At 30.4% G+C, this 55,833-nt stretch overlaps 3 long non-coding RNA genes across 5 annotated transcripts; 2 read left to right on the forward strand and 1 right to left on the reverse strand.

The window, feature by feature from the left end:
* The first annotated feature begins 10,020 nt into the window (after positions 1–10,020).
* LOC112720512 (uncharacterized) lies at positions 10,021–11,473 on the forward strand. Its single transcript, XR_003162206.2, has 2 exons — positions 10,021–10,318; positions 11,237–11,473. It is a non-coding gene; the product is annotated as an uncharacterized lncRNA (long non-coding RNA).
* A 6,692-nt stretch (positions 11,474–18,165) lies between these two features.
* On the forward strand, positions 18,166–19,600 carry LOC112720517 (uncharacterized). The gene is made up of 2 exons (XR_003162220.2): positions 18,166–18,505; positions 19,409–19,600. It is a non-coding gene; the product is annotated as an uncharacterized lncRNA (long non-coding RNA).
* Positions 19,601–33,596: 13,996 nt separating this feature from the next.
* LOC140180836 (uncharacterized) lies at positions 33,597–40,885 on the reverse strand. Of its 3 annotated transcripts, XR_011874836.1 has the most exons (5): positions 40,113–40,809; positions 39,854–39,999; positions 36,176–36,259; positions 35,838–36,044; positions 33,597–33,822 (listed from the first exon to the last, which is right to left on the reverse strand). It is a non-coding gene; the product is annotated as an uncharacterized lncRNA (long non-coding RNA). The 3 variants fall into 3 exon arrangements; XR_011874834.1 differs by lacking the exon at positions 35,838–36,044 and having other exon boundaries at positions 36,176–36,728; positions 40,113–40,885; XR_011874838.1 differs by lacking the exon at positions 35,838–36,044 and having other exon boundaries at positions 40,113–40,822.
* Positions 40,886–55,833: the final 14,948 nt, after the last annotated feature.

Consider the following 55,833-nt stretch of genomic DNA (forward strand, 5'->3'; position numbering starts at 1 on the left):
TTATAAAACATTATAATTTGTTGTTGCCAGTAATATGTTAATTTATATGGAGAAATAATTAGTTGGTTAATAGAACGATGAGGGGTCGCAGCAACCGTGTTGGAGTCAGAGTGAAATTGAAACAATTAAGCAACAAAAAATTTAACTATATAAAAAAATATTGGAGGAGAAATATTAAATTTTATTGGAATTTAAAAAGACATTATATATTAAAATTTAAAAAGAAAGATTTTAAAAATACTCTTAAATTTTATTTTGTTTTAATTTTGTCCTAAAAATTTTCGATTTGCATCAAATATATTCTCGACGTCTAAAATTTCAAAAAATTTAAGACCAATTTAACAATAATGCATACAAATTATTATGCTTGATTTACTTATGTTGTTGAGGGTTGTTCGTATGAAAATGTTATTGAATTGGTCTTAAATTTTTTGAAAAATTAGCCTTTAGGAATATATTTGATGCAAATCGAAAATTTTTGGGACAAAACTGAAACAAAATAAAACTTAAGAATATTTCTAAAATTTTTGCCAAATTTTAGAGACAAATACTTTACCCTAAATTGAATAAACAGAGATGTAGTATGGGAATTTGTAAATACCCCCAAAATATTAGTTATTAAGGATAAAAGATATATTTAACATTTTCAAAAATAAGTAAAAGATTTAGCAACCGATTCATTAGCGACTGATTTAGTGATTGAAAAGTTAGTCGCTATTTAGCGACCGATTTAGCGACGAAAATTTGGTTACCATTTAGCGACCGATTTAGTGACTGATACTCTTTGGTGAGGGGTTTGGTGGCCTTGTTAAAAAATCAGTCACTGATAAATTCCGTTTTTAGAGTTTATCTTGTGTTGAATTTAGAGTATTTTGTCAACCTTTTCTCACATTTATTCAATGAAATAGCATGGTTTTGTGATTATCTCCTAATTTGTGCTTAAGTGTGAAAACATGCTTTTTAAGTCTTTACCTTGATGATTTTTTATCTTTCTTTGATTCCACTAGATACCTTGATGTGTTTGTTAGTGATTTCAGATTGAAAAAGGCTAGGAATGGATCAAAGGAGTGAAGAGAAAGCATACAAAGTGGAGAAATCATGAAAAGCCAAAGATTTAAGATGCACCAATGGACGCGCACACGCACTAGGCGCATACGCGTGGATTGTGCAATACTCAAGGGATGCGTACGCGTGCTGTATGCGTACGCGTGCTGTACGCGTACGCGTCGATGCCCGCACGTGACTTCTTTAGTGAAATCGTGCCTGGCGATTTCTGGAGAGCTTCTGGCCCAAATTGAAGTTGAACTTTGGCGGAAAAAGGCTAAAAGGACCAAGGATTGAAGGGGAAGGCATCACTTGGCATCATTCTAGTTTATTACACACTTTAGTTTTAGTTTTAGTTTTAGTTTTCTAGAGAGAGAAGCTCTCCCTTCTCTCTAGAATTAGGATTAGGTTTATGTTAGAATTTTTTAGATCTAGGATTTAATCTTTGCTTTCATCTACTCCTACCTTTGAATTCTATGTTTCTACATCTTGTTCTTTTATTCTTTTATTGTAATTTCTTCTATTTTGTTTCTATACTTTATTGTGGATTTACTCTTGTTCTTTTTATTTTCTTTTAATGCAATTTGAGGTAATTCATGTCAATTGTCCTTTCTTTGACTGTTGTTGTTAATTCTTTGCAATTAGTTGTTATTAGAATTCATTCTTGTTGTTGATTTACTATGCTTTTCTTTTATGCCTTCCAAGTATTTGATAAAATGCTTGGAAGGATGTTAGAGTTGAATTTTATGCTCTTGGCTTGGGATGGTAACTTAGGAATTCTTGAGTCATTAATGTCCAAGTAATTGATGATTGGAGTCATTAACTCTAGTTCTCATTAATTGATTTAGTGGAGAGCTAGGACTTATGGACTTGGATTAACATAACTCATTTGACTTTCCTTTACTAGTTAGAGGATGATTTAATGAGGTTGATCCGTGCAATTATCATGTTGTGGTTAGTGATAAGGATAGAGATCCTTGACCACCTAAGCTTGCCAAGACCATTTTACCATTTAATTTCCATTGCCATTTACTTTTCTTGTCTCTTATCCAAAACCCCAAAATATACATTCTATAACCAATAACAAGAACACTACCCTGCAATTCTTTTGAGAGACGACCCGAGGTTTAAATATTTCGATTATTAGGATTATTAGGGGTTTGTTACTTGTGACAAACAAATTTTTGTATGAAAGGATTATTGTTGGTTTAGAAACTATACTTGCAATGAGAATTCATTTGTGAAATTCTATACCACACAATTATTCGTTCATCAAAATGGTGCCGTTGCCGGGGAATTGCAATGGTGTTATGTTATTGGTTATTGTATATATGTGAATATTGTGAATATCTTATTTTTTGCTTTATTTGCTAGTTGTAGAATTTTGTTTCTCTTGTTTTCTATTAGCTTTTGTTTCTATTTTCTCTTGCTATCATGAGTTCTCACTTTGGCTATGAGTTTGGTTCTCACCATGTTGTAGGAAATGGGAGCTACATTGAGGATGTGTATCAAGGATGGGACACTTAAAGGTGGGAGGAGTCATATGTATATGACCAATCTTCTTGGCAACAACCCCCACCAATGCACTATGAAAAAGAGCCATTCTATGATGCATACCAATCAAATGGATATGGTGAATTTCCTTGTTACTTTCAAGAACCACCACCACATGTCTATGAGCCATATCCTCAACATAACTCTCAACCATACTTACAAGCCCCTTTTCACCAACCACCTCCATATGACCCTAATCCTTATCCACCATTCCAACAACCATATGAGCTGTATGAACCATACATAGAGCCACCACCATTCTAACATCACCACTTCCAAGATCCACCCCCTCCATACTATTACCAAGATGAACCACCTCCAATGTAAGAAAATTTTTAACCACAAGATGAATTCTACCTTTCACCACAACCTTCCATGGAGGAATATTCATGTCCATCGATCCAAGAGCCATATGATCCTAATCATGTTATCCAAGCGGAACAAGAGTCAAGGGATCATCTCAAGGAAGCATTGGATCAATTTCAAGCAACCATAGAGCGTGTTGTGCAACAAGTAGAAAGAGTAGAGAGTGTTGAACCGCCACAACCCTACCAAGAAGAACCACCTTCCTAATATGAACCCTTTCTCCAAGACAATGAATCCTCTTATCCACCCCAATCCTCAATAGATGAAACCCTTAGTCATATTCTTCAAGGACAAGAAGAGATGCAAAAGGAGGTACTAGATTTCACGGCCACCTTGGCCGAGGTAGTAAACCGATTAGCCTCCCAATGCTTGGACACTCAAGGAACTCCCATGACAACATGTGAAGAATCAAATGAAGAGCATAGCATGAAGGAGAGATTGGAAACTCCGGTGGGAAATGAGGGAATTTGCTTTGTGTTGGAACAATTGGAGGAAGCTATAATTGTCGAAGAAAAGGAAGAAGTGGTTGAAGATTTAAGAGATGCGGAGTCTCTATGGGAACATAGAGTTGAAAAAAATCCCTTCAACAAGATTGAAGTTGATGTTGAGGAGGAAAGTGCACATCCTCCAAAGCATATTCCATATTAAGAATTGAATGGGATAGAGCAAGAATTGAGTTCCTTGGAATTGAAGATCAAGCATCAAATTTTCTTGGTGAAGAAGATAAAATTGATGAACAAAGGGTTGAATTTGAGAAATCTTGTGAGGAGGTCCTTAGAAAAAGGAGGACGGGATACACTTTGTCAAGACCCTTGGAAGCCTCTTTGCCTAGGTTGTCATCTACTCCTTCATTTGAGTGGGTAAAATTCATTTCTCTTCGCTTTATTGTCCCACTTGAGTATGGCTTGCTTGAAACGGATGGTCAACTTAGGATGCTTTACGGGATGAAGCATAAGAGAAAGATGTTTTGTAGTTGGCGTTGTAAATCAAGGCTCATTATGGTTGACACATCAAAATGGGAATATAAGGGTTGGAATAGTGCTCAATTAGAGGGGTCTAGGAGGATTGTTGGACACCTTTTTGAGAATTCTAATATCGTACCACCCGGACGGACTAATAATGATCAACTTCAAGACGGGTGTGAAAATAAAGTATGGGATCCCGGATTACAAGATGAGGATCAACCTTGGGAGCCCCAAGCTTGTGAAGAACTCCATCAAGACTTGGTGCAACTCATGAGAAATCTTGGGGCACAATGGAGAACTAAGCATTGGTGGGAGTTCCAAGAAGAATTTAAGTACAAGCCACCTTGAGAGGAGCTTCCCATAAGTCCAACGTAAGGACAATAAACAAAAGTGCTAGGTGGGAGACACCCCACCATGGTAACATCTTTTCATTTTTCTCTTTTGTAAATATTGGTAAGATAGGTTTGATTTCATGTTTTTCTTTGTTTGTTGAGTTTATTTGATAGTCTAGTATGTTGAATAAGGTTTTATGGTGTTTTGGTAGCTGTTTGGAGGTTTGAAATGCTTGGTTTGGTGCAAGAATTTGGAAAAATTTTGAAAAATAGAGCACCAACCCATGCGTACGCGCCATGCACACATACGCATGGCCCAAGCATTTTCGACCATCCACGCGCACGCGTGGATACAGAAGTTCAACCTCCCAGCCAAAAACCCGAGAGTTGCGCCTGCACTGCGCGAACATTGTGCCTCTAGCACAGACCAACCCACGCGCACGCGTACACCACGCGTACGCGTCGCTTCTCTCTGGTGCAACCCACGCTTATGTGTACTCCACGCGTACGCGTCGCTTCCATTTCGCCATCACCCACGCGAACGTATCGCTGTACGCGTACGCGTAGATCACCTTATCTCAACACTCTTATTTTCTCATCTTCTTTCCATTTCTTTCCTTCTCCTTTCTTTTTTCCTTCTCCTACCCCTCATCCAACACTACCAAACACCATCTATAACCATTCCTTTTAGTTAGTTAGTTAGTGTTTAGTTAGTTTAATTCTCATTTCGCTTTCTCTTTTCTTTGACAAGTGTTGGATTATAAATCTTGTTTACTGTTTATTGCTACTGACCATTGATAGAATGTTATTTTAACATCATCTTTGTTTATATCCTTGTTGGATTCTTTGTGAGGTATAAATTCCTACTTGGTTTTGAATTTTTCACGCTTCACCTTTGTGAACACCGAGTGAATGAGAATTGCCTTCAAGCTTGTTAAATCTTTTTGAATTGCATGATTTGGCCACCATGTGATTTGAATTCTCTTCTTTGATTAGGCAATTTCTTGATGGATGATGTTGTGCATTTATCTTAATGCATTGTGTTGATCATATGCATCTATATGTTTTTAGCTTGAATGCTTTCATGCTTCTTTATTGCTTGTTTGGTTCTCTTTACCTACAAGTTTAGAGTATTTCAAGCACACTAGAATGAGTGAAGTGTATGCTTCTTTTGTGTAAATTGTGACATAGCTTTTTATGCTAGTGTGCGTGTGTTCTTTACCGCGCACAATTTAGGACCCACACACCTATTTTTCATTAATGTCACATTAATTCACTCACTTCATTCTAGTAATTTACCTCATTCCAACAATATATGCTTCCTTGCTTTTGCATTTACTTGTTTTCTTATTTGATTTTCTATTTTTCGTTGAGGATGCACCATAAGCAACAAAGGAAGCGGGAGAAAGAACAAGCAGCAACCGGTTGACCTACCAGCTGAAGGTAGCAACTCGGAGAGTCGCTGTACCCCCTTACTCATCTTTGAATGCACCGAGGACGGTGCAAACTTTTAAGTGTGGGGAGGTCGTCTGACCGGTCGGCGTTCTTAGGTGAGAAGTTTCTAATCCCAACACTTTTGCATTTCATTTTAGGTCTTCTAGGAACTTTTGTTGCATATATATATATATATATATATATATATATATATATATATATATATATATATATATAATAAGCTTAGTCAAAATAATGATATTTTTCAAGGATTTATTCTATAGGGCATTGAAATCCCAATTGATTGAGTAGAAACTTTTCATAGAACTTGCTTGAATTATATATATATTGTGGAACATGATATTTGAGCTAAGAACACAAGCTTGTGAGATTTGAGCCTAATTGTGTGGTTACATCTTATAACCACTTATCTTCCTTCTTGTGTGCAATTGTTCTCTTCCTATGAGTGTGATCCTTGATTTGTTTAATTCTATGTGTCCAATTATTCCTTGTATTCATGCATTTATATGATTGAGGCCATTATTTTATTAGCTCACTTACCCAAATATCCTACCTTTTATCTTCCATTGTTAGCCAATTTTGAGCCTATGCTTAACCCAATTGTTCTCTATTTTAGCACATTACAAGCCTAAAGCGAAAAATAATAAAAGTTCCTTGTTTGGATCTTTGATTAGCTTAGGCTAGTGAGAGTATTTATTATTCAAGTTTGGGAAGATTTGGGAACATTGGTTGGGATAAAAGGGGTATTTTGTATTTTTATATTTGGAAATTGGGTGCATGCTCATGTATTGATTAGATGTATAGACTTTATGCATTGATGTTCTTGTACAAAGTTGAAACAAAGAAAAAAAAAGAAAGAGAAATGAGAAAAACAAAAGAAAAAGAAAAAAAGAAAAGAAAAGAAGAAAAGAAAAAAATGGAAAAAGAAAGAAAAGGAAGAAAAACAATAAAAATGGGACAAAAATGCCCCAAAGTAAAGTCCAATAAGAGTCAATGTATAAGTGTTGTAAATGAAAAGAAAATGCATGAGTATGTGAAAAAGTGAAAAATGGGTAGTTAGGTTAGTTTTGAATTTGTATAGGTTATTGTATAGGTTAGGTGAGAAAGTCTAGGTTAATCAAAGATTCAAATTTTAGTCCACTTAACCATATATGATCCTACCTTGACCCTAGCCCCATTACAACCTTTGAGAAAGATCTCATGATATTTGTATGCATGCATTGAGTAATTGTTGATTTTTAGATGAAGAACAAATTTTGGAAAGCATGATTAGGGGAGAATTGAGTGAATCAACCCCCTAACACTTGAGTGATTAGAGCGGATACACATCCGGTGAGAGTTCGATTGCTCAATTACATGTATTCACCATAATTATCTATATTCTTGCAAGTTTGTAAATCTTTTTGATAATTCAATGCAATTGTGGGTTGGATTTGATTCCTATTGTGTTAGCCCTTATGCTACATATGTTTTCTTGAAAGATTGATTTGTTTTGACCAAGCATTTGCATTCATGTAGATAGTTGCATTTAGATAGGTTGCATATAGTTTAGTTGCATTGAATAAATGTCATACCCCTTGTTTCCTTCTTGGTTTAGCATGAGGACATGCTAAGGTTTAAGTGTGGGGAGGTTGATAAACCCCATTTTTAAGGTTTATCTTGTTTTGAATTTAGAGCATTTTGTCAACCTTTTCTCATATTTATTCAATAAAATAGCATGGTTATGGGATTATCTCCTAATTTGTTCTTAAGTGTGAAAACATACTTTTTAGGTCTTTAACTTGATGATTTTTAATCTTCCTTTGATTCTACTAGGTGCCTTGATATGTTTGTTAATGATTTCAGATTGAAAAAGGCTAGAAATGGATCAAAGGAGTGAAGAGAAAGCAAACAAAGTGGAGAAATTATGAAAAGTCAAAGATTTAGGATGCACCAATGGACGTGCACGCTCACTAGGCGCATACGCGTGGATTGTGCAATACTCCAGGGACATACGCGTCAATGCCTGCACGTGACTTCTTTAGTGAAATCGTTCTTGGCGATTTTTGGAAAGCTTCTGGCCCAAATTGAAGCTGAACTTTGGCGGAAAAAGGCTAAAAGGACCAAGGATTGAAGGGGAAGGCATCATTTGTAGGGGTGTCTGCGGATCAGATCGGATCGGATATGGCCGAAAATTCGATCCGATCCGCACAATCACTTTTTAGTGTCGGATCCGATCCGATCCGTTCCGATCCATGGATAATAATTAAACCTTCTCTTTTTAATCATATTTCAATGTAAAAAATTCAATAAAAATATTTCTTTCATACTTTTAAATTTATTTATTCCTAAAATATTTTTAATCAAACTCTTTCTAAATAACAAAAATTAAATAATAAAATATATGAATAATAATTACTAACTAAAACATACAAACAAGTAAATATAATACCAAACATATATATTTATTTATTTTTTGCGAATCTGCAGATCCGCGGACGTAGAGCAGATATCCGCGATCCATTCTGTAAAGAATGTGGATCCGATCCGATCCGATCAATTTGCGGATCGGATCATATCCGCAATTTTCAGATCGGATGCAGATATTTACCGCGGATCTGCGGATACGATCCGATCCATGGATACCCCAAATCACTTGGAATCATTTTAGTTAATTACACACTTTAGATCTAGTTTTAGTTTTGGTTTTCTAGAGAGAGAAGTTCTCCCTTCTTTCTAGAATTAGGATTAGGTTTAGGTTAGAATTTCTTAGATCTAGGATTTAATCTTTGCTTTTATCTACTCCTACCTTTGAATTCTATGTTTCTACATCTTGTTCTTTTATTCTTTTATTGTAATATCTTCTATTTTATTTCTATACTTTGTTGTGGATTTAATCTTGTTCTTTTTATTTTCTTTTAACGCAATTTGAGGTAATTCATGTCAATTTTTCTTTCTTTGATTATTGTTGTTAATTCTTTGTAATTAGTTGTTGTTAGAATTCATTCTTGTTGTTGATTTTGTATGCTTTTCTTTTATGCCTTCCAAGTATTTAATAAAATGCTTGGAAGGATGTTAGAGTAGAATTTTATATTCTTGGCTTGGGATAGTAACTTAGGAATTCTTGAGTCATTAATGTCCAAGTAATTGATGATTGGAGCCATTAACTCTAGTTCTCATTAATTGATTTAGTGGAGAGCTAGGACTTATGGACTTGGATTGACATAACTCATTTGACTTTCCTTTACTAGTTAGAGGATGATTTAATGGAGTTGATCAGTGCAATTATCAAGTTGTGATTAGTGATAAGGATAGAGATCCTTGACCACCTAACCTTGCCAAGACTGTTTTACCATTTAATTTCTATTGCCATTTACTTTTCTTGTCTCTTATCCAAAACCCCAAAATATACATTTCATAACCAATAACAAGAACACTACCATGCAATTCCTTTGAGAGACGACCCGAAATTTAAATACTTCGGTTATTAGTATTATTAGGGGTTTGTTACTTGTGACAAACAAATTTTTGTATGAAAGGATTATTGTTGGTTTAGAAACTATACTTGCAACGAGAATTCATTTGTGAAATTCTATACCATACAATTATTCATTCATTAGTCACTAAAATTGGTCACTAACGATTAGCGACCGAAGTTGGTTGTTATTTTCTAATTAGCGACCACCAGAATCGATCGCTAAATCGATTGGTATTCCAATAATTTTTTTAGTGATATATATATTTGCTTAGTTGGTTGGTTAATAGGATGGTAGGGAAAAATATTAAATTTTATTAGAAGAACACTATTTATATTAAAAATTTTAAAATATTAGAAATACAAATAGAATGAATAAATATGTAATGTATATTCTTGAAAGTGCTCTAGAATATTGGTAAGGACAAAAGATATCTAAATAATTAAAAATATGTGTTTCTTTAATCTCACTGTTATACATGATACTCAACATTGATATTACATTTTTAACTTTTTATATTTTTTTTGTTGCAATCTTTTCGACTATATTTTGAGTCAAGTAATTTGATGACCCTTTATTAAATTCAAGAAGGAGTTAAACAAAATTAAAATAATAAAGTATTCTATGACAATAACAATATTCTACTAATTACTAGAGTAAAGATTTTTTTATTTCGCTTACATTGGCAATTTACTACTCTTAGAATAAGGAAGGAACACAAATTAGTTATAGAATATTTCAATAATTAATTCGAGAATGTATATAATAATTTTAATAATATTAAGAAAGATTTTAGGTTTATATAAAGGCTACTTTGATTTATCATTAATTTGTAATTGTGAAGAAAGATGAGTAAATATGGTGTGTTTTATGTACTAATAATAATGATAATTGGAACAATTATCTATTCTGTCATTGCTGAATTTGATAGCTTTATTCATGATCATGAAAAACCGTGGTATCCATCTGTTGATAATTATCATTTATATCGAGATCGAGATGTCTGTTACAAAGTATGCGACCAAATTTATAACAAATTTTCGTCATCAATATCATACTCTAGATGGAAAAGATGTAGAAATGTGTGTAGAGAGTTAGAGAAAAAATTTATAGAGTATTCCGGGACAAAGGAACATATTAAAAAAAGGTGCACCTCGCTTAATACATTATTAAAAATATTTAATATATTTTATTTTTTTATGTTTGTGAGTTTGTTTTTTAATTATTATCAAATATAGTAATTTATAAATAGTAAGTATTTAATATATTTTTTAAGTTTTTGCTGTGAGGAATATTAGCGTGCAATTTGGTTAAGGTGGTAACTATTTTGATTTTTTTTTAGATAATAGTCTAAGATTTTAGTTTAGGTATAATAGTTACATCTTGGGAACCTCTACTCTCTTTACAGGATTTCAATTAGATCAAGTGGAATTGGTAGAATTTCTAATAATAAAGTCTAAATTATATCATATATTAGTTCATTTAGGGTTTTTTATGTGATAAATGAAAAAAAAAATGATGAAGAACACTTAAAAATATTCATATCTCAATTTAAGTGTTTGAAAAAAGTAATATCACGATACAGTATCAAAATTTTTATAATTGATTTTATGTATCTGATCTTATTATTAGTTTAAATTTTTAAAAGAAATAATATCATAACAAAACTAAATGAATTATTATTGGTATGATACTATTTTTTTCCAAAACCTTAAACTGATAGGTCTTAGGATCAGGTAAGATGAACGATTATATCTTTAACATTTTTTTTCGAATAAGAGACTCTCTTGGGTTTCTTTAATTTTTGTATAGGTCTTTTTTTTATCTGTCTTATACTATTTTTTTCTTTTGTGATTCACCAAAAATCGAATTGTAAATTTTTTTATCATAAAATTTTAATATTATATCATGCAATCACTTCTTTTAAAAATTTAAACGAATAAAAAAGACAACATAAATAATTATATTTTTATCAATTATAATATTACTTGTAATGTTGGCCCTAATAGTATAAAAAATGGATAGTTAAAAGAGTGATTTTGATTTCCACATTTTATTGTATTAGAGGAAGGAAGCCATAAGGGGACGAGGATAAGCTGCTGTTAGAGTTGGCAAACGGACATGTCCATCCATCCTGTTGCACCAAAGTCCGCCACTCAATGGGTTTATGGAGTATCTCATTTTGTTCACTTTGCATGTTGGTTAAATTCTTATTAATGGTTTAGTATTTTAAGTCTTATGAAACTTAGTATACTCATCTTTGTATGGATTTTAAGAATTTAATGTAATTTTGTTTCTCTCCTATTTAGATTCAAGCGTCTTCGTAAATATTATTGGGCAAAAAATTGCATCATGTACTTCAGTTAATACATTTGACTTTCAAAATTTTGATAGTATAATTTAATTTTGATGCATTATCAGTGTAAAGTAGTTTTATGCATACATTCAATTACATAATGCCACATTAATAAATGGATGTGATTATACGACTTACACTGTCCGTACATCAAAATTAAACTATTGATAATAAATAGTTAAATAAAAGAAACTTATTACGGGAAACATCTTTATTTTTAGGTTTAATTATTCCGTTGGTTCCTCTAGTTTTACCAAATTTTCAATTAGGTCTTTATACTTTTTTTTCTTTCTATTGGATCCCTACACTGCTTTTAATTTTATAGTTAGGTCATTTCTAGTGTGAAAAAAACGTTAGATTTTACTGAATATTTCTTCGCAAATTGACCGCATGTATTTTAGGAGAAATATTCCATTAATTTTAACGTTTTTGATATGAAAATGATATAATTATTAAATTAAAAGCAATGTATAAGGGTCTAATTGAAAAGAAAAAAAATATATGAACTTAATTAAAAATTTAGTGAAACTATAAAAACCAATAGAATAGTTAAACCTTAATTTTTATTATTGATCACAAGCTTATTGGTTTTAATCAATCAATACTTGTAATCATGAGTGCTCTGATTATATAACATAATTCTCTTTTATATATATATATATATATATATATATATATATATATATATATATATATATATATATATATCTTCATCGTAAGTGTTGTCCAAACTAAAAAAAAAAGTGACATAAAATCACGATGCACATTAAGTTTTGCATAAAGTCATAAACAAAAACTAAGTACAAAATTTAAGATAAAAAAAAACACAAATCCTAGCAAGAAAAAAACACATTACTGTAGCATTTCAACCATCCTATCTTTTAATTTCAATGTCATTCTTGTTCGATCTTCTTTTCTAATGCATCAGCCTATTCTTTCAACAATAATAAGTTTTTCTTTATTCTCACTATTTTATAAGATACTCAACATTAATATTATATTTTCAACCTTTTTTCTTTTTTTACTTTTTACAATCTTTTTTACTATATTTTGGCTCAAGTAATTTGATTACCCTTTATTGAATTGAAAGAAGAGTTAAACAAAATCGAAATAATAATAAAGAATTCTAAGATAATATTTCACTAGAGTCTCTCAGGTTCTACAAGAACGAACTGCTCTGATACCATAATGTAACACCCTACTATACAGAGTCTTATGCTTAAGTCATAATTCAGAGATGGCAAGGTATTACGACCTCTAAAATAAGAATTTAGTACGAATAGTATTGTGAAAAATTATTACAACTAGGAGCCTTTTTAAGAAAAAGGGGTAAAACAAAAATCGTAACTCAAAAAGCGCAACACTCCGATCGATAACGTAACGAACAAGGATAAACCAACGCGAGATTATATATATACAAAAGAGTGTCAAAAACGAGAATATCAAACTCAAAAGCCGGTTGCGAAGATAACCGATCTGAGTATATATATATATATATATAGACACACACACACACACAAAAGTAAATAAAATAGGAAACTCCAAGGAAAACCCAAAAGGACACAAAAACTGAGATCCTATTCTCCAAAATCTCCTATAAGAGGAGTCATCCCAGTTGTATTATTCAATGGAGATAAAGTATCTAAGAGAAATCATAAAATCAAAACAGAGTCCCGAGAACAAAGGATCTTCGCTAATCCAGAAATCTCCAGCATGCCTCAGCGAGAAACCTCACGTCTTGCATCTGAAAACCACAAAATCCGCATGGGTGAGAACCAGAGGTTCCCAATATGGTAACAACTTCCACATATATAATATATAATAATAGAGAAAAGTCGAAGGCAATCTTAGGACTTCCTCCAGATAAAATCAAAGCTTATAAACAAGCTAAACCATAAGTGGTAACTGACTAAAGATCCTTCAGTCTAACTATTTCTTCCCTTTCCAAACCCTTCAGACCTCCCAACCACCAGCAGGAGTATAATATAGCAAACACAGTTATTTCAGACAAGAGATATACAAATAGGAACAGATAAGGTATTTAAACAAATAGCAAGTAATATGCAGTCAAATAGGCAATCTCAATCAATTCACATAGTATGCATATGATGAATGCTTGTCCCTAATGGCTGATGATATCATCTGTCGGTTATAGACCCAAGCCGACAAGTCCTGGTAGCTAACCATTGGACTGTCTCTCTGTCGCGCATCCCCAACTCGAGTTATACTCATCATAATCTTGATCATAATCATAATCCATATCCATCACCCTCACTGGTGAATATTTACGGGGACGAGCTCATCCGGGACTTTCACAGTGCCCGACTACACTTACGACATAAGGTCAAAAGAGCTTCGAATCTCAATCTAGAGCACGTGGTGCTAGCCCTTGCTTTCCCCTAGGAAAACTCTCATCTTCAATAGTGAAAGTGCAAACATTCACAATTCATTCAACAGCATATATGCATTTATACTTAGTCATAATCATGGCTCCACTATAACACGGCAATAATCTAACCATCCGACTCACGGTTAAATCCATAACTAGCCAATTCATTGACTCATTTCCTCATTGCTAGGCATATCATAATGATTTAAGACACAAGTGGTGAGATCGAAGGCTTAGAAGTGTGAAATTTGACTTTTAAAACTCAAAAATTAACTTTGGGATGAAAATAGGGCCACGCGTACGCGCACTCCACGCGCATGCGTGGATGGCCACAAAGCTCATCGGCGCGCAAGCGTCATACACACGAACGCGTGGTTGAAAATTAGCCAAACGACGCGTACGCGTCAACCACGTGCACGCGCGGGTACATTTGTGCCCCAGGCACAAAACTGGCACAACTTTGGCAAAACTCTTGGGAAAATGGCTAGGCATTGGGTGCATCACATCGACGCGCATGCGCACCCCACGTGCACGTGTGGATGGTGCCTTTTCGAAAGACGGCGCGTACGCGCCAAGTGCGCCTACGCGCGGAGGGTTATTCTGCTAAAAATTTTCTAAATTAAAAGCTGCAGACTTCACAGATTCAACCCCCATTCTTCCGACGGACATAACTTTCTCATTTTAAATCGTTTTCTGCCCGTTCTTCCAATGGCATGGACATCCCGGATCCAATTTCATTTCTAAGTAAGCTTGGTACAAAACGGGGATCCGTAGTCCAAGTTATGTCCCGTCAAAGTATGCCCAAAAATCATTTTTTATACAAAACCACAAAGTGCCATTTTCAAAACAAGCCATTTTTAACTCTTTTTAAAATCAACCAAAACATGCCAATTTCAACCCTTTTTGAAATCAACCAAAATATACCAAAATCAACATCAAGCCTCCTCAACTTACACATCAACACCTCACCACAATTCACAAAATATCATCCCACCATTTTAACACTTCTCAATCAAATGGATAAGAGACAAACACATAGACATGTCATACATACTTTCTCATCCCAATTTTCATTAATACCATTTCCAATCAACCATCATTGTACATAATCAATATCATACTCACCATCAACATGGTTTCACCCACAATTCAACCTTAATCAATCATCAAGCATATATCACAACATGCATATTTCTCATACATCATACCATCAAGGCATCAATAATCATCATCACATATATGACCACATCATATATCTCAACCATTCAATAACATCAACAATTCAATGCCTATCTTAGGGCCTCTAGCCTAAGTATTTCCTACCACATTACATATTAGATACGAGAAACTGAGACCATACCTTAGCTGATTTCCCCAAGCTCAATCGGAGCACTTCGAAACCACTTGTCCACAAGCCCTCTAGGTCTCAACACCTCCAAGCACAGATTTTTACCACCAAAAATCTCTTTTCAAACTTTTCAAGGTCTCAATTAAGTCCCAATATTCACATACACACCACCTAAGCCACAATCATCATACCAATACATAACATTTCAATACCCAAACATCATAGAACAATAAATTATACTAGAATTGAGAATCTTACCATATCTAAGATCCAAGGAGACAAGATTAATCTTCTTCTTCAAGAGAGTTGGGTCCTATAACATCAAAGAGCCCAAAATCTCAACATTTTTGCTCATAAAACTCGAAAACAAGGCTGGAAATTCGAAGAGCAAAACATGGCTTACCTCAAGATTGATTGTATGAATTTTGTAGAGCTCTTTGCGGTGAACGCGTGGCCATAAATGGAGCGACAATCGGAGCTCTAGATCAAAAGTTATGGTAGTTTGAAGATCAAGTGAGAGATAGAAGTTTGAGAGAGTGTTCTTCTCTTCCCTTACTCCATTTCAGCGTGTGTGTGTGTAACAAATGAGGAGAGAGAGTGCTGAAAACTAAGATTTTGGTTTAGTTTAGTTGGGCCAAGGGCCCACTTTGGGTCCGGTTGGCTCGGTTTGGCCCGTTCGTTCCAATCTTGGTCCTATTTCTATAAAATTGGTACCGAAATTCTCGTCTCAATCTCCTCTATCATATTAAGCCATAAAAATCACATTCTTGGCTTTCTAGAATAAATTCTCATTTATGGGTTAATTAGCCGTTAATTAACCGGGTCTTACAGATATTTAATTATTTTTGCTTAAATATAACTGAATATTTATTTTGTTAAGTATTAGGATTTTTTCATATTAAATGAATGTTTTTTTATAATTCTATAATTGTGTAGTTTACAGTCTCTTTAATCATCAAAACGGCACCTAATATCCCAAAACGCAGAGAACAAACGGCTATAATCCTTGGAAGAGAATTTTGAGGATAAACCTTGCATGTGCTATAATTCTCAAGAAAAGTCCGTGTCTTCCACAGAAGGATCCGGCATAGAAGCCACAGCCCCAAAAGCTGAACCCGGCATGGATTTTTCCACACAGCTCGCGGAAGAGGGTGGAACAAACGGCTCCGAACTTCCAAAATTCGAAACCGCATGTGCATGCAAGCCAAATGTGTCGGCGTCAAACTAATCAAAAGCATTACTTAGAGTTAAATTGAAAGGGTGATTGTATTGTCTGTGTAGATCCCAATCGTTGAAATCTGAAAGTAAAGCATCACCATCGTCACCGAATCCGTAGGTGAGAGAGAGAGGTCTATGTGTGTGATTGTTGGAGGTAGGTAGATTGATGTAAGAGAGAAAAGGAAGGCTTTTATAGGTTTTAATTAGGTTTACTTAATTAATTTTAAATTTTTTAAATTTTGAATTTAAAAAAATTTAAAATTAATTATTGATATAAATTAATGTGATTTTGTTTAGTTTTTGTCTACTAACCTCTTGATTTCATATACTTTTTCTATTAATAATGATTTTAGGTTTATATAAAGCCTAATTTTATTTATCATGAACTTGTAATTACAAAGAGGGAGATATGACTAAATATGATGTGCTTTATGTACTAATAATATTGATAATTGGAACAATTGTTTGTTATGTTAATGTTGAATTCGACGGCTTTATTCATGATAATGAAAAAGCGTGGGTTCCAAGTGTTGATGATGCCTACAAAATACAATGAAGTCTATGACACATCAACGAGAAAATCAAGAAATAGATTATATGAATGCAAAAAGTTGTGCAAAAGCCTAAATCAGTGTATAGAATGGTGCAGGGAGCGATGTCGTGGGGATGAAGATGCATATAAGAAATGCATAGAACAAAGGACTAAAAATATAAATAATTTTTTTTAGTTCCTGACTAAAGCTATAAATGAAGATCCAATTTAAAGATGGATAGAAAATTTTAAAAATGATGAGTGCACTTAGTACTTTATTAATGGTAAGTATTTAATAGGTTTTTTTTGTGAGTTTTATTTTCTAAAAAATAAATGCACCTTGTACTTGATGTGATGAATACTACTTTAAATTTTGGTTCTAGTAGTATAAAACATTATAAAATATAATAATTTATAATATATTCTGACATAAGATAGAAGGAAGAGTTAAGAACTTTAGTATATATATATATATATATATATATATATATATATATATATATATATATATATATATATATATATTGTTCAAAGTATTTCAATAAACTAAGGATTAATTTGTCACGGATAATTTATCACAGATTTGAGCTCCATTTAAGAATCTGTCGTTAGCCAATGAGTTGTTGTATATATAAGATAGGATTCAAACTCTCAATACTTACTTAAACAGATAAGTAAGTTAACCACTAAACCAATTCAAGTTAGTACGAAAACTTCAATACTGAAAATGTGTTATATATGTGTTAATTGTTTATGCATAATACTATTGGTAAGGACAAAAGATATATAAATAATTAAAAACATGTTTTTCTTTAATCTCACTGTTATACATGATACTCAACATTGATATTATATTTTTAATATTTTATATTTTTTCAATCTTTTTTACTATATTTTGAGTCAAGTAATTTGATGATCCTTTATTGAATTCAAGAAGGAGTTAAAAAAAATTGAAATAATAAAGTATTCTATGACAATAACAATATTTTACTAGAGTAAAGATTTTTTATTTCGCTTACATTGCCAATTTATTGCTCTTAGAAGAAGGAAGGGACACAAACTAGTTATAGAATATTCCAATAATTAATTTGAGAATGTATATAGTAATCTTAATAATATTAAGAAAGATTTTAGCTTTATATAAAGTCTAGTTTAATTTATCTTGAATTTGTAATTGTGAAGAGAGAGATGAGTAAATACGGTGTGCTTTATGTACTAATAATAATGATAGTTGAAACAATTATGTATTCTGTTATTGTTGGATTTGATAGCTTTATTCGTGATGATGAAAAACCGTGGTATCCATCTTTTGATGATTCTTATTATTTAATTCTAAATCGAGATGCCTGTTACAAAAAATGCGACCAAACCTATGACAAATTCTCGTCATCAACCTCAAAACCTAGATGGAAAAGATGCAGACAAGTGTGCAGAGAGTTGGAAAAACTTATAGAGAATATTTGGGGGACGAAGGAACATAATAAAAAAAAGGTGCATCTCGCTTATTACATTATTAAAAATATTTAATATATTTTATTTTTTTAATTTATTACCAAATATAGTACTTTATAAATAGTAGGTATTTAATATTTTTTTTTTAGTTTTTGCTGTGAGAAATACTAGCGTGCAATTTGGTTTGGTAATTATTTTTATTTTTTTAGATAGTCGTCTAAAATTTTAGTTTAGGTATAAAAATTACACCTTGGGAGACCTCTACTGTAGTCTCTTTACATGATTTCAATTAGATCAAGTGGAATTAGTAGAATTTCTAATAATAAAGTCTAAATAATATTATACTAGTTCGTTTAGGGTTTTTTATGTGATAAATGAGAAAAAAGAATTATGAAAAACATTTAAAATATTCATGTCTCAACTTAAGTTTTTGAAAAAAAGTAATATCACGACATAGTATCAAAATTTTTATGATTGATTTCATGTATCTAATCTTATTATTAGTTTAAACTTTTAGAAGAAGTAGTGTTATAACAAAACTAAACGAATTATTATTGATATGATACTATTTTTTTCCAAAATCTTAAACTGATAGCACTTAGGATCAGACAACATAAATGATTATATCTTTAACATTTTTTTTGAATAAAAGACTCTTTTGAGTTTCTTTAATTTTTGCATAGGCTTTTTTTATTTATCTTGTACTATTTTTTTCTCTTTTGTGATTTACCAAGGATCGAACTGTAAATTTTTTTACCATAAAATTCTAATAATATATTATGAAATCACTTCTTTTAAAAATTTGAATGGATAAAAAAAAGACAACATAAATTATTATATCTTTATTAGTTATAATATTATTTGTAATGTTGGTCCTAATTAGTATAAGAAATGGATAGTTAAAAGAGTGATTTAATTGGTTTCCACATTTTATTGTATTAGAGGAAAGAAGCCATAAGGGACCGAGGATAAGCCGCTGTTAGAGTTGGATTTATGGAGTATCTCATTCTGTTCACTTTGTGTGTTGGTTTAATTCTTATTAATGGTTTAGTTTTTTAAGTTTTATGAAAGGTAGTATACTCATCTTTGTATGGATTTTAAGAATTTAATGTAATTTTGTTTCTCTCCCATCTAGATTCAAGCGTCTTCATAAATATTGGGCAAAAAATTGCATCATGTACTTCAGTTAATACATTTGACTTTCAAAATTTTAATAGTATAATTTAATTTTGATGCATTATCACTGTAAAGTAGTTTTACGCATGCATTCAATTACATAATGCTATATCAATAAAAATAACTATCTGCTACATTGATCTCGTAAATAATCATCTAAAAAATTGTATGACTTACAGTGTCTGTACATCAAAATTAAACTCTTGATAGTAAATGGTTAAATAAAAGAAACATATTACGGGAAATTAAACATCTTTAATTATAGGTTTAATTACTCTATTGGTCCCTCTAGTTTTACCAAATTTTCAATTAGGTCTCTATACTTTTTTTTCTTTCCATTGAATTCCTACACTGCTTTTAATTTTATAGTTAGGTCATTCCTAATATAAAAAATATTAGATTTTACTGAAATTTCTTCGCAAATTGACCGCGTGTATTTTAGGACAAATATTCTGTTTATTTTAACGTTTTTGACATAAAAATGATCTAATTATAAAATTAAAAGCAATGTAAAGATCTAATTGAAATATATATAAACTTAATTGAAAATTTGGTAAAACTATGAAACCAATAAAATAATTAAATCTTAATTTTATTATTAATCGCAAGCTTATTGGTTTCAATCAATCAATACTTTGTAATCATGAGTGCTCTGATTATATAACATAACTCTCTTGCATATATATAAGGAGAATAAAAACACCCTAAACAAGAACCCAAAAAGGCCAAATCTAATCAAAGTGAACACACATAATAAAGACAAACTTTAGCATCAAAATATTTTGTAAATATTTATTTTGCCATGGTTTGTGGCCAAACGAGCCAACGATGAATTCTGGTTTTTATTACGAGAAATTCAGAAATACTCCAAATAGTAAGATAGTACAACATATATTATTATGTGGTGATATTTTGTTGTTTGTACAATTTAAATACAGCTTTTGATGGAATATGTATCAGTGCTAACAAACATTTAAAAGACTAGCTATTTATCACTACTTTGGTTGAAGTATCCAAATGTTTAAAACGTTAGTTCTATGAAATGCTATTATGGTACTCTAGCTTTAAGTATCTCTAATTTGAATTTTTTTTTCTATGAAACTTATTGCATCATTTATAACTTCATCATTGAATACTTGTTTAAACAGACATTAGTTTTGCAAAAATAAAAGTTAAGTACAAAATTTAAGAAAAAAACACATTACTGTAGCATTTCAACCATCTTGTTCAATTTTCTTTTCTAATGCATCAGCCTATTCTTTCAACAATAATAAATTTTTCTTTATTCTCGCTGTTTTATAAGTTACTCAACATTAATATTATATTTTCAACCCCTTTTTTTTTACTTTTTGCAATCTTTTTTACTATATTTTGGGTCAAGTAATTTGATGACCCTTTATTGAATTTAAGGAAGAGTTAAACAAAATCGAAATAATAATAAAGAATTCTAAGATAATATTTCACTAGAGTAAAGATTTTTTATTCCACTTACATTGGCAATTTATTGCTCTTAAAATAAGGAAGGGACACAAACTAGTGATGGAGTATTCTAATAATTAATTCGAGAATCATATTGCATATAATAATATTAACAATGATTTTAGGTTTATATAAAGCCTAATTTTATTTATCATGAACTTGTAATTACAGAGAAAGAGAGATATGACTAAATATGATGTGCTTATGTACTAATAATATTGATAATTGGAACAATTGTTTGTTATGTTAACGTTGAATTAGACAGCTTTATTCGTGATAATGAAAAAGTATGGGTTTCAAGTGTTGATGATGCCAACAATCTTGAAACATGTCAAAGAAAATACAATGAAGCCTATGACACATCATCGAAAAAATTAAGAAATAGATTATATGAATGCAGAAAGTTGTACAAAAGTCTAAATCAGTGTATAGAATGGTGCAGGGAGCGATGTCATGGGGATGAAGATACATATAAGAAATGCATAGAACAAAGGACTAAAGATATAAATCATTTTTTTTAGTTTTTGACTAAAGCTATACATGAAGATCCAATTCATCAGAGATAGATGGATAGAAAATTTAAGAAATGATGAGTGCACTTAGTACTTTGTTAATTATAAGTATTTAATATGTTTTTATTTTTATTTTTGTGGGTTTTGTTTTCTAAAAAATAAATGCACCTAGTACTTAATGTAATGATACTACTTTAAATTTTGGTCCTAGTAGTATAAAACATTATAAAATATAATAATTTATAAAATATATATTTCATGTTCATCAGATTTCACATCCAAATAATATATTCTGGCATAAGAATGAAGAGTTAATAACTGTAATATATTTTTGTTGTCTAAAACTAATTCAATAAATTAAGAATTAATCTATTATTGATAATTCATTATATATAGATTTGAGTTTTATTTAAGAGTCAACTATTAATTAATAGATTATTGCATGCATAAAATAGAATTCAAATTTTCAGTACTTATTTAAATAGACGGATAAATTAACTATTTGACTAATCCAAATTAACCAAAAAAACTTTAATATAGGAAGCGTTTTGTATAATGTGCTAATTGTTTATGCATAATACTATATTATGCACGATTAGTCTTAGCTTAAATAAAAAAAAGGTGTACGTTCACATATAATTTGTACATTTTAATAATATATTTTTTTCATTAAAATATTGCTAAAAATAAAGATATGACGATGGATTAAAAGAAGGGAATGAAAATTATTTTTTTCCTTATATTAAAATTTTAAACTCATGAGACGTGCTTTAAATATTTATGATATAAAAGTTTAAGTATTATTCAATAATTATTAATTTATATTTTTAAATATTAAAATATTTAATTTAATTTTATATGTTTTAATTTTGTTGATTTAATTATTAGATTAGATTTTATATTTAGGTTTAAAATTTTTTATTTTGACTTAATATAATAAAAAATTATAAATATTTTTTAAATTATTGTAGTCATCATACAAAATAATTAAAAAAATGTCAAAATATTTTGTGATTTTGTGATAAAATTATGATGTCAACAAATGAAATTGAATAGATTGGACGATACAAATCTGAAAAAAACTCATAATCTTAAGAAACACACTTGAACACTCACTCATCCCTACAAATTCCTATGCATTATTCCAAGTAGTTTTCTGTCTAGAATTTCCTCCACCGTTTATTTTATTTTACGTTCTTTTATTTTTGTATTTTATCCTTTTTAACTTGTATTATTTTTTTTCTGCACTTTGTTAATTAAGTCTTTGAAAATCTTTAAAGATTAAGAACATAATTAAACACTTTGAAATTCTGTAAAATATTATTATATTTGATTAATATATATACAAAGTTAAATTTCATCTTGTATTTTATATTTATCAAACTTTCTTGCTTCTTTTATATCCTAATGTTCGCTCCTTATTTTATATACACTTCAATTCTTTCATGTTTGGAACTCCCAAGAGGAATTTTTGTTTTGATCCTAGAATTTAGAACATGAACAAAAAGCTATCTTCCACGATAAAATATAAAAATTGGTAAAATAATGAATCTCAATAATTATCTTCTATTTATACAAAAATATTTAGAGAGATGTTTTGGAATTGTTCCGTTACGTAAAAGAGAAATATTAAATTCTATATATTTGTGAAAATACTTAGCAGAAGTGAGAGGAAATTCTGCTATCTATTTTCATACTATTAAAAGACACTAATTATATTAAAAATTTTAAAATATTAGAGATATAAATAAAATGAATAAATATGTAATTTGCAATCTTAAAAATGTTCTAAAATATTGTTAAAGATAAAATATATTTAAATAATTAAAAATAAATTTTTCTTTATCCTCACTGTTATATATGATACTCAACATTGATATTATATTTTTAACTTTTTTAAAATTTTTGTAATTTTTTCGACTATATTTTAGGTCAAGTAATCTGATGACTCTTTATTACTTTATTGAATTCAAGGAGTTAAATAAAATTGAAAAAATAATAAAAAATTCTAATATAATATTCCACTAGAGTTAAATTGTTTTATTTCGATTACCCTGACGATTTACTATTCTTAAAATAGGGAAAGGACAGAATCTAATGAAAAAATATTCTAATAATTAATTCGAGAATCATACTGTATATAATAACATTAATAATATTAATAACAATGATTTTAGGTTTATATAAAGCCTAGTTTCATTTATCATAAACTTGTAATTACAAAAAGAGATGACTAAATACAGTGTGTTTTATATACTAATAATATTAATAATTGGAACAATTATTTGTTCTCTTAATGTTGGATTCGACAGCTTTATTGGCGATGATGAAAAAGTGTGGCACCCAAGTGTTGATGATGCCTACAATATTGTCTTGTGTTTGGGAAAATGCAACGAACGCTATAACATATTATCAAAAACATCAAGAAATAGATTGAATAGATGCAGAAAGAAGTGCAAAAGGCTAAATGATGCTATAAAATGGTGCAGGACGCGTTGTCGTAGGGATGAAGTTGCATATAAGAAATGCATAAAACAATGGACTCAATTTTTAAAGGAAAATCCAACTCAGAGAGAGATAGAAAATTTTAGAATAAATATTGATAAGTGCACCTAGTTAGTACTTTGTTAATGGTAAGTATTTATTAATATTTTATTTTATTTTTTTGAATTTTTGTGACTTTTGTTTTTTAAAAAATAAATGCACCTAGTACTTGATGGGATGAATACTACTTTTAATTTTGGCCCTTAATAGTATAGAATAATATATAATAATTCAGAAAATTAAATGTTTATTTTAAACTCGTCGGCATTCAAATAATATAAATATTTCGACATAATTAAAAATTGTTAAAAACAAAATATATCTAAATAATTGAAAATAGATTTTTTATTATTCTCACTGTGATATATAATACTCAACATTGATAATATATTTTTAACTTTCTAAAAGTATTCGTAATTTTTTCGACTATATTTTGGATCAAGTAATTTGATGACCCTTTATAATTAATTTATTGAATTCAAGGATGAGTTAATGTTAAACAAAATTAAAATAATAATAAAGAATTCTAAGATAATATTCAACTAAAGTAAAGACTTTTTATTTAGTTTACATTGGCAATTTACTACTCTCAAGATAGGAAAGAGACACAAACTAGTGAAGGAATATTTTAATAATTAATTCGAGAATCATACTGCATATAATAATATTAACAATGATTTTAGATTATATAAAGCCTAGTTTTATTTATCATAAACTTGCAATTACAAAGAGAGAGATGACTAAACATCGTGTACTTTATACACTAATAATATTGATAATTGGAACAATTATTTGTTATGTTAATATTGAATTCGATGACTTTGTTCGTGATGATGAAAAAATGTGGATTCCAAGTGTTGATGATGCCTACAATCTTGACTCGTGTCACAGAAAATGCAACGAAGCCTATAACAGCAGATTATCAAGAAAATCAAGAAATAGACGACGAAGATGCAGAAAGTCTTGCAAAAGACTAAATCAGTGTATAAAATGGTGCAGGGAGCGATGTCGTGGAGATGAAGATGCATATAAAAAATGTATAGAAGCATGGATAAACCGGATACAAAGAGGATATGGAAAAAATATTATACGTTCAAGTCTTTTTATAAATTAAGTTTAATCAAGTTAAATAAGAATACATTAACCTACTACATCATCATTCTACGTAATACTTAACGTAATATGTTATTATTTAATTAACGGATCAAAATGACTATCAATTTGACTTATGTTTTATTTTTTTGTGATTAATAATTTAATATGACTAAAAAAATTATTTAAAGATTAATTTTAAAAATAGACAATCTTTTAAAAACGAATTTAATTATTAATCCTAATTTAAATGCTTTGAAAGAAAAAGAGCATCATATACTTTTAAATTAATACCTAGCTAATAGGTAATAATATGTGAAAGTAATTTTGAACCATGACAGAATCACTATGTACATTAAAAAAGAAGCCATTAGTCCAATAAGGAGAAAAAAAATAATACCCTATAAAAGAGAAGAGAAACCAAAAAAGACCAAGTCTAATAATCGTAAACACAAACATAAATATTAACTTAAACATAGAAGTACTTTATAAATACATTTTCTATCATGGTTCATGGTTGAACAAACCAACGAGTCCTGGTTCTCATTACAATGTCGGAAATTCAAAAATACTCCAAATAGTTAGATCGTATAATAAAACATATTAACAATGATTATAAAACATTATAATTTATTGTTGCCAGTAATATGTTAATAATTTATATCTAGACATAATTAGCTGGTTAATAGAATGACGAGGAGTCGCTGCAACCGTGTTGTGTTTTAGTGATAGTGAAATAATTAAGCAACAAGAACTTTAACTATATAAAAAAAAAGTATAGATAAATAATAAAAATATTAAACAATGTGAACAATGGATATATTGGATGTTCAATTCATTAGGTGTTCGAATATTCAATTCACTAGATATGTAGATCGTTATTCTAATATTAAGATTTTGGTGAATAATTTAGAATATAGTATGTTTTACTTGAATTGAGCTAATTTTAGAGCTCGATATTTATGTTGTTCAAGAAAATTATTAGTTACTTAGTATAACCCAAAAACTAACTTGGTTGGTCAAATAGTCAGCTCATTCATCTACTTAAGTAAATGTTAAGGGTTTGAACATGCAGTAATCTATTGACCAGTGACAGACCCTTAAATAGAGCTCATATCCACAATAGATTAGTCCTTGACCTGTCGAGTTGGGAGTATTGTGAAAAAAAAAACCCTAGTATAACCCTATAAAAAAATATTAGAGGAGAAATATTAAATTTTGTTGGAACTTGGAAAGACATTATATATTAAAATTTAAAAAGATTTTATATACGTAATAAATTGAATAAAAAGAGATGTAGTAATATGCGATCTTGAAAATACTCCAAAATATTACAAATTAAAGGATAAAAGATATATTTAACCTTTTCATAAATAAGTAAAAACTGTTTTTTTTTTCTTGTTATCCTCGCTGTTGTACATGATACTCAACATTGATGTTACATTTTTAACGTTTTAAAGTTTTTGCAATCTTTTTAATTATATATATTTTGAGTCAAGTAATTTGATAACCCTTTATTACTTTAATGAACTCAAGAAGGAGTTAAACAAAATTGAAATAATAAAGTATTCTAAGACAATATTTTACTGTATAGTGAAGATTTTTTGTTTTGCTTACCCTGATAATTCACTACTCTTAGAATTGGGAAGGGGCAAAAAGTAAACGAGGAATATTTTAATTATTTAGAGAATTATACTGTATTTAATAATATTAATAATATTAATAATGATATTAGGCTTGTATAAGGTCTAACTAGTTTCATTTATCATCATGAATTTGTAATTGTAAAAGAGAAAGAGATAACTAAACACAATATATTTTATGTAATAATAATAATAATAATTATTGGAATAATTATTTGTCTTGTTACCGCTGAATTTGATGGCTTTATTCATCGTCATCATGAAGAACCATGGTTTCCAAGAACTATTGTTGATGCCTTGGATCTAAAAGCATGTTACAACAAATCAAAACGCAACTTGCGTTTTAACATAAGAAAAAAAGAAAAAATATCTCCTGCGAAGAGTTGGCTAAGGCATACTAGTATTATTAATATTATTATATTACTATTATTATTGTTATCAGCACTACAACAAGTTATTATTATTATTATTATTATTATTAAGTTTAATTATTCTATTAGTCTCTATAGTTTTACCAAATTTTTAATTAGGTCCTTATACTTTTTTCTTTTTAATTAAATATTTACATTGTTTTAATTTTGTAATTAAGTCCTTCCTAGTGTAAAAAATATTAGAATTAACTGAATATTTCTTTGCAAATTAAAGGTATTTATAATTAAAAAGTTAATTAAATCTTTGACTGCATGTATTTTAATAAAAGTTTTATGTTAATTTTAATATTTTTAATATGAAAATGACGTAATTACAAAATTAAAAGTAGTATACGAATCTAATTAAAAAATATATATAAAAATTTAATCAAAAATTTAATAAAATTATAAGAACTAATAGAATAATTAAATTTTATTATTATTATTATTTGTAATTACTATTATTAAATACTACTATTGTTATTATATATTATTGTTGTGTGCATTATTATTATTATTATTATTATTATTATTATTATTATTATTATTATTATTATTATTATTATTATTATTATTACACGGAACTGTATATATATTATTGTTATGATTATTCACCGTTTTAGTTATATTATTGTTACTGTTAGTTAATATTAGAAATAATAGTACTATTAATATTATTATATTATTATTAGATTATTAGTATTAGCACTTCTGCTATTATTATTATTACTGTTAGAACGTAACCTGCGTTTTGATTATTATTAAAAAATAGCAAAATGCAAAACATAACCTACATTTTTGCAGGTTTTATTTCAAATTTTTTTTAAATAAAACGTAACCTGCGTTTTATGTTGTTCAAAAAAAAAATTGTAGAACATAACTTACAATTTGTACTGATATTATAGTAGTATAAATACTGTGTAAACATCTATTTTATTGTCTAATATTAATATTTTTTTAGAGTAAAGTATTATTTTTGTCCCTAACAATTAGGATAAGTCACAGAGTTGTCTCTAACGTTTTAATCGTCCTATTTAAGTCCCTAACGTTTTAAAATTGGCTCAATGGTGTACTGCCGTTAGAGATCTGTTAACAGAATTGACGGCAGGACAAAATTGAGACAATTTTAAAACGTTAGAAACTTAAATAGAACAAAAACGTTGGGGATAAAAATGATACATAAAAATAAATTTTAATTTTATCCTTTAATATATAATATCATTTTTTTACTGTATATAATATTTAATTATTTTTTAATCACATCTAAGTAAATTACACTTAATCACACTACTTTTATTCTAAATAAATTTTTTTATATTTTTATATTAACTTATAACTTTAAGTGTAAAATTATAAAAAAAATAAATTTATTTATAATAAAAGTAATGTGATTAAGTGTAATTTACTTAGATGTGATTAAAAGAATACTGTGTACAGTAAAAAATTGATATTATTGCATTGAAGAATAAAACTAAAATTTATTTTTATGTATCGTTTTTGTCCCCAACGTTTCCATCCTATTTGAGTCCTTAACATTTTAAAATCGTCTCAATTTTGTTCCGCCGTCAATTCTATTAACAGATCCCTAACGGTAGGACAACGTTGAGTCAATTTTGAAACGTTAGGAACTTAAATAGGATGATTGAAACGTTAAAGACAATTTTGGAACATATCCCAAACGTTGGGGACAAAAAAGATACTTTACTCTTTTTTTATATATAAAAAAATGAGCCAATATATATGTATTACTTAATTTATTTTTAATATATATTTTATATTAATAATTAATTTAATAATTATTTTCAGTGTATATTCAATACAGAATTATACGGTTTTTTATGACATTTTTTTATTTTAATATACTAAAAATTAATCTATCATAAATGTAATTTTTATTTAAAATTTTGTTATTAATTGATATATTATTATATATAAAACAAAATTTTGATTCTTAATACTTATTTAAATAAATATATAAGTTGATTATTTATAATCACGTATTAGCAAGGTCAGAGAAGAAAAATAAAAATATTTTAGCTACCCACCGATGCAAATTCGCAACAACCAAATTAAAGCATATATATGCGATGCTAAATGTTAAAGTTAAATAGGTGTAACGATTCTTGGACTCAGATTCATGAAGTGTGGTGAGTGGAGGCTTGCTAATTAAATACTATAAGTAATTAAAAATTAGACCCAATGTACCCAAAAATAAACAAAGAGAAAAATTAAACCTGCGTAAAGGATAAATTAAACAAGTGTAATTTTGGACTACTTTAATTATCACTATAAAAATTTAACAAATTAATGATAAATTTTTGTAAAAAATATTTTTTGTCATTAATTCATCACTAATTAATGATAAATTAATGATACACTAACAACAAAATTAATGAACAGTTACAAAATATCTAAATTTAAGACAAGCGACTGATTAGCGATAAATTTATGAGTAAGTTTATTTTTCGTAAATTGAATTTGTAGCTAAAAAAGGAGTAGAAAAATTTTTTTTGCTAATTTGTCACAAATTAATTAGCAAGTGACAATGTTATAGAATTCTAGTCACTCGAGGGTTCAATCGAATAAAGGTAAAGCAACAAGGAATATTGTTGTCACTATTCCGTCATAAGTGTTTGATATACAATTAACGAGAAATAATTCACACACTAGTTCATCACTAAATAAAATGTGCGAAAGGGTTAATTAGTGAAGAACAATGTTTCGAGCTAATCCGTCACAAAGACTTAAAATACATTTTGCGATGAACAATTTTCTAGCTAATTTGTCGCCAAAGATTTTTTTTTTAGCGACACTACAAGAAAATAGAGTTATTTTAACACTTTATTTTTTAACACTATAATTAAATGTCAAAATTAATATATATTTTTGACAAATATCACAAATGTCAAATTTTCTATGTTTTCTTGATGAATAATTTGACCGTAAAAAATTACTCCTTAATTTTGACACTCATTTGTTTTCAATTTATTCCACTATTTTTCTTCTTTTTTGGGCTCTGTCAATTTTGATATCACACTGCTATCAGTTTAAGATTATACTACTCATTCTTTATCTTCAAAACCTCAATTTATTCTTTAGTTTTAAGATCTCATCTCATTTTTTATTAAATTTTTTTGTTGAGAATATTTTATAGTCAATAAGTGTCAAAATAAATAGTATTTTTGACAATTAATAAGTATCACAGAAAATATGTTCTCAAAATTTTCTAACAAATTATTTTTGACAGCCAATATTTATCAAAATAAGATTTAAATTTTTTTCACAATCACTTATATGTTAAAAATACTATTTTTGACAAAATTTTTATTGACATATTTTCATAGTTAAAATAGTGTCAAAATTTATTTTTTTGACAAATTTTAATTTTCTTTTACACATTATAATGCTAAAAAATAATTTATATTGTTGTAGTGTGAACAACTAGTTTTTTGTCAATTTGACGCATAATATTGTAAAATTTAAATTAGGTTAGCGAAGGAAAACAGACGTCATTAATTCGTCGTAACGGATAAATCATTTAATTAAGAAAGTATTTCTTACTAATTAGTTGTTAAAGTTAAAATATAGATGTTGAGCGCCTAAGATCTCAATAATGAGAAATTTGCTACTAACAATAAAAGAATAATACAAAAAAGAAAAAAAAAGATATGAAAAGATAGCGTATTCACACACATTAATAATAAAATTGATTTTTATTAAATTTAAAACAATATAATTAAATTTAATTGTCAAAAAAATTTAAATCACTACAACAATATAGATTATTTTTTAGGGTTATAATGTGTAAAAAAAAATTAAAATTTGTCAAAAAAACAAATTTTGACACTATTTTAACTATGAAAATATGTTAATAAAAGTTTTGTCAAAATAGTATTTTTAACATATAAGCGATTGTGAAAAAAATTTGAATCTTATTTTGATAAATATTGGTTGTCAAAAATAATTTGTTAGAAAATTTTGAGAACATATTTTCTGTGATACTTATTAATTGTCAAAAATACTATTTATTTTGACACTTATTGACTATAAAATATTCTCAACAAAAAATTTTAACAAAGAATGAGATGTGATCTTGAAACTAAAGAATAAATTGAGATTTTGAAGATAAAGAATGAGTAGTATAATCCTAAACTGAGAGCAGTGTGATGTCAAAATTAACAGAGCCCAAAGAAAAAAAAATAGTAGAGTAAATTAAAAACAAATGAGTGTCAAAATTGAAGAGTAATTTTCTACGGTCAAAGTTTTCGTCAAAAAAAATATAGAAAATTTGACATTTGTGATATTTGTAAAAAATATATATTAATTTTGACATTTAGTTATGGTGTTAAAAAATAAAGTGTCAAAATAATTCTATTTTCTTGTAGTGAATGTATAATATCATTATTACGTTAATTGTATCTTTTATAAGGTAATATATAGTTGTCACTTAGACTACAATATATACTAAAATATATGAAATATAATAATTTATGAACTGTTTATTCCAGGATAAGAAATCCAAATAAATATTCCGTCCGAAGAAGAAAATTTTGAACATTATGATATTCACATATAATTTATTAACATTTCAATAATCTTTTTGTTAAATTGTTAAAAATAAAGACACAAGGATCGATTAAACGAAGGTGTTAACAATTAAACACATTATTAAAAAAATAATTTAAAATGTATAAAATTGAATTATGTCTCGATATTTTATTTTATTTAAAATAAATATAAAAATTAAAATAAAAAATTATTAAAATACTTTTATTTAAAAAAAAGTTATTCTTATAAAATAAGGCCAAATGAAATTATTGAATGCTGTTGAAGGTGCGCAAGAGGAGTGTGAAAACAAAGTAGAAGTGGAAACAGAGAGAAGAAATGAGAGTTCTTGTTTTTTTAATGTACTGAATGATGAATCACGCTTTACACTGTTACAACAATCAAATATATATTGTTCGTCTAACCAACTGAGTTAGAATAATTAGGGACTAACTAAAAATTCTGTTATAGGCTATTTGTCTAACTAACTCGTTGCTACAGCTAATAAATCAATTAACTAATTGCTAAACTAGTACATCAAGCAACACCCTCCCTCAAATTAGGAGTGTGTAAGTTGACCAGTCCTAACTTGCCAAAGAGTGTGAAGAACATGGGCGGAAGCAGCGATTTGGTCAGGATGTCCGCAACCTGTTCAGTGGTAGAAATGGGAAGAAGATGAATAAGACCTTCTTGAAACTTGTCGCGTACAATGTGGCAATCGGCCTCCATGTGCTTCGTGCGCTCGTGGAACACCGGGTTGGAGGCAATGTGAATTGTAGATTAGCTGTCATAGTAGGTGCTAATGGGCTTGGTGAGAGGCATTCCTAAGTCCTTCAAAATGAAACTGATCCAAATATCCTCCTTAGTAGCAGCGGCGAGCGCCCGATATTCAGTTTCGGCTATACTGCAAGCAACTGTCACTTGTTTTTTGCTCTTTCATGAAACTAGGGCAGTGCCGATGTAGAAGCAGTAGGTTGTTACAGATCTTCTTGAATCAGGACATGCCGCCAAATCGGAACTTATTATAGGAGATTATGTCTTTATTATTCCGATTCTCTTGGTACCTATAAATATCCTTTTATATTGTATCATTCTACATAACTTGAATAGACAACACACTCAATAATATCCAAATCCTTTCTCCAATTTAGTCTCTTGTTTCTAACATGGTATCAGAGCCATGGTATCCTCCTTGAAGAGGATAGGTTGTTTTCCTTGTAGTGAAATCATAGTAGTTTTTGTATTTTTTTCTATGCCATTCTTCTTTTCCTTTTGTCACTCCTTTGATGTTTTTTCACCTTACCGACTAGCCTATTTTCTCTGTCTTGTGTTTTTTTTTTGTCGAATGATCAAACACCATTGTCATCCGCTGCTTACCTATTCTCATGAAGAAATCATATAGTTTTCGCTATCTTTTGGCAGTTCCGTCTGCGTTCTCTCGTGGCAGTTCCGTCTGCGTTTCGTCTGTGTTTTCTTGTGGCAGTTCCGTCAACATTTCTTTCCGGCAGTTCCGTCTGTGCTTCTTTCAGACAAGCGGCAGTTGTAACGACCCAACTTCCAATATGTCATGATCATACAAAAAGTAATATAAGGCGTTACTAACCTGTTTTCCTTATTTACTATTTAATATTGAGCCTTTAGTACAATGCCGCGTTTTGATCTTTAATAAAAAGTCAGAAAAAATTTGTTTACAACTCTTTAAAATCATACATCACATATCACCAAGTAATAATAATCACGTAATTAATAATAATAATAATAATAATAATAATAATAATAATAATAATAATAATAATAATAAGTCTTATACAAGTAAATCAAAATAAAGCTCAGATACAACACCTATCCCTCTGTATAAAATACTAATTTTAAACAAGCGAGGGAACTCTATGAAAGTAATTTAGCCCATAAGTAAAGTCAATAATCACCCGCAGCTTCGAATTGAGTCTTCGAATCTGTGTCATTGGAGTGAGAACAAACCACACATTCTCAGTAGGGACGAAAATACCATTAGAGCAAAGAAATACTTGCAAATAGAATTAGGTTCATTTTAAAAGTAGTTCATCCTTGAAATAATCTTTTGAAAAATGCCTTATGGAAAGTATTACTTTGAAAAGCCATAAAGAAACTTCTTTAGTTTACAAAATAGTACAGTGAATAGTTTAAAATTGAAAAGAACCACAAGCGTATCAAAAGGGCTTCCTACGTAATAACCTACTCCACTCAAATCTGAAACCGGGTATAGTTACAACATACACTCTCAAGCTTTCATCCAACACTCCGTTCAGCCTATCTCTTTCCATTGCCACAGTCTATCAGCATATCACTCAGCAATTAAGTATTAAACTCAATTTTTAGCAAACATTTCACTATCAATATCAAGTACAACTTTCAGCGTCACTACCACCAGCATGAGGGACCTCTCAGTTGTCAAACACAAACAAGACAAAGCAAGGCATACACAATTAGAGAGTACAGATAGAGCAATTAGGTCAATTAGCAGATAGATGCAATTACTCAATTAGGCAAACCCACAAATAAGATTCACACCCAAACAATACACACAAATGAAAATGATGCATGCCTGCCCTATGGCTGATGAGTCTCATCTGTCGGTTATAAAGCCAACCCGACAAGTCCTGGTAGCTAACCATGGACGGAACACCAAACACGGAGCATGTGGGACAACGCTGCAACCCTTGCATCTTACCCGCGTACCCGGAGTAGGGGACAATCTCACCACTACCTCTTACCCACGCGGTGTTACAGTTCTCGACCTGGAGCAAGCAGCGACAGAACACAACCCTTGCATCTTACCCGAAGACTTGAACTCTCCCGGAGCAAGTGGATAACACCACTGTATCTTACCCGGATTCACATTCAGAAACACATTTTTATTATCATTACAATTTATTTTCATACATCAATTCATTCACAATTCATACCCGGAACAAGGGGATAACACCAATGTATCTTATCCAATGTCCTTGTCTCTTACCCGGAGGCATATCACAATCAAAATCATATTCACTATCATTTCATAATCATAATCAATCTCATCATCAATCTCATTCTTAATCTCGTATTCAATCTCATTCTCAATCTCAATATTATTAAACTTGCCTATCGTCATCCTTCATCATCATATTTAATTACTATCCATCATCACAATCACTCTTAGTCTCCAGCATAACCTTCAAACTCACACTCCTATTCTCGAACCCTTGAATTTATATTTAAATTACTATTTTAAAGTCTCTGACTAATTAACAAAAATCTCTTTTCGGTATTATAAAAATTGAATAAGTTCAAATCATAAATCAATCAAATCATAGAAATCCGATTTTCCTTGAATTCCCTCAGAACATCCGTTTTTGAAATTTTAACCAAATCAACTCCAAATTTTTAGAAAAAATCCAGCAGCACCTCCCCCAAAAACTAGAGTCTGCCACCCATCACGGGTCGTTTCTTTTCAATCCTTAACACAACCAAAACCACCCTTTCAATTTAACAGTTCCAAATCCATTATTCAAAACCATTTATGATCAATTTCTATCCAAATTCCAAAATCAGTGCATTCAATCAATTTTACCAAAAATTCAGGAATAAACAACTCTAAATTCTTTAGAAAAATTTTAGCAGCACCTCCCCTAAAAATTGGAGTTTGCCACCCATTACGGGTCCCCTCTTTTCAACTTCAACTCAACAGAAACCAACGTTTCAAGTCAAAGTTTTCAAATCCGTCATTTAAGACCAATCATTATCATTTTAAATTAAAGGAAACTGAAATCCAAAGATTCAACTCATTTCATCCAAAAATCCAAAAATCAACCAATTCGGTAACAACACGAATATCAATCTCAACAGAAAAATCATTCACATCATAGGCATTAATCTATTTGCATTAATTTACTAAACTCATCAGGTATTCAAAACCCTAAAATATTTTCTTATTAAAACAAACCCCTACCTCGATGTCGCAATTAAAAAAATCGGAAGCGAAATTACGGCGAGACAGCTGGCTAGACCACTACTAACCACTCGACAAGTTCAACCATAGCAGTAGTCTTGCATTTTAACACAAATAGGACAGCAGCTACGTTAGCTCTCACAGCGGTAACCATAGTTACAGCAAAATAGAGGATCCAAATTGGATAGGTTAAAAGCAATTACTGCCCTGGAAATTTTAAAACAAGGTATATACCATAATCGACTCAGAACAAGCATAATAGTAACAATAAAATATGTAAATAGACCGTAATTAAGGAAAAGATCACTCCAAAAATAAAGAAGTAGCATCAGACTCACCGACAGCAACTCTAACAGATCCGTAATAGCACCAACGCCAATGTTCTAGATGATTGCAATAGGCAAACAGGTGAAGCAAAGGGGCTGAATTAAATTAGAGATACATGCTACCATGAGTAAAACAGGAACATAGCAGAGAACAAAACTTAAAACAGGAAAAGAGTGAAAGGAGTTATTGTAAACCCCGCTAAAATTGGTAAATAATTAGTCAATAATTTGAATTTCAATTAGGAAAGCTAAATATGCAAAACTAATATCAAAATAGGATAGAACTCGTCGAAACGAGAATTTTGATATCAATTTTGAAATTCGGCCTAAAATTGGGCCGAACGGGCCAAACCGGTCGAACTGGCCCTAAATCGGGCCCGTGGGTCCAATATATAATCATCATTTCAGCCTTTTTCCCATTATTTGCTTCCCTTCCAGCACTGAGAAGAGAGATTGAAGAGAGCAAAGCCACCAAAACCTTTTCAATTCATCATAACTTTCGATCTGGAACTCCGATTGATGAGCCGTTTGTGGCCACGTGTTTGTCTCGGAGTCCTCTTCAATTCTATATGAACAAAGTGGTAAGTTTCTCATCAATTTATTCCCAGTTCTCTGTGCCCCTTTTCTACACAAAAATTATTGAGTTTTTGGGTGATTTTGATAATTTTGGTGGTTTAGGTGCAAACTAAAATTGAATAATTATTGGGTTGCACTCCAATCATCAATGGGTACAGTAAGAACAACCTAAAACCTAGCCAATTTTTAATTTACTGATGAAAAATCTGAATTTGGATATATATGTGAATTAGGGGTGAATTGAGTTATATATATGCATTGGGTTTGAGTTGGGAGTACTTGGAGGCTTGTTGGTGATCAAGCTTGGTTTGGGCTGTTTTAACTGAGTTTGGAGGGGCTGTAATTTTGAGTTGTGAGGCTGCCTTGGGTGAATTAAGTGATCGGCTAAGGTATGGTTTAAGTTTCGCACGTTTAATATTTACGGTGTTGTGAAAACTTAGGTTAGAGGAACTATAGGATAAGTTGAATTGTTTGTTGTATTTAATGATTAGCCTTGTAATATTGTTGGAATAGATTTTTTGGTGGATATATATTGAAAGTATGAGGTGTGGAAGTTATTAATGGTGTGCTCTTATATTTATTTATGATGGATTAGGATTGGTATTTGTTAGTAAGGATATAGAGTTGTGTTGTGGTGGTATTGCATATGCTGTAACTAATTATGCAATGATCAAAATTGTATGAGACTAAATTTGGGCTAAAGTAGGGAATATAAGGAACTAAACTGAAAATTTTGGGACCTTTTTGTTAAATATACAATTTATGGCAAATTTTTAAAGTTAGGTTGTTAAATCTGTCCTACAGCAGAAAAGGTCAAACAGGGCAGTAAGTTGTTTGTCTTGCTGCAACTTCTACGAGTTGATTTTTGGAACAAAACTAATTTTGTTATAAAAATTGATTAACTTAATTTATTGCTCTAAAACTTCAGAATTTTAAGAGTTGAGGATTGGGAGTTGTGAATTTTTGAATAATGGTGGTCAAAGCTGAAAATAAACAGATTTCAGCAAGCTATCATCAACTTCCAATGCTTGTAACTCTTAGAATTGAATAGCAATTGGGTTGTAACTATGACACACTTGTTTCTGGATGAGCTAGGAGTTCCCAAACCAAAATTTAGCTTAATTGGAGTTTTGTAATAAAAGTTATTCAAATAGAAAGGTACTAAGCTTGTTGGTTTCTAAAACAGATTTTGACTCATTTTTACTTAACTTCCAGGTAATGTAACTTCTTCATTAAAAATGGTATTAACTCAAAACCAATTGAAAAAGAAACCTGGATGAGTAAAGTTTAACTACATTAATTTTTAAAGTCATTGGATTTAACTTAGATTTTATATTAAATTTTGAATATCACATGCTGCTGCTATTTTTCTGGTTTTATGTTCTGCAGAGTAGTCACAGTTTTTCCTTTATTCCTGAGGCTAGAGAAATCCAAAAATTATTATCTTTAGTTTGTTAGAAAGCTTATTTCAAGATAAACACCTGGACATAAAGTTTGCGCAATTTCGAGTTCATTTGTTATATTAAAAACAGAAAAGAAAATAGAGTGTCGAGGATGTCTTAGTGATAGTCATGGGTTCGAGAAGTTAAAGTTTAATCTTCGTGTGATGTGATTGATTTAATGTTAGAGTTGGATTGATTTTAAGATTATTTGATATTAAGAAGGTTGAGAAGAGTTTGATAAATAGTTTGGTAAGGACCTGGAAAGGGTAATCAAGATGAATTATAAGGGAATGATGATGAAAAATGTGAAAGGGAGGTTGTTAATAAAAGGAGTTAACATGCCATGGCTTGATGAATGATTAAATAATTATTATGACTATGAAATGGCTTATGAATGATGATATCTGAGATACGAGTTTTTCTGGGTAAAAACCGTGGCTCGCAACCACGTGTTCCAGGGTTGATTCTCGATACTCTGTTAACCCTACGTCGTAAGGGTGATCGAGCACGTATAATTTTCCGGGTATGGATAACCCCCATTGAGTGATTTATATGATGATTGAATGTGAACTCTATGCATAGACTCATGGGGATGCGCGACGGGAGACAGTCTAAGGTTTTCGGACTTGTCGGGTTGGCTGGATAACTGACAGATAGGTCCCATCAGCCATAGGATAGGCATGCATCATATGCATTTGTTTGTTTTGATTGCTATGCATTTCCTGGGTATGCCTAATTGATATATATCACATGCTATTTGTTATACTTGCTATTTGTACTATCTGCTCATTACTTGTGCGTGAACTTGTTTGGTTGCTTGTTTCTGTTGCATTATGATTGATGGAGGAAAAGGAGGAAATGGAAAAATGGTTTGGTGTTAGATTAGGATTAAAATTGAGTAAGTTAGATAGATTTAGAATACCTACCCCTATTTATAGCTTCTGTTTAGTATTAAGTTGGATAATTGTATAACGGAGTTCTAGGATTTCCTATGGCATTCTCATGACCTTATTTATTATGCGCGTGGCACTTTCACCATGCTGAGAACATCTGGTTCTCATTCCATATTGTATTATTATTTTTCAGATGTAGGTCGAGAGGCTCCTCGCTAGACGTCTGGATCCTGGGAAGCGAAGTAGTCTTTGGGTATATTTTGGTTTCTGTTTGTATATATATATATGTTTAGCTTACTCTCCAAGTAACTTATGTACGCTGCTCCTCTTAGAAGTTGAGAGAGAGATAGGAGTTACTTTGGTATTTTGGTGTATTTTTGGGATACCTATGTATGTTCATATGTATGTATATATCCTCTGGCCAGCCTTAGCTTCGCAGGTTGAGTCAGGGGCTAGTTATACTATTTTCTTGGCTTTCCTTTACATCTCAGTTTACCTTTATCTTTTTTCTATTAGGTTTCTTATATGCAAGTAATCCTATTCTTTGAGCATTGCGCTTTTAATTTTCGCGATTATTGTTTACCCATCTGTTTCAAAGCTCCTAGTATACTGTTTCTTTCATAAATATATGTATATTATTATTGTTTAGAGGTTCGTAATACTTTACTATCTCAGTTTTATGACTTAAGCATAAGATTTAGTATAGTAGGGCGTTATAGTTACAGTTTTGAAAATGAAAGAATCGGAACCAAAACGGCAATAGCTAAGAAGACACTCACCATCCTGCATTCTTCCCCTCTTTTAGTTTTATGGCAGCAGCAAGCACACAACCAAAACAGCAGCATTGTCAATATCTTGTGACAGTGACGATGGTTGCAGCAAGACAAGGATTCGAATTGGATAAGAATCAAAAGCAAACATAACTCTGAAAGATTCAAAACAAATTGAAGACCAGAATTGAATTAAAACAAGAACATAGCAGTTAAAAGCGATAAAACAGAACGTGCTAATAGATCAGAACCAAGGAGAAGAGCAGACCAGAATCCATGTAATAGAATCCAGAACCACCAGCAGCAGCAACAACATTCCCGAAACAGGACAGAATCAGAATGAGTAACGAAAACCTCTGAGATGTTTTGGCGACGTGGGCTGCATCATCGGTGACTGTAAAGCACAATGGCGGCGTCTTCCCTTTCTCAATGGACCAGAGCAGCAGAAACGGAGGGGATTCATCTTGCTTCTCTCTCGCTGCTGGCAAGGATGACGGATACACAGGCTTCGTTCACCACCTCTCATCTCTCGCTCCCTTACGTGACAGAAATGACCATGGAGACACGGTGGGATGGGGTTGAACGACAGTGCTGCAGCTCAGTAATGGCGACACGGTGGCAGCTCGCGAGGATGGCGACAGCAACCCACGGTGCTGACGGCGACAAGGCTAGTCGCAGGCTTCTCTTCTTCGTGCGTCTCACTCTCTTCACCGCGAGCTCCCTTTTTCCGACGCCTCTTCTTCGCGACGGCAGCTCCAAGCCCGCGAGCCTCTCAGTCACAAACCATCTCTCTTCGTCGGCGTTGGTGGTAGCAGCGGGATGGGTTCGACGGCAAGGTGTGGTGGCGCCGCGGCGAGGCGTGGTGGCGACGCCCTTCCTCCCTCCAGATCTCCTCTCTATGCGTGTGTGTGTGTGTGTGTGTGTGTGTGTTGTTACATTGGGAAAGAACGGGGCTGTGGCTGTTGGGTTTGGGGGACGGGTAATTGGATTAAGGTTTCAGGGTTAGGGTTTTTTCAATTTGGAAATTAAGGTTGTAATTTTAATTAAATTAGGGGATAGAGTATATCATTAAAAATCTAATTTAACCCCTTCAAATTACTTTAAAATATTAATTAAATTATTAATTTGCTAATTAACTCTCAATCATGTATTCTAATTTAGAATATAAGATAATATAATTAATTATAAAAATTAAAGTATTAAATTTTAAAATCTCAATTATTTAAACTAAATAGTATAAGATTCTTTTTCTTTTACAACTACGAAACCTTATAATTTAAATATAAAAAATTATTCAATAATTATGAAATTAAATAAAATTTCTATTTTAATTACCAAAATTTGATTTAATTATTCTCAATAAAATAATTTCTAAAAATAAAATCTCTCATAAATAAATAAATTTGAAATTATCTCATAATAAGATTTTTTTGAAAGTTTTGGGTCTTACCGCAGTTCCATCTGCGCTTCCTTTCGGCAGTTTTGTCTGCACTCGTTTTATCAGTTTACGCAGTTTTTTTTCTTTTTATTTCGTTGTTTTAAATAAGTTTCAAACTCAAGTTGTCACTTGAGTTTGAGGGGGATGTTAGAATATAATTAGAATCAATTAGTATTATTTAGTATATCTGAATATTTATTATAAGAGATTACGTTTTTATTATTACGGTTCTCTTAGTACCTATAAATATCCTTTTATATTGTATTATTTTACACTACTTAAATAGATAATACATTCAATAATATACAAATTTTTTCTTTAATTTAGTCTTTTATTTCTAACATTAATGATACCTACAATATTGTCTTGTGTTTTGGAAAATGCAACAAAGATTATAACATATTATCGAAAAAATTAAGAAATAGATTGAATAGATGTGCAAAAGGCTAAATGATGCTATAAAATGGTGCAGGACGGGCTATCATAGTGATGAAGTTGCATATAAGAAATGCATAACACAATGGACTCAATTTTTAATAGGTATTTATTATTTAATATGTTTTATTTTATTTTTTTGAATTTTTTTGATTTTTGTATTTTAAAAAATAAATGCACCTAGTACTTTTAATGTTATGAATACTACTTTTAGTTTTGGCCCTAATAGTATAGAATAATATATAATAATTCAAAAAATGTTTATTCCAAACTCATCGAATTTAGCATCCAAATAATATAAATATTTTAACATAGTTAAAAATTGTTAAAAAAATATATCTAAATAATTGAAAATAGATTTTTCTTTATCCTCATTGTTATACATGATATTCAACATTGATAATGTATTTTTAACTATATTTTAAAAATATTTGCTATCTTTTCGACTATATTTTTGGTCAAGTAATTGATGACCCTTTATAATTACTTTATTGAATTCAAAGAGTTAAACAAAATTAAAATAATAATAAAAAATTCTAAGATAATATTCCACCAAAGTAAAGACTTTTTATTTCGTTTACATTGGCAATTTTCTACTCTTAAAATAGGGAAGGGACACAAACTAGTGAAAAAATATTTTAATAATTTAATTCGAGAATCATATTGCATATAATAATACTAATAATATTAACAATGATTTTAGATAGTATAAAGTCTAACTTTATTTATCATAAACTTGTAATTACAAAGAAAGATGACTAAATACGGTGTACTTTATGCATTAATAATAATGTTGATAATTGGAAAAATAATTTGTTATGTTAATGTTGAATTTGATGGCTTTGTTCGTGATGATGAAAAAATGTGGATTCCAAGTATTGATGATGCCTACGATCTTAACTCATGTTATAGAAAATGCAACGAAGCCTATGATAGTAGATCATCGAGAAAATCAAGAAATCGACGACAAAGATGCAGAGAGTCTTGCAAAAGGCTAAATCGGTATATAGAATGGTGCAAGGAGCGATGTCGTGGGGATGAAGATGCATATAAAAAATGCATAGAAGCATGGATAAGCCAAATACAAAGAGGATATGGAAAAAATACTACACGTTTAAGTCTTTTTATAAACTAAATCTAACCAAATTAAATAAGAATATATATTTAGAATAATGTATGTTATTTATAAATGATTTTTGTTATATTAGACCAACTTTATTATTAGTTAGACTTGATTAATAAAAAGACTTAAATCTATAACATTATACATTTTGTAATAGATATTGATGAGTGCACGAGTACTTTATTAATAGTAAGTATTTAATATGTTTTATTTTTATTTTTTTTGAATTTTTGTGAGTTTTGTTTTTCCGAAAATAAATGCACCTAGTACTTGATGTGATATGATAAATATTACTTTTAATTTTGGTCCTAATGGTATAAAATATTATAAAATATAATAATTCAGAAAATATTTATTATTCCAAATTCGTCGATTTTGACATTCAAATAATATAAATATTCCGAGATAAGAATAAAAATTTGAGAACTTAAATATTAGCATTAACCTACTACGTCATTATACTACGTGGTACTTAATGTAATATGTTATTATTTAATTAATGAATTGAAATAATTATTATTTAACTTACGTTTTATTTTTTTAGTGATTAATAATTTAACATGACTAAAAAAATTATTTAAAAAATAGATAATTTTTTAAAAATAAATTTAACTATTAATCCTAATTTAAATACTTTGAAAAGGAAAGAGCATCATATACATCTAAATTAATACCTAATAAGTAATAATATGTGAAAGTGATTTTGAACCTTGACAGAATCACAATGTACATTAAAAAAGAAGTCAGTAGTCCAATAAGAAAAAGAAAAATAGTACCCTATAAAAGAGAAGGAAACCAAAAAAGACAAAATCTAATAATCTTAAACACAAACATAAATATTAACTTAAGTATAGAAGTACTTTGTAAATACATTTTCCATCATGGTTCATGGTTGAACGAACCAACGAGTCCTAGTTCTCATTACGATGTCGGAAATTCAGAAATACTCCAAATAGTTAGATCGTACAATAAAACATATTAACAATGATTATAAAACATTATAATTTGTTGTTGCCAGTAATATGTTAATTTATATTTAGACATAATTAGTTGGTGGATAGAGCGATGAGGGTCGCAGCAACCATGTTGAAGTTATAGTGAAATTGAAATAATTAAGCAACAAAAAATTTAACTATATAAAAAAATATTGGAGGAGAAATATTAAAATTTATTAGAACTTGAAAAGATATTATTATAATTAAAATTTAAAAAGATTTTATATGTAATAAATTGAATAAGCAAGCAGAGATGTAGTATGGGAATTTGTAAATACCTCAAAATATTACTTATTAACGATAAAAGATATATTTAACTTTTTCAAAAATAAGTAAAAAAATTTTTTTTTTCTTTTATCCTCATTGTTATACATAATACTTAACATTGATAATACATTTTTAATTTTTTAAAGTTTTTGCAATCTTTTCGACTAAATTTTGAGTCAAGTAATTTTATAACCCTTTATTACTTTAATGAATTCATTTTTAATGAATTCACTACTACTCTTAGAATAGGAAAAGGACACAAACCGAGCAAAGAATATTCTAATTAATTAGAGAATCATACTGTATATAATAATATTAATAATATTAATAATATTAACAATGATTTTAGGCTTATAAAAAGTCTAGCTAGTTTCATTTATCATCATGAATTTGTAATTATAAAAAAGAGAGAGAAATGACTAAACACAATATGTTTTATGTAATAATAATAATAATAAGGAAAAGTATACGTTACCAACTTGTATCTGCCAACTATTACCAACACAAATTAAAAAAAAATTAAAATAAATTTATATGGCTAAATTAGGTTTAATGTGGGGTCCATGAAAAACAGTTTGAAAAAGTAAGGAAAGGTTAAACGTGGATCAGGTTAACATCAAACTAGAGAAACCCAATATCCCAACCCTTTCACGCAACCACTTTTCGAAGAAACAACCGCCGAACGTCTCTATCGTACAATTGGCCAAAATTTTCAATCACCGGGACGCCGCCGTGTCCAGTCCACCAGTGACTGTCTCTCCCCCCGATTCCAATTAGATACAGCAACAATCTCGTGGAAGATAGATGCGACATACGTCCATGGTGGTGTCGTGAAACCGTTGTGCCGTGAACTATACCAGGTAATATCTCCGTCCCAATGTTAGTAACATCAATAAGAATCTGCAATAACCTATCCATTTGTGACACAGACCCTTCTTCGAGCACCGATTTTCATTGTATGTGTCTGTGTTGAAGGCGAGTGCATTACGATATGTCAATGGATACACCAATTTCTGAAGAGACATTGTACGGCGGTACGTATGACATGAGGGAGAATTCTAATTCAATCGACATTAATGTTCCGTGTTTGAGTGAAGATGACACACCACATGAAGAACAGGTAATTCTTCTTTTAGTAGCGTATTTGCTTAGGCCTTCCAGCAACTTTTTTTTAATGTTTTAAATCATGGGTTATTAACAGGGATTCAGATGTCTGAATAATATATAGCCTGGTTTTAAAATAGCTTTACCAACTTGAGAACTAAAATACCCACATCAAAATGGCAAACACATCCACAAAATAATCTCAATTTTTAATAAAGAGACATCTGAATAATTTATGTTACTAAAATATGTTACTCTTAATAAATTATATTATAACATGCTTTCAACGTGATTAACTTATATCAATAAAGTGCCTGCAACAATTTAAAATCTCAAAACTGATGAAAAAGTACTAAACAATTGACAACGACAACAACTTCGTCAACGAGGGTGACCACAGCGAGACTACACTAATCAATGTTTTTCTGTCTGCAAATAAGACAACATAGACATATGGAATAAGCTACAAATAACCACGACAAAAAAAAAATTGAATAACTGATCACTCCATTTTTATCAAAGAACTCATACAACACAGCATAAGCAACCTCTTTTGCATAGTAACAAGATCACCAAAAAAACACTTCAATACACCAACACCCAAGTTCGTTCACAGCCAAGAGACACAGACACATGTTTAATACTTCTCAGTTCAAAAAATGTAATAATCAGATTTACACCCCTATACAAGCACTTAATTTAAATGTCAAATACCCACTAACCTCGTAGTGTCGCGGTGGTGCCCTATGGAAGACACGCTTCTTTTCGGGCTCTTCTGCCAGTGAACGAGTTGCTGTTGGTGGCAGTAGCGACTAAAGAAAGCCACGGTATTACTATCGAACCCACACAGGCCTACAAATTCTGCCGCTGCCTGAGGAGAGAAGCGCTGGGTTATTGCGCCTTGTACAAGGGCAGACACCCAGATGTGCCTTCAAAGCTCCTCTGATTAGGACAAGTAACAGACCAAATCCTTTCGCAGTGAATACCGGACGGTAGCCTAGTCGTGATGGTCTAGCAGTCCGCCGCAGTTGCCTTTCCCTTGACGGCGGAGACCGACGGAGACGGAAACAAAGGAACTTACTTGGCCGTGGATGCGGATAAGGAAGGTTAAGAGACACGGTCCACCGTCAGTCAATTTGGGGCTATGGTAATTTAGGTTAACGTGGTAAATTAAGATTAAACTATGGTTAATTTAGATGTGTCTTTAGTTAGTGGATGGGCTTCATTTCCAGCCCAACTCAATGTTGGCAGATCTTGGCAGATACCAAGTTGGTAACGTAGCACTACTGTTATATTAATAATTAATTAATTTTAAATTTTTTAAATTTAAAATTTAAAAACTTTAAAAGATTAAGTAAACCTAATTAAAACTTATAAAAACGTTCATCTCCTCTCTCACATTAATCTACCCACCTCCAACAACTACACACACAGACCTCTCTCTCTCACCGTCAGCTCCTCTCCGCCTCCCCACCGCGACCCACTCCTCTTCTATCAGTTACAGCCAAGGGCGGTGGTGCGGTCGCAAGAGGCTCCAATCTGGCTGCATAAGGCTCCTAGGTTGAAGACAACAGCAGCCTTCTCCAATTGGATGATGTTGCGCTGAGAGGAGACCCCATCCTCACGCTCAAAGTAGAAGGCGTCGTAGGAGATAGTGGTGAAGAGTGATTCAACCATGCAGAGGCATTTGAAATAGTTCTTGAGGCATTCACGTTGCATGACAAGGGAGAGGTCCCTTCGCTCCACCATGTCCCTGCGGCAGTTGTTTATGGTTTCCAAAACGCTTTCAACTTTTTCTGCATCGCTCTCTGAATATTTTGAGTCGCAGTAATACAAAAAAAACATTTATTTAATATAAAAAAAAATTCTAATATTTAACAAAAAAAATATCTAGTTATATTTTAGTAAAAATAATTAAATATTTATAAAATTTTAAAAAAATTATAAAATTTTTAAAGAAATAGAGACATTCACATTTGTAATTAAAAAAATCGAAAAATATATAAAAACATATCAATTTAGTATGAAAAAGAAACATTCTAATACTTAGCAGAAGAAATATCCATGTATATTAACTGTAGAGATTTTAAATTCACGCAGAGATATTTGACTGATTTTTGGTTAATACCATTTTGGTTCCCTAGCATTGCTCAATAATTAAAGCATATATTGTGTGTGTTGCTAAATGTTAAAGTTAAATAGGTGTAATGATTCTTGGACTCAGGTTCATGCACGGGGTGAGTGGAGTGTTACGGTAAATTTTAAAAAGTTAAATTTAACAGTATTTGTATAGTTTTTTGGGGTGTTTGAGAATACTTTAAATAGTTTCGGAACGTTTTAAAATGTCTTAGAAGGTTCCAGAAAATTCTAGAGGGTTCTAGAAGACTCTGGAATGTCACAGAGTATTCTAAAAGATTATGGATATATAAAGGAATATGAAGAGTAGTATGGAATACTCTAGAAGTATTTAAAAAGTTGTGATAGGATAGATATTTGTAAAGAAGGTTCTAGATGATTAATCTAGACCGTCGATTAGATTTAATCTTAACCATCCATTAAGAGGTAGATGGCTATAAATAGAAGATGAGAGTGTGAATCATTTGTAACAAACAATTGAACAATAAAATGTTCTTTCCACCAAAATTTCATTTCTTATCTCTTGTATTCTCTTGTGTTCTTAACTTTCTTGCTAAAGTATTGAGAGTTAGGCTGACTTGATCTTAACTCAAGAAGTTGAATAAGTCCAAGTGTCAGCACGGTAACGTTGGAGTGTGTCCAAGGCTTGCTAATTAAATACTGTAATTAATTAAAAATTTGACACCAATATACCCAAAATAAAATAAAGAGAAAAATCGAACAAGTATAATTTTAGACTACTTTAACTATTAATCTATAAATTTTGATGCACTATTATATAAAACAATTATCTAATTGCATAACGTCACATTATAAAAATAATTACTATTTTATTAACGATGTGAATAATCATTTAAAATAACAGATATAATATATATAATAAATGTTCTATATTCTCAGAATATTAAAATTAAATTCTTAATCTATTAGCACAATCAAAACGTTTAAAATATTAGACATGTAAATAGAATGAACAATCATGCATGTAATGGACAATTTTGAAAATATTAAAAAATATTAAGGACATAAATAAAATATTTTTCCTTATGCTTCTAACTCAGTTCTAAGGAGGTTGAAGCATTAGCAGAGGCACGTGCCGACAGGAAAGCAGGAACAGAGCTAGAGAATCGTATAAGAGAAGCCGAGGAACATGAATCTATGCTGGTCCAGGTACCTAAAGAATTGAGGCAAACTTTAAGTAGAAAGGAACAACAGGTTTTGATTATTTTGTCATTCTATTTTCAAAGTCGCTTTCTTAGAAGATTGCTTTTAAATTTTAGTTACCATAGTGTTCCCCCTGCTCTCTGTTTTTCCTTTAATTATATCGCTTTCTAAGGATCTTACTTTTTTTCGTGTTCTTAAGTTTTAGAAACTATATTTCTACTTCTGGCATCATTTGGCTTCTCTTTTATAGGCAAGTGAGAGACGGTGTGAGGAATTGATTACACAAGTCCCAAAATCAACATGGCCGCTTTTAAGACAAATTGAAGCTATGTAGGTTAGTGCATGTGATCTAAAAATGATGTTTTCACTCAATTTGATCTCTACGTACATGTTAAAACCCTAATTTGTATGGATTTATATTAAGTGAAAATAACTTTTGTCACATTATTCACTCATCACACATTTATTTTGTCAAATTAAGTGTCACGTAGATACACACTGTGTCAATTTAATATGCCACATCAGCTCTCCGTTAATGAAAATAATTATAGAGACAAACATGAGACACGATCTAATATTTAGAGGTGTTAATTGGATAACTAAAAATTTAGAGGTTAAAATTAAGACTGAATCTAAATTTCAAGAGTCAAAATGGTTTCAACTCGAAGATATCAAATTTTCTTTTATTTTGAATTAACGCTTCCTTACATTATGAATTTGTATATCTCGAACTATATTTATGTCATACATACGTGTTATTGTATATGTATTTTATCAAATTTTGTTTGGTTTTTATTTTTATTTTATTTTATTTTTTGTGTAAATTAAAAAATAATGTTACTAATATATGAATGTTAAAAACATGTTAAATTGATTTTGTAAAGGTTAAAGAATTAGTTGTTATAAAAGACGGGTGTATAAATAAGTATGCACTAACGTACTTCTTAATTCATTTTTTTAAAATATGTATAACAATAAGTGAGAAGTTAATCAATATGATAATTATTTTATATTTTAACTAAGAGATTTTAAAATTGAGTCTGGATACAAAAAAAATATGCTTTTTATAAGTTCTACATAATTAGGGTTATTTTAAAAAAAAGAAATTTGATTTTGGAATAGAAAATGTATTTGGGACAAATCGACAAATTTAAAATATAAACAATATTTTTATATTAAATGTTAAAATTTTTAAATAAGGGTTTGAAATTCATTTGAAATATTGATGTATTTTTATGTGAAATTTACCAATTATGTTATTTTCGTTCCAAATCTATAGGAAAAAATTTTAGCTACTTAAAGGATTAGTTATAGTAAAAGAATATAAGTTTAATTATTATGTTGGTTCCTATAGTTTCATGAAATTTTCAATTAGGTCCTTATACTTTTTTTCTTTTTAATTGGGTCCCTGTACCAATTTTTTTTTTCAATTAAGTCTCTCTTAGTAGTAATTGGCTTAATTTTATAGGGACCTAACTAAAAAAATTGGTGTAGGGACCCAAATAAAAGGAAAAAACGTGTAGGGACCTAATTAAAAAAAATTGGTGTGAGGACTCAGTTAAAAGGAAAAAATATACAGGGACCTAATTAAAAATTTCGCAAAACTATAAGGACCAACAGAGTAATTAAACCAAGAATATAAGATTAATTATAGACAAATTTAAGATAGAATTAATGATTTTCTAAATGTGTCCCAAATCCATCTGAAGTTATTGCATATATTTAGATAAAATACAGATGAATTATAGTTTTGTCCAAAATATGTTGCTAATCTATTTAAAAATTTTGGCGTCATAAAAAAATTGTCGCTAAAATCTGAGACAAAATTTAGATAAATTTATGATAGAATATATTTTTTCAAAATCTCCACTAAAGGTTGTTTAAAAATTGTCTTTAATTTGTCCAAAATTAAAAAATCAATCAGACGGAATAAATTTTATCTGAAAAAACCTTATTTCTAGTAGTGACATGGGCTTGCACTATGAAACTATCAGTGTCATAAAGTTAGGGTTATAATAGATAGGACAGGGTGTATACTTCATCATATGTATATATTCTCTTATAAACATGTACATTATATATTAGGAGTGAAAATTGCGCGAGTAGGGGTCGGGTTGCTAATTTGCTATGACTGGGTGGAAGCAGGATAGATACCCACATGTGCGATCATAATCCCTAATAAAAGCTTCTATCATCCTAAATAATACTTGCTATTATAATTATCCACGATGTGTAAAAATATTTTAGTTAAATCATGTATTTTCTATATTAGTGAAATATAATGATTATAGGAAAAAAGAATGTGAATATATAAAAATTTGTGGTGAATAATGCTACACAGTCAGAATAATAGCATAATTCATATACATTTATATAGAATTGTGGAGGTGGGAAGAATACTATATTAATATATGAAAGAAAAGCAAGCATTAGGCAATTTTACCATAAGTAACTTGTGATAAATATTAGTGTGCTCGTTTTTATACTCTAAAAAAAATCAGAATATACTATATAGTTCATACATATTTGCTGATTTTTTTTTTTTTTATTTGGATGTTCAAATAGCTGTGATATTCCCTATTTTATTGCAACTCCAGAAAGGGATTGTCACAGATTTGGAAGAAAAAAAACAGAAGAAAAAGTATTTGCTTAGATACCAAAGTAAAAGGGATTTTGAAGAGAAAGGAGGAGAATATGAAAAAGCATAGTTTTGTACACAAAAGCATAGTCTTGAATCAATTGAAAAAGCTGAGTCTTTTTATTTCTCACATTTTTAGTGTCACGCGTTTTTTTATTTATTTTTTTATTACGGTGCATTTTATAACTACTTTGACTATAAGAGATTGATATTTAATTTGGTGTGAATTCTACTAAATACTAATTTTTATTGATGAATTTTTTTAAATGATATTCACATATTTTTGTCAATGCTTTTGATTGTGCATATAAAAGCACATACCAGATTTTTTTTTCATTTGATAAGGATATAGCATGCTTTAAAAACGTAGCAATAGATTCAAATCTAGATACATTTAAGAAAGCGTGGCTATATCTTCTTCTATCAGCACGCTTTTGAAGTGTAGCCAAAACTAACTTTATGGGCACGTTTTAAAAGCATGATTGTATATCTAACTTTTGGCACGTTTTAAAAACGTGGCTATAAGATTATACATATGGCTCTCTCTTAAGTGTGGTAATAAATAAAAGTGTGGCAAAAAAAAGCATGTCAATAGATCGACTAAAGTATGATGATAGAACAACTAGCACACTTGTAAATGTGACTCTTTCAAAAGCGTACCGATAGCTTAAAAAGCATAACAAAAAACTAACACTACACTTTTCGACAAATTTCAAAAGCGTGACAATAGACTGTTTTTCTTATAGTATCATGACACTCAACATTAATATTATCTTTTCAACTATTTTGATTCATATAGTTTGGTGACTCTTCATTTAAACTTATTAAATTCAAAAATATATCTAATTAAATATAATCAAAATAATATTGTCATGAAATTTTTTTATTTGGTTACATGGGTAAATTACCCTTCTCAGTATATTAAGGAATACTTTAATTCAAGAATAATATTATATATAATAATGTTGAGGAATATTTTATAAGGTTTATATGAACCTTAGTAGTGCATCATAAATTGGTAGTTGCAAAACAAAAAAGGAAGAGACATATGGCTAAAATTGGTATGCCTTATGCCCTAGTAATAATGATAATTGGAATAATTATTTGTTCTACTATTGCTGAATTATTTCATGACAATATTTGTCGACACCTTTAAGTTTTTTTTTTTATGAATCCAAGTCTAATCAGTTTAAATAAGAATATATAAAATAATATTATCTATAACTAATTTTTATTATGTTAGACCAACTTAATTATTAACTAAACTTGATTAATAAAAAAATTTAAATGTATAATATTATTCATTTTACAATAGATATTAATAAGTGCACTTAGTACTTTATTAATGGTAAGTATTTAATATGTTCTATTTTATTCTTTTGAATTTTTGTGTTTTGTTATTTGGAAAATAAATGCACCTAGTACTTGATGTGATATGATGAATACAACTTTTAATTTTGATCATAATAGTATAAAATACTATAAAATATAATAATTCAAAAAATGTTTATTCCAAGTTCATCGAATTTGACATCCAAATAATATGATTATTCTAACATAAGAATAAAGATTTGAGAACTTAAATATTGGCATTAACCACTACACCAAATTAGATGAATAGCTTCACTTATTTTATGACCCTTATTTAAACAGTCGTTATTAAATAAAATAGTGACACTTATTTATATAATTTTTTCAGCGTCACTAGCAATTTATTTCTTTCTCTCTTTTTTCTTTTTTTATTTTCTATTTCTGATAACCATTTTTATTTTTTTAAATGAAATTGGATCGGTGCTTGTTAAACGGCACCGTTTTGGTTTTTTCCCCAACGTTCAGCCCTCACTCACCCCCTGTTCATGAATCACTATCTCTGAACTCAAGCAAAGTTCAAAATCACCTAGCCAAAACCCTAGGTTCTCCCTGCAACGATTCTGAGACAGTGTCGCCGCTGTCCGTAATGTCATCTCCGCGTCCTCTCTTGTAGCTCGGCGTCCTCCTTCCCACTGTCCCCGTCCTCCTTCCTGCTGTCCGCGTCCTCCCTGGCTTCTCTGTTCGAGGTTGGAGTAGCTCATCGCCATGTTGCCGCCGGTCTCCATTCGTGTCTCCACCGAAGGTTAGTCGCACTACTTTCACTTCTTCGGTTCTTCTCTTCCTTTTATGCTCTATTTGCTAATTTTTTAATGTGAAATTGTGAATGGATTAATGTAAATCAAATAACCTATACATGATTGTTATTCTTTGGTACTGTTACTTGTGATTTTAAATTTTTCATTGATTCTTCGTCTGAGAGATCATGCTTTGTATCTTATTATATGGAGGATTGTTTTGTTGGAAGCTTTAAATTTTGTTTGTTTTAAAATTTATTTTGATTTTACTTGCACACAACCTGTTCGATGAAATGCTTCAACTAAAATTATGGCTGACTTGATGCATTTCTAATTAGAAGGATAGATAATAGTAAAATTGATGCACTGATATGATAGACCTCTCCTCGTCATCTCTCTCTGTTTCAAGGCTTCAAGCTCTCTCTTCGACAAGTAGCACTCCTCCACTGTAATAATATCCCCTTTTAGAGTGATTTTAATTTCATTTCTATTGTTTTTCGCAGTGGATTACAAGATTCTTACTCACTTTAATTCTTCACTTCAGAAAGGTATGTGTGCTTTATCCTTATTGAGTTATGGTATGTAATGCTTCAATAATTTCTTTCTTTGCCTTTTTAAATAGGAATTTATTGTGTGCTTTAATTATATGATTAATTTTTGAAGCATGAATTTGTGATTATGGTATGTAAGCATAATGCATTGTTGTCTTTAACTTTTGTGCAGATTTTGTTGTCGGCTTTTGAGTGTCCTCATTGTGGTGAGAGGTGAGTTACTCTTTATTGTGAACTGTGTTTATTGGCTACAATGTGATTGCTTGCTCTAATTTCATTTGATTTTTAATTAGAAAACAAAATAAGATAAGGCATAATGGAAATTACATAGAAACTGAAGAAAAAGACTAAGAAAAATTACATGGCAATGATGCATGATGACCAAGACTAAGAGAAACCAAAAGAGGATATGCATGGATACAGTAAAGTGGTTCATTCAAAAACTAGAGGATATTCTCAAATTTCAGTTTCTAATCATTTAATATTTTTCAAAACATGCAAAATCTCATAGTTCTATTGTGAATATAGTATATGCTGAATATATTCATTGTGTTTCAATTATAAGCTTATTTACTTCTGTAACACCCTAACTACCAAAGCTCACGCTTCCGGCTGCGTGACTCTGATAGCTCGAACATTACGACGACGCTTATACTATTTAATACTAAAATATGAGCCTGTTTAAAATTTTAAACCGCAATACCGCTCCCAAAAATACTTTCATTCGATAACGTACATCCATAAATACCATACAACTTACAAAACTCATCAGGAGTACATCCACACACACACACACACACACACACACACACACACACACACACACACACACACACACACACACACACACACACACACACACACACACACACACACACACACACACACACACACACACACATATAATGATATTACAAGCATTAACTAAAACAACTCCTATCCCTCTTACAGAATATATCAAGATAAAGGCGAGGGTACAATAAATCATAACTAAAATAATACAGAGCATCACAACAATAATTAAATAAACTCTTCGTGACTTCTGCAGCCATATCCTGAAAGGAAAAAAATGTAGGGGGTGAGAACATCATCCTCGAAAGGGTTCTCATCAGTAGAGGGCTTTTGGGAATTACTGTAATAGGATACATGAAGATAAACCGTACAAGTGATTAATAACCGTCTTATGCCTCTTTTCAAAAACAACGGTTTACAATAAGAGTAAAGTCGGAAATCTTTTCTGAAAGAGGAACCGTTCAATTCTCAAAAACTCAAAAGCCTTTCAAAAAGGTTTATCTATACTAAACCAAAGTAGAATTTCATATTTTTTTCAAACTAGAAACACAAAACCGAAACCAACCATCGGTCTATCTCATTTTAACCATGGCCCTAGGCCCAAACAATCCAACCAACAACCAATCACCACAATCCAATAGCGTCCCAGTTGCAAACACAGATAGGAAGTTCAAGTACAAACAAACAATTACATCAAGTAGAACAATTAGCAGTTAATCACAAAGGCAAACCAAGTACAATATGCACACCCAAACAATGTCACATAGATGCATATGATACATGCCTGTCCTAGTGGCTGATGATACCATCTGTCGGTTACCAAGCCAACCCGACGTGTCTGGTAGCTAACCCAGGCACAGTCTCTCTGCTGCGCATTAATATCATTAGAGGGAATATGTGTCCTGTCACCATTAGAGGGTATCTGCGCCCTGTCGCCATTAGAGGGTATCTGCGCCCTGTCGCCATTAGAGGGTATATGCGCCCTGTCGCCATTAGAGGGTATCGGTGCCCTGTCACCCTTACAACCAGAGAGAAAACACAAGCATACTCACATACAACATTCATCCCAGCCATCCGGCTCACGGTTCAATCCAGAACCAGCCAATTTATCAATAAATACAACCCTTCGGCTTAACTTCATAATTTATATCCAGCCATACGGCTCATAACTCATTCGGCAATCAGCCATAATTCAATAGCATAGACAGCCATTTCGGGTTATAACAAAATAGCAATTTCAC

Source organism: Arachis hypogaea, chromosome 2 (assembly GCF_003086295.3).
Source record: "Arachis hypogaea cultivar Tifrunner chromosome 2, arahy.Tifrunner.gnm2.J5K5, whole genome shotgun sequence".
Lineage (NCBI taxonomy): Eukaryota > Viridiplantae > Streptophyta > Magnoliopsida > Fabales > Fabaceae > Arachis > Arachis hypogaea.